Source organism: Elgaria multicarinata, chromosome 16 (genome assembly GCF_023053635.1).
Source record: "Elgaria multicarinata webbii isolate HBS135686 ecotype San Diego chromosome 16, rElgMul1.1.pri, whole genome shotgun sequence".
Taxonomy (NCBI): domain Eukaryota; kingdom Metazoa; phylum Chordata; class Lepidosauria; order Squamata; family Anguidae; genus Elgaria; species Elgaria multicarinata.
Window position 1 is genome coordinate 11,825,702 of NC_086186.1, and position 62,267 is coordinate 11,887,968.

Here is a 62,267-nt window from a genome sequence, read left to right on the forward strand (position 1 = left end):
TGAGCCCCTCCAATGACAGGTTGTGATGGATCAGTCCAGGTTGCAGATTTGGAGGATGATTAAAGGGATGGGCAGACGGTAGATAGGAATCCACTGGTAGAACTCTGGGTGATTTGCAGTCAATCAGCAAGGGTTTCTTTCTGACTCCCAATTTTTTAACAAAGGCAACAATAAAATGAGTTTTTCCTCCTAAATTCAGCTGCTTGATGAAGAAAACGTTGGGGTAATCAGAAGTGGAATTTTTGCAAGCTCAGTTCAACACTGGAACTGAAAACAGAACATGCTCAGAGGTACCTTAATCTTTAATTTGACATGTGTCTTTTGCACCCAGTGCTGTTTGGTAGATCTTGCAGTTCCATCAGCCCACCCTGTGTTATTATATTTTACCACCAGAAGGTGGAGCCATTAGGATTTTCTGCCTTAGCGGTAACATCTCTTCTCTTGTGCCATCTTTCTACTGCCAAGTTTATGTACAGTACAGTCAAATAAAAACTTTGACCTTGATTTTCCATGTTATCTGTAAAAGCTATCACTGTGATTTGTATATTTAATGCATCTTGATAACACTGAACTTTAAATAGCCGTGTGTGTGTGTTACTTTCTTCAATGATATGCTCATTCCAAAATTGGTCAGTTTGGTTTTTCTTATCTTTCTTCTTATAAAGACTATATTCTCCAGGTTCTCTGGGCAGAAGTTGCACACAGTAAGAAAAAGAAAAAGTCGCCCAAATACTAGGGCTGCCAACTTTACAAGACATTTCTGTAGCTAGATTTTCAACAACAGGTTGATTTGTAGACATTAGTAGGTAGTGAAGTTTACCTTCACTATTGAAAGTTTCACCTGATTTCTGCAAATTATGCTGCTGTTAAAGAGCGATGTGTAACCTGCAGTCGGGGCAAAAACTTCACCCAACACCATGCTCCTGATCTGACTCAGGGAAGAGAGGTGGGATATTTCTACCAACTATTTGTTTTTCAAAAAATCAACCATACAAGGGCAAACTACATAACAAACTAGTGTTTTCTCATGTCCCGGGATTTCCTTAAAAACAGCTGGTGGAATCGATGCCTCATCCCAGATGTGAAGACCCTGATATGGGCTTCACTTCTGAGTTTTGTTGTAGCAACATTCTCCTCTACAAGCATCACAGTTCAACTCATGTATTGATGGCCTATTGTTTCAAGTAGCCAGCTGACATACCGGCCTGCAAACTGCTTAATATTAGAAGCTGGAGTGCTGATTTATAAATCATTCATAGGAAAACTTGGGCTAAAGAGGTATTGGAGAAGGCTCAGAGATCAGTAGTGGGGCATATTTTAAGAAACAGCCTGAAAAAGAACCTTGCCTGATACCTTGGAAAGTTGGTATCAAAGTAGATACCAGGTATGCTTTAGGGTGGATTCCTGCATTGAGCATGGGGTTGGACTCAATGGCCTTATAGTCCCTTTTCGAACTCTACTATTCTATGATTCTACTTGTTTCTGAACTAGAAGGACCAGTTAGTCTGACTCACTATAAGGTAAGTTCATATGACCATATCATTGCTCACCCTCATCCTAGAAAGAAACCCGTTAGTGTGGACATAGCCTGAGTTTTTATATTCATAATGCCTTTAAACATTTGGAGAGCACTTTCCTTCCTCAAGAGGCCTGGGGTTCAGGCTTCTGTGGGAGATGAAATGTCCTCCTGTCAGAAATGAAGCATTAGAAGCAGAAATAGGAGAATGGAGTGTGCATGGCCAGACTCTTCAGTAACAAAATGTACCTTTTTGTATCAGGGTGGGAAGCATCGCTGCTGAACAGGTAATCAGCAACATCCTTGTCTGTGATTACTCCTCCTTCAGCAACTGCAGAAATGGAATTTGCATAAATGAATACCTTTCATTAAAATGTTGTGCAGTTAAAATGTCATGTTCACATAAAGCACCTTCTAGATTGGGGGCAAAAAACTTATGCCAGAAGTATGTTAGTGTTTAAGGTGCCACAAAACAGGAAATGACCAATGTTAATAATATGATTGTCACTTCCTGCATTTAATTTCCTTTGGAACTCTTTATGATTCTTCACCCCCACTTCGCCACCACATCTACTGTATATAAAACTTGAAACCGTCCATAATACTCCATGCATCTGATGAAGCGGGCTATAGTCCACGAAAGCCTATGCCTGAATAAATTTGTTAGTCTTTAAGGAATCACAAGACATTTTGTTGCTTTTGCTGCAATAGACTAATATGGCTCCTGTCTAGAAAAGCTGGTAATTATTTATAATGACAAGCGGTGCCCTATGAGTAGTGTATCACTGGGGCCATAGCTAGACCTAAGGTTTATCCCTGGATCGTCCAGGGGTCAAACCTGTTCATCTAGGTGACACACAGGGGATCCAGTGCTCAGGCAGGGGCGAACCCTAGATGATCCCAGGATAAACCTTAGGTCTAGCTGTGGCCTGGGTCAAAGCTTCAGAAGCTCCATCCCTTAAATGGAGCTGCATTCCGTTTCCTTGTCTCTAACTGGCATGACATTGTGACATATTTCGCCTCTAACCCTGTCTGCTTTGCAAGAAGCCAATGAAGTCTTGAGGCTGGCATGATGGCCCTTCGGATTCATGATGGCTACATCAAACTTCTAGGCTCAGACAGTATGCCATGAGAGAGCTATCACCTTCATGCCTGGCTTGTGAGCTTCCCAGAGGTTAGCTTTTGTGGGAAGTAGGACTTTGGACTACATGTCTCTTTGGTTAAATCTAGCAGGGCTCTTCTTTTGGTTTTAATGCATGCCACAGAAGTGCCTGTCCATGCACTTTGAGAATGATATGGGCATCAAATAGCTGTCTGGTAAGCCCTGGCATCTATATCCAGCAGAGGTGTAGTAGGAAATTTTGAAATGCAGCTGTTTGTCATGACAGTGCCCATAGCCACACCCCGAAGGTGAGTCCAAAAAGGTAGTATGCATTTGCGTGTGTTTTGCTGTTTTTAATGTTTTTGTTTCTTATTTTAAGGTTTGGTTATTTAAAATTGCTGTAGGGGTTTAAAGAAATAAGGTGGTGTATAAATGATTGTAGTTGCTTGGATAATCCATTCCCCTCCCCCCACAGCTACTGTGAGGATTATAGCTAAATTCAAAGGAATGGCAATTATATTTTTGTCCCTGTTAATCAAAACATCCCAGAACTTCAACCCTCTGTAAAATTCAACCCTGCAAGCCATGACTCCAATACACCACTGATATCCAGCTCCAACACATGTGACATGAGGATAAATGCCTTCCAGGAAGGAAGGAACCTTCCAGAACATTTTTCTAGGGATGTGCTCCGCTTCTAATCGGACCGGAGAAGCAGGAGCGGAGCGGGGGGCTTCACCTGCCCTTAAGGCGGAGGCGAAGAGGATCGAGGTGAAGGCAGATCCTTCGCCTCGATCCGGAGCTCCGCCGGAAAGGTAAGTGGGGTTTACCAGGCCCTGCCGCTGTCGCTGTCGCCCATGCAGCGACGGCGGCAGGGCCCGGTAACCCCCCTCCCCGCCCTCCTCTCCCTTACCTGCCTCCGTCCGCGGTCCGTTGGCATCTTCAATTGAGCCCGCGATTCCACCAGGAAGCCTGGGCCGCTTTGAAGATGGCGACGGACCACGGACGGAGGCAGGTAAGGTCCCCCTCTCCCTTGGTCCTTTACCGGGCTCTGCTGCTGGGACTGTCTTGAGTCTCGGCATGCGTATGTATCCCTGGACAAGCTTTCATGGTGGCGAGTTTGAGATTTTTAACGTGCAAATTGACGGAGCTATGGAAAGGGGTGTGAATGGGGTGCCCGGTTTTCATAAATTCCCCAAAAATCAGGGGATGATGGGACTGCCTTGAGTCTCGGCATGCATATGTATCCCTGGATAAGCTTTCATGGTGGTGAGTTTGAGATTGTTAATGTGCAAATTGACGGAGCTATGGAAAGGGGTGTGAATGGGGTGCCCGATTTTCATAAATTTCCCCAAAATCAGGGGATGATGGGATTGCCTTGAGTCTTGGCGTGCGTGTGTATACCTCCATGAGGTGTCATGGTGCCAAACTTGAGGTTTCTAACTTTAACAGAAAAAAAGTTGTATACTTTTTTAGCTTAATGCAAGCCGGGGGGGGGGGGGAAACGGAGCTCCGATCCGGATTCGGAGCGCCGAGCGGAGCGGAGTGGACATAGCCGGAGCGGGGGCATGGCGGAGCGGCCCGATCCGAAAATCACAGATCTAGAAGTGAAGCGGAGCGGGGGGTCCGTGCACACCCCTACATTTTTCCACCCTGCAAATCACCCTAAAGATGTTTTTTCCCCCAGGGGAGGGGGATGGATAGATAGATAGATAGATAGATAGATAGATAGATAGATAGATAGATAATACATTTAGTTCTGTTGTGGTACACTGGATGCTTCCTGGTTAAGGGCTCCTAGCACTATCAATTAAGGCAGCTATTTCATCTTTTTCTCCTTAACGGATGTTCTGTGGTAAGAAAAAAGACATTAGCAGCGGTGTGAAAACGCAGGAGGGTTATAAGTGGAAGATGAAGATGTCTGGACTCCTCTGTAAAATGGGGTGAATAAAAACCTCATGCAGAAGCAGCCTATTTGTCTCCTCAGAAATTAGAAAGATCACAGCTCCCACTTCCCACCCCTTCTGATGCCAATCTTCTTCCCTCAGTGGAAGCATTGGGTTTGACTTTCACCCTCAGCTTTCTCTCATACTGAGGGATATCTTCTTCTCAGAGTCAGGACTTCCCTCACCCCAAAAGCCGCAAAGCTCTTGACTGACACTTTGAGAAAACCAGGCATGGCAGCCATTGAACATCCTGCTCTGAGGCAAAGTGGGGTCCTTTCAAGCCTCCACTTTCCCGCCTTTTCTTTTGATACAATGAAATTATGACCCACATGGGGAAGGAGGAACATGTCTCCGCCCACTCCCCACATGACACATGTTGTACATGCCAACCGTCACATAAATGCACACATTTTCTACTGCGTGTTGTACATGGACTGAGAAGCCACAGAGAACATCGTGCTTTTCCTCAGACAAGTTTATGCACAGAGGGCTTCATACTGTTACTGCAATACCCACATTCCAGTATTACTTAAAGAATTTAAATCTATAATGTGTTCATTATGAACACATCTATAATGTGTGCATTCCAATTTGAGGGGGTCATGGGCAAAATGCCCTTTGATGCATCCCCTCCTCCATTGGTGGGCCCTGCTGTGACAAGCAGCAGTACCAGTCTGAGCTGTACCAGGCAGCCGGTTCTGCCATTTTAGTTTTCCATAATACCCCACATCAACATTATGTAAGGGTAGGGTTGCCATATTCTGAATCTACAAAACCAGGACAATTTTTTTTTTGGGGGGGGGGGTGGCTAGGATTTAAAAAAACAAAACCTGAGCAATATGTAAAGGTCTAGGGGAAGAAAGAAAGCTATCTAAGCTTCAGTTATCTAACACTCCAATCCTATGTGTGTCTATTCAGAAACAAATCCTATTAAGTTAAATAGGGCTTATTCCCAGGTAAGTATGCATAGGATTGCAGCCTAAAATACTTAAGCACCTGCAAATAAATAATAGGCAAAGAACAGTTTAAACAAACAAACAGAAAAAATGACACTAAATTATATTTCTCCACTAGTTCTCAAAATCTAGAGGAGACTTCGATATGGAGACAAGGGGCTCATCTACACCAAACAGGATATTCCACTATGAAAGTGGTATGAAAGTGGTATATAAAAGGTGGGAGCCATACTACTGCTTTATAGCAGTATTGAAGTGCACTGACAACTGTTGAGGCCCATGACACGTCTACACCAAGCAGGATATAACACTATGAAAGTGGTATATGGTATGTGTCAATGGGCCCCAACAGTTGTCAGTGCATTTCAATACCACTATAAAGCAGTAGTGTGGCTCCTGACTTATATATAACGCTTTCATACTGGAATATCCTGCTTGGTGTAGAAGAGCCCTTACACTCCATTGAGCAAGCTCAAGGCACCATTTTGGAGGTTGGAATTTCTCCAGCCGGCTGGAACAGAAATCCGGGATTCTTGACTGACTGGTTGGGACATTTTGGAAATGCTTGGAAACCGTGACATTCCCGGTTTTCCGGGATGTATGGCAACCCTGGCCGGATCTACACTACTGCTTTAAAGCGCTTTATAACAGTTATAATGTGCTTTAAAGCAATAGTGTAGATCCGGCCCCTATGTAGGGGCATTGTGGGAAATTAAAATGGTAACTAAGTCCAGACAGATGGTGCTGCTTGTTGCTCCTGACCAGGAAAAAACAGGATTAAAAGAAAGCCTGAGACATGAGTCAGCAATGGACTCTGCTGGGGCCCTAGCAACTGTCAATAAAAGCAAAAGCCTGTTTGAAAGCAGTTTACAGCACGTGGTAATGGTGAAATTAGGGGCTTTCTTTACAGTAATATAGATCCATCACAATGAATATTTATTGAGTGTGAAACTAGGTCAGAGAAGAATACTCTACAGACATAAACATTTGCCCTTCATAAAGACTTGTTTTTGACTTCAAGAGTCCACCACACTTTGTGAAATTGAGATGAGTGGTCTTTTATTGGATTTAATGAAATAAATACAAAAGGGTGCACTAAAACAGCTTTGTTAGGGAATGAATTATTTGCCCAAAAGAAAGTTATTGCGTTCCAAAGTCCAATACTCTCAGAACTCCTCCGTTTTCTCACTTTTGCTTCTATTCTGAATCAGCTAACCTTATTCAACTTTGGAGCTGCATCCCGCCATTTCTAATCTTAATATTTTCTAATAAATATATAAGTAGACAATTGCACACAGGCTCTAAACTCGCTTTGCAAAGTGAATGTGAAACCATTTAAATGTGTTTAACATTTGCTGTTGTGAAATAATGGACTTTAGTTTATATAGATTCGACACAAATGAACAGTTCTCCCCTCCTCTTTTGACCTTGCAATTAGGAGACATCAGTGTAAGGATCCCAAAGGCCTAGATTATGATGCCACTTAAGGTGCCGAGAAGGGATCCGCCCACCTTTTCAGACATGACAGAACTGTATAACCACTTATGCAGCTATGCCACAGGAAGTGCAATGGTAGCTACCAGTGCCGGATCTCCAATGACTGCTCCTGCACCAGTAACAGGGCTGGAATTAGGTCCCAAGAGAAGTCCAAAGATACCAGCTTGTACCCTTGAATTGGTAATGAGATTTTAGCACCAGATCCTATACATTAGCTGTATATAGTAGGTCAGAGGTTCGGGCTTTACATATGGACCTCTTCCTCACTGTGCATCTACATACTATAGGCAAGAATTTTCAGGGGAGCACTGTTTTCTCCAGAGTCATTCAAACATGGACAAAAGTATGGGTAAAGTTTCTCTGTGAACGTTTCTGTGAAAGTGTAGATGTGAGACATGATGCTAGCGTCATAAAAGGACACCTGGCCACCTTCATAATCCAAATACACCCCAATTCTACTGGGCGTTTGAGCAATGTTTAGGCATTTTGCATGGACATCTACAGCCTTTAACTCATTCTTATTCCTTAGCTTTATAAGCCAATGTCCTTCTTTGGGTGACAGTGGGTAGTTCCCTTTACGGTTAATGCTCTCTCTCACTATTCCCAAGGTCCATTTGGTCTTCTTCTGCGCGTCCACTTCCCAGTAGTGCTTTCCAGAGGTGAACCCTATGGATCCCAGGACAGAAACACTGCAGTCAAATCTCTCTGGAGTATCTGGCAGCATCTGCTTTTTGTCATTATGCTTTACGCAAGTCATCCCATCAGAGAGAATCAAGTTCGGATGTGCTGTTTTGGGGTCCAGGGTGAAAAAGGAAATGTCTGGGGAATAAAGAAGAACATACTTATTGTAGCGCAGGAGGCATTTAAAGGCAATTGAACACTCAGTAAACTGTAAAGGGTCTACTGTAATAATATGGTACAGAATGAAATTAATCTATGATATCTTTTTATTGGACGAACTATGATCCCTGGGCACGGTCTGAAGGCAAATAAATCATCAACCCTGCTGAAGTTAAACTGATCTGGGTGTGCTAAATGCTTCCCTAGATGGGAAGCCACCTAGAACTCTATGTATCTGCCTTAAGTTCTACAGTGGAAGAAAGATGGGATATAAATATAATAAAAAAGAATAAACCAAACTTGTTTTGGTCTACAGTTAGCCATGAAAACTCACTTTCCCTTTACCAACAAAAAGGCAATGCGACAAAAGATGTCACCATTCTAACTGCATCAGCCTTCTCTTGGAAGCAATATTGCAATCAGTTATAATTTGCTGTAGCAAATTAATGAATCTAGTAAGTTGCCTCCTAAGTCTGTTTCCCTAATGACAATTTCTGAGAGACTCCTTCCATTTCCAAATCTAATGCTTAGCAATGTTTTAATTATTTGCATTGCCACCTAAAATTATTCATTGCCAGTTTGCTATCCTCGATTTACATGCCTACTGGTTTCCTTCAATTAACAATCTACTCCCCGAAACCCCACCCCAACATGTGAACAAAACTTTCTGGTCCGATAACTGCAGAGAGAAGCATTGTCATGTTTCCTCTGAAACTTTTTTTTACTAGAGGCAAAATGGGTGATGGAAGGGTGGGAGTGGGGATTTTAGTTTCTTTTTATGAATGAAGCAGAAGAAAACTTTGGCCTTAGCTAGACCTAAGGATTATCCCAGGCAAATGGAGGGGTCATCCCTGCCTGCTCCTGGGATCCCCTGTGTGTCATTTGGGTGCACAGGGATGATCCCAGGACAATCGCAGGATATAGGCCTGGGGCCAATCTACACCAAGCAGAATATAACACTTTTAAAATGTTATGAAAACGGTATATGTAATGTGTCCTGGGCCTGAACAGTTGTCGTAACCATTATAAACCACTATAAGCAGTAGTGTAGATCCTGCCCTGGTCTAGCCATGGCCTGTGTCAGACTTGGTTATAACCAGTCTGTGCCTTTAAACAACTTTAGTTTAATTTAAAGATGGTTAATCATGTCATCTCTATGTGGGGTTATTCAAAACTGCAGCTAGTGCAGGTTACTGAATTGGGTGCCTTACCATGCATATATTAAGACTGTGCTAAAGCATTTACACACTGGCTGCCAGTCTGCTGCTGAGCTAGGTTTAAGGTGTTGGAATTAGCAAACAAAGCCCTATGAAACTCAGGAACAGGTTATCTCAGGAATGCCTCCTTATACCAGGTTTCCAGGTATTACAATCTTCAGGGGAGGCCCTGTTGTCGTCCATGCTGCCGTTTACAGATTTCTGTTTGGCAGTGACAAGACTTCTTTGTGGTGGCACCCCCCCTGTGAAATGATCTCCCCTCTGAGGTCTGTTGGACCTCAACGCTGGCACGTTTTAGGCATTTACTGAAATGGTTTCTGTTTACTTTGGCTTTCCACCAGCCGTGAACTGTCTTTGAAACAACTTCATGATACTATTGTTTGCTTGTTTTTAATTTTTTTGTAAATTGCTTTAGGATTTGCTCAGATGAGAAGCAGTATAGAAACACTGCTAACAACAACAACCAGAATTAGACATAGCTTCACCTGGGCTGAGGATGGATTTCATTTCCTTCCATACTGCGTAATGCATGGGCCCCTTGTAATCCCCTGTGCTCAGCGCTCCGGTCACGAGTTCGCCCAATGATGAATTTCCAGTTTTCTTCTCCATCCTGCACAAGCCATTCCCAATAGTAGAAAGTAATGATGGTGCCAGGGGAAAAAATAGTTCTAGAAATAACTTACAGTAGTTCAAATACGCTACCTGGTTAACATTTAGGAGCAAGGAGCACATGCTGTCACTTATATATGCATTGTTCATATGCTGTTAGCAAACTAAGGGCCTTGCTAGACCTACCTGAAAATCCAGGCGTGTGGAGGGGCCAGCCTGCGCTACAAGTAGCGCGGGCTATCACTCCTATCCACATGTCAGACGCGACAGGCTTACAGGAAAGCCCCGTCACGTCCGCCATTTTGTTTTAGACTTAAAGGGCTGGGTGCACAGGAGTGCACTACCGGGAACGGTAAGTTTAAAAAAAAAGGGGGGTTCACCGTTCCCCCCTGCCCCCAATTTCCCAACCCTGGCCACGATCCCCCCCGCGATCACCGCTTCCCCCCTGCAATCCCCGCTTTCCCCCCCCCCGCGATCCCTGCTTCCCCCCAACCACGATCTCCCCACCCACCAATCTCTCCCCCTGCCCCGATGGGCCCAGCGCTCCTGTGGAGCGCTGTGCTCCGTCCGCCACTTTTCCCAGCTACTTGCGAGTAATTGCGGTAGCCGGGAAAAGCAGCGGACTGGTCTACACGCCCGTGGTCTTGGACTCAGCCCGAGACCGCGGGAAATACCGGGCCACAAGCGGTGCCGGTTATCCCGGGCCAAGGGAGGGTGTGTCATCTGGATACACAGGGTCAGGCCCGGGGCTTGCACTGGGCTAACCTGTCGTCTAGCAAGGCCCTAAGGCTAGATCTACACTACTGCTTTATAGCGGTATTAAAGTGCACTGATAACTGTTGGGGCACAATCCACATTCCACATACCCCCTTCATAGCGTTATATCCTGCTTTTTTATTCCACATTTGTAATGATTTGACACAATGTGCAAACCTGGCCTAACTTTTCCTTTCTTTAGGAGTTGATTTTTTATTTTTATTTTTTTAAGAAGGGTATTATAGGAAAATATTATTCTAAAGTAGCCTAATTGAATGTTCAAAACATAAAGGAACAATATTGATCAGTTTGTTATGAATAATTTCCCCCAAACTTGTCTTCCCACATTCAAGAAAGGATCACACAGATCATTTAAAAAAAAAACAACCAGAAGTTTCACACGAAAAAGTTCTGTTGCTGACTGAGCCATTACCAGAGCTGGTTCCCAAATTTGTTTGGGGCAGTTCCTGATTTGGATGTCATGGGAGGAGATGGGAACAATCCGAGTTGGTTCATTCCTGTAATGCTAAACTATGGTTTAGTACAGGGGTTGGGAATCTCTTTCAACTTGAGGTCTGATTCCAGTTTTTGAGAAACTCTTGTGGAGGGGGGGGCACATTCCAGAGGCTGAAGGCAAAGGGGGTACAGCTGATGGCAAAAGGAACGAGGCAACTTCACGCTCTTACTGCCAGAAGAGTAATGCCTCTCCTGATGCCTTAGGAGAGGCATTTCAGCCTTTTCAAATAGGATGACCCGATGAAAAGGAGGACAGGGCTCCTGTATCTTTAACAGTTGTATCGAAAAGGGAATTTCTGCAGGTGTCATTTGTATATATGGAGAACCTGGTGAAATTCCCTCTTCATCACACCAGTTAAAGCTGCAGGTGTCCTGCCCTCTTTTAAATCTGGTCACTCTAGTATAACTCCTGAAGCTTTAACTGTTGTGATGAAGAGGGAATTTCCCCAGGTTCCCCATATATACAAATGACACCTGCAGAAATTCCCTTTTCTGTGCAACTGTTAAAGATACAGGAGCCTGTCCTCCTTTTCATAGGGTCACCCTATTTTCGAATGGAAGTAAAATACCACAAAAGCCAGGGAAATTACCAAACAATTGGTGGTAGAAAGGGTGGGTCCAGGGAAAGTAAGGATGTCCATTTGTGAAACACTGAAAGGCCAGATTGGAACCCGAGGAGGTTCCCCACACATGGTTCTGTTACTAACTTGAGCCCTTACCAGAGCTGGTTCCCAGGTGGTTTAGGGTTACATCTGAACAAGGCCCTGGTTCAGAGACCACCTTAGTTACATAGGGCTTACAATCAGTAGTCCTATACAGGTCTGCCCATGGGAGGCCCCAAGAACCAAAATAGCAAGAATATGTGGACTAGCTTCACTCCCTAGATACCAACGTATATGAAGGCCACCACCACATGTTTGACAATGGGGCAGAGGGAAAGGAAGGAAATTGAAGTTATTCCTCCAATCCTGCTGAATTATTATTATTATTATTATTATTATTATTATTATTATTATTATATTCATTTCTTACCCACCTCACCTCTCCCTCTGGATTGAGGCAGGGAACAACATTAAATACAATATAATACATAAAACTGGTTCAAAGAGCATATAAAACCAATACAATATTAAAAATATTTTGCCTCATGCAGCAAAATATCTTGGGCCAGCCCTGCCTGCAGGCAGAAACTATCTCCTGTCACTCTGTGGGCCTTGTTTGGCTGAGAAGAAGCATAAAAGCAAGCTGTGAAGCCTCCCGGATAGCAGAAGCCAGAGTGGGGTCCCCTTCTGCTTTCCAGTCCTAGGGCCTATTTGATCGCTTGTGTCCTGACTGATTAAAGTAGGCCTGCTGTAACCATTTGAGAATACCTCTTTAGACACTCATACTTACCGTTCCATGAAAGCTTTGATTTCCTGTCAGAGAAGAGAAAGAAGAGAAATCTAGTCACTGTCTTTCTTTAGGACTCATTTGCAGCATATGTGTAACCACCAAAGAGTGGTTGATGAGGATGGAAAACTCTGCACTCCTTTTCCTCCTGCAAATTTAGAGCTTCTTTCTATACCCCAAGAGCATTTTTCAGTGCCTCCATCAGAACATCAATCATGTCCAGATCTGACGTAATAAACTCATCCTGAGCTGATTTTTTATTATTATTATTTATTGCATTTATATCCCACCTTTTTTCCTCCAAGGAACCCAAGGCAGCATACATAATCCTCTTTCTCCCCATTTTATCCTTACAACAACAACAACCCTGTGAGGTAGGTTGGGTTGAGAGCCTGTGACTGGCCCAAAGTCACCCAGTGAACTTCCATGGTCAAGTGGGGACTAGAGCCCAGATCTCCCGACTCCCTGTCCGACATTCTAACCATTGCACCACACTGGCTTTCGTTGTTGCGTCATGATTATCTGCCTGGGATCTTTTCTACCTGGAATCCCAATTGTTGATTAACTCCTTCCTTATTCCTCTGGGGTGTTTCCTGATATCAAGGCTGCTTCCAAATGGAGGGCTCTTAATGCTACTAGTTAGAAAGCCTTGTGCACCAATTCCATCTTTTTTCTCCCTTAACAAATTCTCTGCTGAAAGCATCCCAAGTATATGGATGTTCGGTTCCAAGGCCAACCATGGCCTAGGATCAACCTTCCAACAATGGCCTAAACAACGTTGTACTGTTAAGTCTGGAACCCTTACTTTCAGGAAGACAGCAGAATTCTGCTGATACAGCCGTGACTGAATGCAGGCCAAGGTATCCTTAGCGCTCTGGGTTTGGTCTTGGAGTTTGTTTAGATTTGCCTCCATGTCTTGGAGAATGATTTCACCCTCTTCCTTTAACTGGTTGATAAATACTTTCTCCTTGCCATGAAGGAACTGGTGCAATTTTAGGAATTCCAAGGAGATATGGTACTGAAGTTGCAATTTGTTCTCCTAAAATAAAAACAACTATTAGACAAAGCAAAGAGGACTCTAGTAACTGAGAGTAGCTTTATTTTATGCTTTATAAGTGTCGATCTATTACTCGCCTTTTAATAATGATAAGGTAGCAACTTTTGCTTGGGGGAAAATAACGTTGTTATAGACTTTCTTTCTCCTTTTAACATTGGGCACAATAAAGAGAAAAGTCAGTGTAAGGTTGCACCTAGGCAAGTTTACTTTCTATTACCTGCCCTGACCCCACAAAACCTGAGATATTCTTCCAAACTTTTGTGCAGACTATTGGTGGATTTGCATAAGCTGCACAGGATCTGCACTACTGCTTTAAAACAGTTTATAACGTGTATTGACAATGGTTGGGGTCCATGACACACTGTGAGCATCATTAGACGGGTGGATTTTCACATTTTCCTACCGTTGCTATGGCCTCCTGTTGCTGTCCCACAATAGTGACGGCTACGGCTGTGCTCTGCTCCTTTTCGGTTCCCCGAATCCAGAGCGGAGTGACCCGATCCGCCAAAGGCGGATCCAAATCGGGTCAGGGGAGCTGCAGATTGAGGTGAAGCGGTTCGCATCGATTCGGAGCTCTGGACGCAGGTAAGTGGGTGGGGGAGGGGGGCTTACCGGACTCCGCCACAGCAGCCGCATTCCGTGCGGCAACAGCAGCAGAGCCAGGTAAGGGGGCAGGAGGGAGGAGGGCTTACCTGTGTCCGTTGCGGTCCGGCGACAGCTTCAACTGAGGCCTGGGCCTCAGTTGAAGCTGGCGCGCTGGACACAGGTGAGTGGGGTGGGGCTTACCTGGCGCTGGCGCCGCAGTCCGTGTGGCAACGGCAGAAGAACCAGGTAAGGGGGCAGGAGGGAGGGAGCTTATTCGGCCCCCATTTTGTCCCCCCTTCCCCACTTACCTGCCTCCTCTGTCCACTGCGGAGGCAAGTAAGGGGGGAAGGGGGGGCAAAATCGCAATCCAGCCCTCTGGATCTCGCTCCGCTGAGTGGAGCGAAGGAGGGTCGGATCGACCCGAAGCAGTTCGGGCCCGATCAGAAAGTTCCAGATCGGGCCACAAAGCGGTTCAGGGGGTCCGTGCACAACCCTAGTGACAGCCACTTTACACAGGGAGAGAAAGATGACCACATGGCCCATTGAGGGTCAGTTTATATCAAGCAGCTTTTCCTGCACACAGCAAGAAATGGCAGCACATTCCATTTTTTAAAAAGAAGTATTAAAGGGGGTCTATTTTGCAACAGAAAATGAGCGGAAGGAGCAGGAGGCTTGTAGGACACGTGAAGTGCGCAGTAGTGAGTGTGTGCAATAAAACACTCATCTGGTGATGCTCTCCATATACAGTTTTCAAACCATTTTCAACGTGTTGTATCCTGCTTGGAGTAGATCTGGCCATATGGTATGTTTGAACTGGGTAGCACAAGGACTCCGAAAATACAATAAGTGTGTCCTTGATTGCATTGATTTCAATGCAAATTTGGTTCCGCAACTTTCTTTGGGTTATTGCACTTAACACGTTCTTTTGCTCAGAGTGAAAATGTGTAAGCCCATGTCTTTCCCAAGAATACAACAGAAGGATATTCAAGTAGGGATCTGCTGCAGAATTAATGCTACCCACTTTATGATTAGCAATCTTCTCTTCCTGGGCATTCTTCAACACTTCTAGCTTCACCAAGGTGGACCTGAGCTGAATTCTCAACATGAGCAGCTTTTCCTGTGGGAACAGTGTCACAAAGGTTACCCTCCTCCAAGTAGTTCAGTATCTAGGAAAAGTGGATGATTAGCCATATAAAAGAGTTGTGTGAAACATTTCAGTGGGACACTGCATTCTATACTTTTCACTGGTACTAGCACATGCATAAACACAGAGATACACTATAAGCCAGCTCACTGGGAGTGATAGGAGTTGTAGTCCAACATATTTGGACAGAACCAGGTTTGGGGAAGTCTGCTCTAAGCATATTCTTATAAGCACTGGGATATGTCCATAATTTGAATTGATGGTATAGATCAGGGGTAGGCAAACCTTTTAGTCCATGGACACATTTGGCAATTCAAGAACATGTTATGGACATAATCACAAAATTACTGCCACAGGAGGTGTAGCTAGTCATAAATGACAAGTAACCTGCCCAAAAGGATCAGTGCAAGACAGAGGTGGGGTCTGAGCCTTAACACACTAAGTAACTGCTCTGAACCCACAGTTTTCAGCACCAACATAAACTTATTTCACAGCAATCTCAGCAGTCAGTAAGAAAATACTTTTTTTGTTTGTTTGTTAGAAACAAATTTTCTACATATGGAATTTATTATGCGCTTATTATTCCTTACTCTTAGTTGTTTACAGGATCACAATGTTGTGATCCTCCAGTTCACTTCTGTTTTATCAGAGCACATTCCCACTTTTGTTTTGTTTTTAGAACAGGGCAAATGCTGTATTATTTCTCAAAACGCTGTTCGTACTTGTGTATTTGTGCTATTCTGCGATTTGCACAACTCCACCTAGAGTTAATGGAGCAGAAAAGCAGGAAAGGAAAACTCTTTGTGTAGAGCTCTGATTTTAATTCTGCCACCAAACCAAAAGTAGATAAGTGATTAATCATGGATTAAATGACCCACAGTTAACCTAAGAACTGCTTGTTGGTTAATTGAAATTATTTCATCCATGATTATCTCATAGTATCCATGTCCACACATGATGAAATAACCTCTGACTGGGCCAATTGGAGGTTGCATATCAAAATGGTGGCAGCATGCACCATGTCAAATTGTGGGTTAATTAGCCCACAATTTTCCAGTGTCAATCGAATGCGGCCAATCTATCTTTTGACCATTAAACCATGATCCATATGTAAGTCCCATGGATTTTATATCGAGGTAATAGGCAGGTACTTTAAGGGCAGCATCTAATGGTAGTCCTACCTAAACTAGGCCTATTCACTTCAATGGATCTTTCTGCGTAGGGATACCATTAGATACTGCCCTAACTGTCCCCCTTTGAAATAAACAGATTTTTAAAAAGTCTTTGTATGACTGGATGATCATTGGACCATTCCCTTCATGTTGATCTGGCACTGGTACAGCAGTTACCGTGTAAATCTGAACAGCATCGGGGATGAGAAGAAACTGGGAACATTGGTCTTTGGGTATCTGAGCTTCCCGACAGGTGAAGCAGGCTAGTTTTTCTTGTGGCTTCCAGTAAAGGGTCAATGGCTCGCTGTGCTCAATGCACCTCTGTTGCTGACACCCCACGTGAAATGTCTTAATCTTATCCGCCATTTTCTCCAATACCGAGTTTGCTATGTACTTTCGGTCCGGAACATTTGCATGGCATTCTGGGCAGAATACGCCCTTTTTTGCCCATGTTGCCTCTAGACAATGTCTGCAGAAGTTATGGCCACAGGGCAAAATAACTGGCTCCCTAAACAACTCCAGACACAGAAAGCAAGATAGATCCTTGGTGAAATCATCTGCGTGCAGCTCCCATGAAGTGTCAGATGAGCTGGCAATGACCGGACTGGCTGTTCTTTCATTGATAGTTGAAATTGAAGAACTGGAAGGGTTTTTGCTGGTGGAAGTGGACATGATCCTAGAAAGAAAAGCATTTGTCAAGATCGGACCATCCTGTCAAGATCGGACCATCCTGTCAGAGGAAAAAGCAGTGGAATGAGAATATCAATTTTTCTTACTTTTATAACTATTATTATTTCTTAGATTTCTTAGATGCCTTACTCAAAAAAGACTCAAGGTGACTTACAACTAAATAAAAGTATACAAAATTTAAAGCCACAAAGGAAACAATTATCCACTAAAATATCACCATCCAATAAAACAACTTAAACCATCAGGAACAATTCAACAAATGCATGAAAGATTCTATCATATGTCATGCAACGCCTAGAGACAGAGGCTCTGAAAAGGTAGCAGCAATGCTGGTGACAGGCAGGCCTTGCTGGGTAGAGCATTACACAATTGGAGGGGCCACCATCAAAAAGGCCCTCTCCCTTGCTGTTGTCCTCCAAACCTCCCTCAAAGGAGACACTTGGAGGAGAGCCTCAGATGTTGATCTTAAGGTTATAACTTTCAAGCATAATAAAAGTTGGGCAGTAAGAAGGTCTTAAACGTCCATTATTTTCCATGCAAGCATCCTATGCTACACAGACTCCACCAAAGCACTTAAATTCCTGATCCTGGGAGAGAGAACCAGCAAAGGGAAATGAATACTGGATCACTCCTGCGATATATTATTTCAACATCCATCCTTGGAAGTTTTGGGATTGGACAGCCCTGGACTCACTGTGATTAGAAGCTAGAGATGCCAGTCACAAAACTACACCCCCTGCTCTCTTTCACCCACCCAGTTGTTTTTCCTTATATGGAGAGTTTGGGGACAAATGTATGAACTTTCGGAGACACACACCATCTGTGCCTCTCTGTCCCTCCAAATCCAAATTGCTAACGAATCTTTAATATTCAGTCTGTATCAGCTCCATTTCTATTCCGACATCTCCTGAACCTAATCCAGTTTGGGATTTGGCCTATTGCAAAGCATATCCCAAAGCTACCCTTATTTTCTCTCAAACTGAAGTGAGTGTCTCTGCTAAGAGGGTGTTTGCCCTCTGCCATTTTTATAAAAAAATCAATTAAAAAAATGCCATTCCAATTAATCAGGGTCACCTTTTTAGACAATCAGAATGTTTTAATTAATTAATCTAACCAACTAACTGGCTATGGACACAATCCTACGCATGTTTAGGCACAAAAACATCCTACAACTCTCAGCATGCCTTAGCCAGCCATACTGGCTGGGGGATCCTGGTGTTGTAGTATTTTTTTCCTGTCTAAACATGCATAGGATTGTGCCCTAAAGTGTCAATAGACCCAACTAGAACACACTTTATTAGGACAACTACACATTTGTGCCTTTGCTACTGTTTTGGGCTGCTGGGTATTGTCACCCTAGACAGGGCCGGTGCTACCATAGAGGCCACTCAGGCGGGCACCTAGAGCGCCAAGGTAAGGGGGGCGCCGAACACCGCACCTGGAAGCCACTCTCCCACAGCAGCTCTGAGAGGGTGGCTTCCAGACGCGCTGTTCCGAAGCCACCCGCCCGCCCGTCCCAGCGTCCTGGCTTTGCTTTGGCTGGGCACCCACCCAGCCAAAGTGAAGCCACACCCACTCAGCCAAAGTGAAGCCACCCCCACCCCCACCCCACCGTCCTGGCTTCTCTTCGGGTAGGCTCACCTGCCTAGGGTGCAAAATAGTCTGGCACCGGCCCTGACCCTAGATAGTACTGCTTATTTTAAGCGTTATGCTGACACTGTGCGAGGTGCTGAGCTGACCATGGAAGTGGTATAGCCCTTTCCCACGGGGTTTACAATCTACATTAGACAGACATGACATAAATGGCCATTAGTCATTCCATGCTGCTGCGGATGGAGAAATTAGGTGCAATCCTATGCACGTTTAGTCAGAAAAAGAACCTCCTAAAACTCCCAGCATCGCCCAGACAACCATGCTAGGTGGGCATGCTGGTAGTTGAAGCAAGTTTTTTTCTGTCTAAATATACACATAGCATTGCACCCTTAGCCTATCTCATCTGCACCAACCTTATACCTTTTCCCATCAATACTACCTTTCTGATCTAGAGCTCATTTTTTAAAACGACGCACAGGTTTAGAGACTGAAGGCAGGAAAATAGCACTTCATCTGAAAATAATGGACTCTTTGATGTTGCTTCGTGGTGAGGCTGACTTCCCTGTTTCCTGCTGCCATCCTTCCCCAAACGTCCCGTTTTATCATTTTCCTGTGCCATTTCTTTCTGACTTACCTGTTTTCCTGAATAATGTTTTTCAAGTGAGACTCTGGGCCTCTGCCACTGAACCTCATTAACCAGCTTTAGGATCCTGACTGATAACTGCCACACCAACTGTTTTCCTCTTCTAGAAGATTCCGCTTGGATTCCTGTGAAAAGATTTGCTCTTGGACCCCACCAATGAATATGATGCACACCTGGGAAACGACCCAGGCCTTCAAAAACATCAGAATAGTGTTTTAGGAGACCCTCCATCTTGGTTGGAGAATACGTGCACACGTCTGATCAAGTCAAGGGCTACACAGGCTGACCGACCCAGAAGTGGTGGATCTCCAGTTTCTGTGACATAGAAGGTTAGATTTCGATTCTTAAGACCATTTTTGCAAGGAGCTACAATGGTACCTCTTGGTTTGACCTTTGCTCCACCAAAGGCAATTAGTGTCACATTTGTCATTGCTGTATGCACTTTATCCTGCAAGCACTCTGCAATGTCTTTTGGAATTGTGTTAGCATCAGATCCAGAATCTAACTTGAAAACAACTGGAAGTCCTGCCACAACTACTGTGCTGTACCAGGCTTCTGGGCTTCCCATGAGCCTAGCTTGATGGCATGTAGTCATTACTCCCATGAATAAGGCATTTACATCTTTGGTGAGACTGGAAGGCTCAGATTGTGTCCTACACATTTTAGCAAAGTGATTCCTTCCTGCACACCTATTGCAGGTCTCTCCATAAGCTGGACACTGCCTGGGCCTGTGAACATAACCGCATCTACTGCAGGAATTCCCCCTTGCCGCTGTAGGTTTAACTGTTGCAAAGGTCTGCCTTGGGGCTTTTTTTACTTTCTTGATAGCTTATGGTCCTTCCGCTTTTATGTTGGATGGCTAAAATGTTTGTTTCTGAGGTCATTGCTGTTGCCTGAGCCCTGATAAGAGTCTTTGCTCTACAGATGGTAATAGCTTGCTCTAGAGCAGTGGTTCCCAAAGTGGGCGGTATTGCCCCCTTGGGGGCGGTGGGATTGCATAGGAGGCGTTAAGAGGCAAAGGGACGGCAGGGGGGCGCTGTCAGGGGGCGCTAACAGGCAAAGGGGCGGCAGGGGGGCGCTCAAGGTGGTCTCTCCAGAAGGGCCTAAAACCCAGGGACCAAGCAGGAAAGAGCGGCAAATTCAGCTGCTCTCCCCACACTGCTCCTCCTCAGGAAGGACTTTCCCTCGCCAGAAATAGGATTTCCTTCTTCAGTGGAACACACTTACTTAGGAGTAAGCACCATTTTGTTATAGGAAAGGATAATGTATTTTAATTAAAATTTTAAAATAATTATCTGCCACCTGGTACAGAATTTTCCTATGGAAAATCTGGCTGGAACTGAAGTAGAGGGGCACTAATTTTACTGTACTAATTGTCTTTAAATATGGTTAAATATCCCACAGTTACTATTCTATTCTATTTCTACAATTTATTTTCTCCTGTCTTTTCTTCACCCTCTATTGGTTTTCAGGCTGAATCCTATGCACATTTACCTCAGAGTAAGTTCTATTAATCTCAGTGGGGCTTACTTCTGAGTAGACATAATTAGGATTGTGTTACAGCTCTGTTTTTATGGTGACACAAGATACACAGGGCTTTGCTAGACCTACCAGGTGTTCCGTCGTTGAGGAGCGGTGAAAGCGGATTTTCCCATTCAGCCGTGACGCCTCATGCTCCACACCTGCCTTCGATTTGTGGTGGAAGTTTGCGCCGGTTGTGCTGCTGCTGCTGCGAGCACGGTTGCGCAGCCACACCGGCCTGATTGCCGCGGCTTTTTTTTTCGCTCGCTGCACGGTTTGCGCACGTCCGAAAGACCGCAAACTTGCGCAGCCGTCAGCGATGCCGCCGCCGCCCCTGGCGGCGGCAGCGGCGGCGGCAGCGGCAGTGGCAGTGCCAGCTGAAGTGCTGCTGGTGCTGTTGAGGGTCAACATTGATGCGCTCACTTCCTGATGGGGGTCGTGGCGGGTGTCATATGACCCGAGGTCAATCGTCTGCATGGGCACTCTGTGCCTACATCTCCCATCATGCCTCTGAGGTGTCAGCAGCGATGACCGCCTCTGTGCCCTGTGCCCCATCCCAAGGAGCCAACCCACATCTGGCCGTAGCCATGGCAGCAGCCCACAAACAGCTCTGCCCTCTGCCAGCCTGGTACCCACACTAACAGGCAGCGTACAGCACCACCATTATGCGGCCACGGTAGCTGCCCACCGCAAGGAGTCACCAGCCACTTTTCCGGTCCTCCGGTCCTGCGCAAACTGTCACTGGGGGAGTAAAAAAAAAAAAGCCGCTCCGCCGCGCTGCCCCAGCTGGCGGACTGCGCGCAAATGGCGGACGCGGCTTGACCGAAGCCGCTGACCACTCCCCCTTAGCATGCCTTTTCCTGCCCAGTGCGGACCGCAGTGACCTCACATCCTCCCACACGTACTCCGAATTACTGCGGGACGGCAGGAAAAGGCGCACTACAACTCACTTTTTTAAAGTCGGGAGAAAGAGGCTTCACCGCAGGATAACGGCGGATCCTCGTGAACGTCATCTGGAAGCCTGGACGTGACTGCGGAAGGTAACGCGCGCTAGAGCCTCGTCTAGTAACGCCCACACATACCATGTTTACCAAAAGAACGCTTGAAAAAAGGGGGTTGGACACCCTGAAATAAGCAAGGGCAGATAGGAATGGTTTCAGCAAGCATTCTGGAAAAAGGTGCTGCTGAATCTTCCTTAGCCAGGAAGGACCTGGGGAATTGCAATTCTCTCTCCCTCCCCCTTTTCTTTTCTCTCCCAATCCTGTTGTAGTCCAGATATTTTGGGGGGTGGGAGCACACACAGAGACACACAGCATCTCTCTCTCTCTCTCTCCAACCCCCCTCGCTCCAACCCCCCTCCCCCCAAGCCTCACAATAGCTGCCGGGCTGATTATGACAGGAGAGCAGCAGCTCAGAGGGCAGATGGCCCCAATCTGCAACTCCTGACAGGGGAAGGGAGCCTGGTGATACCTTGCAGCAGCACAAGCAGTCCTGCTCCCCACCCAACCTGCCGGCTGACTGCTGTTCTTGGCAGCTGTCTGCCACCCGCCGTCCTCCACATGCTCCTTCCTCTCCGCCACATGGCTGCCTGCCGGGGCAGCTTGTAAGAGGGAGCAGCTCTGGCTGAGCGAGCGAGCAGGAGGTGGTGGCTCCAGCAGGACAGAAGCCCTGGGCCCTCCTAGGCAGAAGAGTGGGCAGAGCAGCTGAATTCGCCGCTGTTTCCTGCTCTGCTGCCTCCTGTGGGCGCTTCCCCCACCCCCTACTTCTGGTGGGGCCGCTGTGGGCTTGAGATAGGAGGAGAGAGCGGCTGTGTGAGTGACAAAGTCCTTCCTGAGCAGGAGCGGTGTGGGGAGAGCAGCTGAATTTGCCGCTGTTTCCTGCTCGGTCCCTGGGTTTTAGGACCTTCTGGAGAGACCAACTCGAGCACCCTCCTGCCGCCCCTTTGCCTGTTAGCGCCCACTGCCAGCACCCCCCTGACGTCCCTTTGCCTCTTAACACCCCCCTATGCAATCCCACCGCCCCCAAGGGGGCAATACCGCCCACTTTGGGAACCACTGGGTTATATGCATTTGTGGAGGATAGATCTAGCAGTGCTCATCCATGATGATAGTACTCAGGTGTCATGTCTAGCCCTGCTCCCCCTGGGTTGGAAGAAGATGTTTCAGGTGATCAATCAGAATCAGACTCTGAAGTAGAGGAGTCGGCACCAGAAACAGGCCAGCCTGTACCAGTGGGGGAGAAAGCTCTCACGGGCTCTTCACCTGCTGGGAGTGAACCCTTTCCAGAGCTTATCTCCTCAAGGGCAAACAATACACAGTCAGTGGGAAGCCAATATTCTTCCAAGGGGGAGAGCACGGAGAGGTTAGCCGATCCTAGAGTACGCCACAGACTAAAACGGGCAGGGCTAAAGGAAGGTGAAAGAAAGTCAGCCCGGCTGGCATCCCGTCGGAAGCTGCAGCACAACTAGCCTCTCTTGAGTTAAGGTGTCTTGGGAAAGGGCTTTCCATTCTTTTTGAAAGGACGGTTGTCTCGCTTAGTTTGCATAGTTTTGCCCAGGGGAAAGTTCCTAGAGATTAGACTCTCTTCATATGGGAAGAGATGTTTATTGCTTAAATAAAGCTTTGTCGATTACTTAGCAGGCCTCATTATTGTCTCCCAAGAAGGCAGGAGGTTTTGAGAAACACGACATCAAGAGAGTTATGTGTAATTGTGGTGGTTGAACCTGAATGGAGATAAAATAAACTTACAAGAAAAATGATTAGGAGCATGGGATGCCTGCCGTATGAAGCAGCACAAAAACATTTTAAAGTTCAGGGTAAAAAAAAAGTCCTAAATAGGGAACAATGGAAGGGTCATAGCCTACATGCTTTGTCATGGATAAGGACTCAGGTTAAATTTTCAGTTAAAAGATTTTGTGTAGCAGGGTTGAAGAAGAACTGCGGTCAGAGCAAACAAGACTGAACTAGACTTGATATCTGACAACATTCAGTCATATAAGGTAGTTTACCCTATAGTGAATCTGGCACACAACTGGGTTAAAAGGAAAAGATCCATCTGTGGATGGAGGTAGAAATGGCCCATCTTGTAAGTGAGTTAAAGAGAGGACTGGACTAAATCAGATGTTCAGCAGCTTTGGGAATATATCTTACTGTTTCTAGTGTTCTCAAACTGGAGAAGGTTGGGAATAGAAGGTTAGGATTTATTACCATATTTCTTCGATTGTAAGACGCACACTAATTTCAGTACCACCAACAGAAAAACTTTGATTCTAAGAATAATAATCACACTCGTGATTCTAAGACGCACACCATTTTTAGAGATGGGGAAAAAGTGTATCTTAGAATCAAAGAAATACGGTATATTAATTGTACTGTAAGCTGCTGCCCTGAAAGGTGATCTAGAAATATTTTTTTAAAATAACAAATAACAGAATTCTGTATTAATACCTGCTTTTGTTAACACCTTAGAAGCATCTGGCTATTGTTTGAGACAGGTTACAGGTAAAAGCACCTTTGTTCCTTTGAGCAGAACTGTTCCTATATTGTAAAATTTGTCTGGTGGATAGACACTAGGTCATATCTTATTTTTATCACAAAGACTTGCTAATAAAGGTTCAGGAACGTATTGCTGAGGAGGGGACATGCAACGATGAGTAGAGAAGCACATGTTTTGAGTGTGGGAATACATTCTGCTTCCAACATAAGTAGAAGTTAATGCAGTCTGAGTAATTTGAATCAAATTGTGTGTACTGCCATACAGCATAAATGGATTTTCTTTCATACATGGGTAGAACTAGGGAATATCATAATATAGAAGCAGGCAGACTTGCTTTTGCAGCAAGGAAACAAAACAATGAATTCTTCCTAAGTTCATAGTAATAGATAATTCAGTGTTATCACAGCTCTAGCAAGTGAAAATACTTGTGATTTCTGATCTCATTTTTTGTTCCTATGCATGAACTCATGTGAAGTAAGCTTCAGAATGTCAGTGAGGTCTGATACCTATAGTATGTTCAAATTATATCAACAAACTCTCATGTTTGTTTGACCAATGTGTATATTGGTTTTGGAGTGCAAGTTCTATTAGTCACTCAAGAGCTAACAGTATCTCAGTCTGTTCAGCAAATCTTATAAATCAATTTTCACCTTTTCGTTTTATGTCTCCCTCAGAGCAAGTGCATGGTAACAAGTAGATTTTAATTCTTAAATGCTAGGCAACAGTGGTGCAGAGAACTCTGTATGGGGCTGCAGACATGTAAAGGTACATGGATATAAAGTATTTTTTAGATTTGTAGAGAATACATGTAAGTATCTCACTGACTCCAGAGCTGGTGGTAGTGGGTCATATATTTTGAATCTGTGGTGCTTCCAAGAATCAGAGGGTTTGATTTGCTTATACAAACCCTGACCCAAAACAACAGGTAGCTCTGTAATCCTATAGCCATTTACCTGGGAGTAAGCTTCTTTGAACATTGTGTTCACACACATATTCACAGGTAGAATGCCAATATGCCTCTGTTACCAGTTGTTGGGGAACTTGAGCAGAATGGTGCTATGGTACTCATGTACTTCTTACTGGCAATTGGTTGGCCACTGTGTGAACAGAATGCTGGACTAGAATAGACCAGTGTTCTTCACTGCAAGGGCTGAGGCCAATGAAAGATAATCACCTCAAGTGCTGCCTGTCCTGTCCTGTAGCTGCTCCAGCTTTCTCTGGGAGACGCATGAGGTAAAGTGCTAGGCAATTTACAAAGCTTTATTGCAAGCAATAAACACTTCTGTAACACAAACTAGGCACTTTCTATGAAACTCCCCCTTAGGCAAAAACTATGCAAACTAAGTAAGACGATTGTCCGTTCAAAGAAAAGGCTTTTCAAATGTTCATAACTTCAAGGTGGTTGATGCGTGGACAATTTCTCATGCAGTCTGTCCTACTGTCTCTTTGCTGCTAACCTCGCTGGACGTTTTAGTTTCCGGCGATTCTTAGCATCCAGTAAGGTTTCTGAATGCTCACCCCAGAAGTTGACTCCCTGTCCCCTGAAAGCATAGAATTTGGCGTTGAAGACCAGCTGGAGCCTCTCCCGTGTGAACCTCTTCCCCCACTGGCTCTAACTGCCTGGTGTCTGGCTCGGTGCCTTCTTGTCTGAATCTGTTTCTGATTGATTACCTGCCTCACCTTCTCCCAATACAGGAGCAGTAGGGCTATACATGACACTGCCCTCCACTTATTATTTATTCATTATATTTATATCCTGCTTTTCTTCCTTCTTACATAACCCAAAATGATGTACATAATCCTCCTCCTCACAACAACAACGCTGTGAGGTAGGTTGGGCTGAGAGTCTGCGACTGGCCCATAGTCACCCGGTGAGCTTCCATGGCCGAGTGGGGACTAGAACCCGGATCTCCTGACTCCCAGCCCAACAGTCTAGCCACTACACCACTAGGGGAAGAGTTCTATAATTTTGGTGTCACCAAAGACAAGACCCTTTTCTTCAGGAGCTACCTACCAAACCTCACAGGTGGGGGTTCAACAAGAAGGGCCTTAGAACATTGGTGGAGATAGGGTCGTGTGGGAAAACCCGTGTTGCTCAGGGGTGGGGTGATTTCAAACTTGCCCCCTTTCTGTCAGTCACTCTCTACTGTTGTTTTTTCAGTAGCTGGTAATACCAATAAATAAATAAATGTACAGGCCTGCATTTGAGCAAACCTAATCTTTAAACTGCCAGCTTCTAACTTTACCAAAGCATTAATTGACATGTTTTAGGACAGCTTTCCTCAACATGCTGCCCTGCAGATTTTGTGGACTTCCAACTCCCATCAACCCCAGGCATCACGGCCAATGATCTGGAATTCTGGGAGTTGTAGTCCAAAAAATCTGTAGGGCACCAGGTTGGGGAAGTGAGGTTTTGATCAATGGATTAAAAACCTTTCGATCATCTAAAAAGATGCTGCAATTAACTAGACAATGCCCTTTTTTAATATCTATATCTATCTATCTATCTATCTATAGATAGATAGATATGTATAAAAACTGCAGATAGCAGGCGCCAGCATAGGAACGGCATTTCCCCTTCTGTGTGAGGAAACGCCCTGTCTAATATGGCCCCTGCTACAACGTACTTGTCTCTATATGTTGTGTTCTTACGCAGTTTTGTGCAGATTTAAACCAATTTATTGATTTAGAATTCAGTCTACTTAACTTAATAAAATTTCTTAGGTGTACTTCTATTTACTTGGTAAACATTTCTTTACCACGCAATTTAAAGTCTTGTAATGGAGGGAGGGTGGGTTATGTTTTAAGGACTTTATCTGAAGAGCTGTAAAGAGGCGTTGCATTCTAATTCCTGGCAACTTCAGGGAATTTTAGATCTTCTGAGTTTTTAAGTCTGCGGATGATCATCTATAATGGCCATGCTGTGTTTCAACACTACTGAATTAGCATAGGGATCTGGATGTAGATGTTGGAGATCTGTGTTTATATCTCACCTTTGCCATGACCTAATTGTGTGTTCTTGGGTAAACAGATACCTGATAGCCTTCCTTCGCCTTTTGTAAAATGGGGATAATGGTGACCTACCTCACTGGGCTGTTGTGAGGGCAAATAGAATAAAGGCAGTAAAGTACTCAGTAATTAAAATGCTACATAAATTATGATGTTTGCAACTGAATCTAGAATGTAGCTTCTTAATATTGTGTAAAAAATGTAATTCAGCCAGAAAAAAATGTAGCTCTGGTGATGTAATGGCAGCGTTAGACAGCAATTTGTGGGTTAATTTACAAGCAACTTCTGATTTCCAGAAAACCCCTAAAAATGCTGCGTCAGACTGCGATGTCTGAACTGTGATGTCTGAACCTGATTGTTTGTGGGTTGCTGTTTTTACCCCAGCTTGGTAAGAATCATCAGAATTAAGCCTGCTGTTAACTAGACTCAGATTTCATGGAATAATCAATATTAGGGAGGCAGCAATGATCCATTTTTAAAATTTGTGCCAGAATTGCAAAATTCTGTAACTCGAGAATGGGGAATTCTGTATTCAAAATTATATTCAAACATTTGTAATACCGGAAGCATCTTTGTTTCTTTTATAGGCAAAAATCTTGACACAAATGAAAGCGTAGCAATCAAACTGGTGAGTAGGCCTTCAGTTTTAAAACATCTTTGAAATTCTGAATGTTAGACAAAATAGGACTTTGTCTCTGTTCTAGACTGTATTATCCTGGACATCCATGCAAAGTGTACTTACCAAATCCTGGCAGAATGTGGTCCTGCTATAAACCTATTAATGATATGCTTCCATAAAGACAATTTTGGAAAGCTGTCTTGATATTAACATGCCAAAAGATTTAGGGTGTAATCCTTCACGTGTTTAGACAGAAAGAAGTCATAACAACTCCCAGCCAGCCATTTTTCTGCGTAAACATGCATAGGTTTTTTGCCCCTAATGCTGTTTTGGTGAATGACCGCTATTTCCTCTAACTTACCAAATATCATATATTAAGTCAGACTTACGTCCCAGGTTAAGTTATTTGATCAGATGTTTAATATTAATTACACATTCATATCTGACAATATGACAGGGTAGCTGGGATGTTTACTTTCAGTCTTTTAACTCTGCAACGGATGTCCTCTTATGAACCGAGGCCTGATCATTTTACTTTGGAGAGAGAGGGCCAGGGATTTGGTAGCATATTTTCATATATAATTAAGCTTATTGCTGGTACTAAGCTGTTGTTAAAAGTTTGAAAAATGCAGAGTCTGCCATGAAGCTCAGTTTAATTTGATTGTTTCTTCATTCTCTTTTTTTATAGGAGCCATTAAAATCCCGTGCCCCACAGCTGCATTTAGAGTATAGGTTTTATAAACACATTGGCTGTACAGGTAAGTAATGTCTCTCCTAGGAATGAGAATAGATTGTGGTAATAAAGCAACGTATTAGAGCTTGTAGTTGACACAAGCATATATTTGAAAGCTCATCAGTAGCATTCCTAGCTCTTTTGATTCCAGCCATAAAGTGTAATGATGAGCTGTTAATTCTGTTAGGTTTTGGACTACAAGTATTGGCCAGAATTGCTGTATTAGTCTTTATTTTCTTAACTCACAATTCTAAGGTCATCCTCTATCCAATAAAGAAACAAACCACACATGAAATGCAAGGGTTACCAGTGGTGATATCATGGGGAGAAAGATTAGTCACTAAAATGGTTCTCAAACCTATCTACCAATTTGACTGGCTCTTGGAAATTTCCATATAACGATAGTGACGGTACTGCAGTCCTTATGATGGATTAATTTTTCTCCTTTGGTATACTTTCAGTTGAAGGCTTCCCCCAAGTGTATTGCTATGGGCCATGCGGAAAGTATAATGCCATGGTACTTGAACTCCTTGGTCCAAGTTTGGAGGACTTGTTTGACCTCTGTGATAGAACATTCACTCTGAAGACTGTCTTGATGATAGCAATCCAGCTGGTGAGTAAAGGAAGGGTTTCATCTTGTTTGATTTATCTTCACAATTTCCAAAAATGCATGTGCTTTTTGATTTGTTTACACACCCACCCACCCACCACCCACACACATGCACACTCTGTGTTCCATTATCAAATAGTTTAAAAGTACAAAGTTTTAAAACATTATTGCAACTGGCATATTGGCTCAGTTCAGACAACACGTTTCTCACCGGTGGTTTTAGAACTCCACCGTTGAGAAATGCGTTGTCTGGTGGGAAAACTCCACCCCACCCCATGGCGGAGGTTTCCATGCTGTGCAGAGGAGAGTTTCTGCACAACTGTTGTGTTGCATGTTGTGTGGCAGGCTCCATGGAGTTTTCCATTGAGTTGACTTTTTCCACTGGCTACAGATTTCCCTGGCAAGAGCGGCGAAAGGAGAGAGTGCCATCTTTCCATCCCCGCCATTTACGAAATAATCTTCCGGTGGGTCACCTTTTCCGCTTCAAACGTATTTCAACGGATTACTCAAATTTCAATGATCAAAAACTAGCATTTCGTCAATCACTACTAGATAGGGGATACCCCCATAGGGTGATTAATGAGGCTGAACGACGCGTGAACTCCATTTCTAGGAACTCTCTACTGACCAGATCTTCACGTCCAACTACTGACCGTCTCTCATGTGCTTTTGAGTACTCACCATCGGCACATGTTATTACAAGAATTATTAGACGTCATTGGCATATTATCAACCATCTTCCAGGATGTGCGGCACCACCAAGAATTGGCTGGAAAAGGACTAAGAATCTTAAAGATTATCTAATACGTTCAGATATAGATCCACCAAAGAACCCCACACATAGCATAAAAGGACATTACAAGTGTGGGGGTTGTTCAGTATGCGACTTGGCATTACAAATCAAGAAATTTCAACACCCTACAGATAATCGCACCTTTGATTTAAAATATTTCTCTAACTGCTACGGAGAAGGTGGTCTATATCATTATCTGCCCTTGTCGTTTAATTTACGTGGGTAAAACCATGAGGAGTGTACGGGCACGAATTATTGAACATCGTTCAAGACTTAGAAATGGGACAACGGAGGCACCAGTAGTTCAACATTTTATTGAGCACCATCATCATTATAACAATTTCCAGTTTTTTGTTATTGACAGAATCTTTCCCCTTCAGTACAATTATCGTGATTTGAACAAGGAACTTCTGCAAAGGGAAGCTGAATGGATACATCGCCTTAATTGCATTCAACCTCGCGGACTTAATGCTACTTTAAAGCTCACAGCTTTCCTCCCTGAGGATGATTTATTAGCCAATTAAATCACTTGAACTATACTATAAGATCTGGGCGCGTTTTTGAAAACCCTCTAAAGGACTGAGCGTTACTGTCGGCTTAAGGAAACAGAAATGATATGGTGGTAAGCTTGGGTAGTTTTTACAGCATGGCTGTGCATCATTTACTGAGATTGTGAATGGTTTATAATGATACATTTTCATTATTTTTTCTTTAGATAAACCCTGGTGGGTTTCTTTTCTATTGTAGCCGTGGCTCCTTCTGTAAACTGAGTGGGTGAGGCCAATAGTTCCTGTTTTGTTTTGCTTGCTTTCCATAATAATGTGCTATTGCTTATAAATGCTGAGTAAGGTTTTTTGAATTACTTTTCAGCGTTATACTGAAGAAGAACCCTCGAAACAGTATAGTAACCGGACTTCTGTTTATATAAAAAAGACGCTTCATATGAATAATTCACTTATGTAGATTGTATGTGGATATTACAGGCTTTGTGAAATATTGTTGTTGTGCCTGTATTTTGTATATTTGTAATGTCAAGCCAGAAAACTTCCTTATTGGCCAGCAAGGAAATAAGAAAGAACACGTCATTCACATAATAGACTTTGGATTGGCCAAGGAGTACATCGATCCTGAAACGCAAAAGCATATACCTTACAGGGAACACAAAAGTCTAACTGGAACAGCAAGATACATGTCCATCAACACACATCTTGGCAAAGGTTTGCTCAGTTTAATTTGATGTCACTCGGCAGAGCATTGGTTCTTTTCTGCACTATTTATACTATTTAAAGAATTTTCAGATGTTGTAAAAAATGAGGCGGTTGAATGACTGGAATTGCAAGTCCACGTCGCAATTAATTTTAGAGCTAGATGGTAACAGACAGAGCAATAGATTCACAGCAGCTTTAATGAGCCTGGAAGTAAATGTTGGGACATGGTGGGGGCGCTATGCTGTAGCGGTTACTGCTGCGTAGTCTTGCACACCTGCTAACCTGTCAGTAGCTTTTAATTTGGTCCAGTAATGGCTGTTATTTATTTTATTTATTTATTTATTTATTACATTTTTATACCGCCCAATAGCCGAAGCTCTCTGGGCGGTTCACAAAAATTAAAACCACAATAAAACACCCAACAGGTTAAAACACAATTACGAAATACAGTATAAAAAGCGCAACCAGGATAAAACCACACAGCAAAGTTGATATAAGATTAAAATACAGAGTTAAAACAGTAAAATTTAAATTTAAGTTAAAATTAAGTGTTAAAATACTGAGTGAATAAAAAGGTCTTCAGCTGGCGACGAAAGCAGTACAGTGTAGGCGCCAGGCGGACCTCTCTGGGGAGCTTGTTCCACAACCGGGGTGCCACAGCGGAGAAAGCCCTCCTCCTAGTAGCCACCTGCCTCACTTCCTTTGGCAGGGGCTCACGGAGAAGGGCCCCTGTAGATGATCTTAAGGTCCGGGTAGGTACATATGGGAGGAGGCGTTCCTTCAGATAACCTGGCCCCAAACCGTTTAGGGCTTTAAATGTCAATACCAGCACTTTGAATTGGGCCCGGACCTGGACTGGCAGCCAATGAAGCTGGAAAAGGAATGGCATAATGTGATCTCGCCGGCCAGTCCCTGTTAATAACCTTGCTGCCCTATTTTGTACCAGCTGAAGCTTCCGGACCGTTTTCAAAGGCAGCCCCACGTATAACGCATTGCAGTAATCCAAGCGAGAGGTTATCAGAGCATGGATAACTGTAGCTAGGCTATCTCTGTCCAGATAAGGGCGTAGTTGGTATATCAACCTAAGCTGATAAAAGGTGCTCTTTGCCACTGAGTTCACCTGTGCCTCAAGTGACAGTTCTGGATCCAAGAGCACCCCCAAACTACAGACCCGATCCTTTAGGGAGAGTGCAACCCCGTCCAAAACAGGGCAAACATCACCTCGCCGGACAGATGAACCACCCGCTAACAGTACCTCCGTCTTGCCTGGATTGAGTCTCAGTTTGTTAGCCCTCATCCAGTCCATTACCGTGCCCAGGCACTGGTTCAGAACAGCCACTGCCTCACCTGGGTTTGATGAAAAGGAAAGGTAGAGCTGGGTATCATCCGCATATTGATGACACCTCAGTCCACATCTCCGAATAACCGCCCCCAGCGGCTTCATGTATATGTTAAACAGCATAGGGGATAAGATAGAGCCCTGCGGAACCCCATGGCTTAGGAGCCATGGCACAGAGCAATAATCCCCCAGCACCACCTTCTGGAATCGGCCATCCAAGTAGGAGCGGAACCACTGCAACGCAGTACCTCCAACTCCCAGCTCAGACAATCTATCCAGAAGGATACCATGGTCGATGGTATCGAAGGCCGCTGAGAGGTCCAGGAGAACCAACAGGGTCGCACTCCCCCTGTCTCTCTCCCGACAGAGGTCATCCCACAGGGCGACCAAGGCAGTTTCCGTTCCAAAACCAGGCCTGAAACCCGATTGAAATGGATCTAGATAATCCGTTTCATTCAAGAGTGCCTGGAGTTGTCCTGCAACCACCCACTCAAGCACCTTGCCCAGGAAAGGGATATTAGCCACCGGCCTGTAGTTGTTAACATCTTCCGGGTCCAGATTAGGCTTCTTCAGGAGTGGTCTAATTGCCGCCTCTTTTAAAGAGGCCGGCACCACTCCCTCTCTCAAGGAGGCATTTACAACCTCCTGGACCCAGCCGGCGATCCCCTCCTTATTTGATGTAATGAGCCACGAGGGGCAAGGGGCAAGCACACAGGTGATCGACCGGACTTGGCCAAGCACCTTGTCCACATCCTCGGGCCTCAATAACTGAAACTCATCCAATAAAACTGAACCGGACGGCGCTCTGAACGCCTCTACTAGTGGAGCTGCATTAAGTGGGTGTCCAATTCATGACGAATCTGAGCAACTTTATCTTCAAAGTGCCGTGCAAACTCGTCACAGCATGCTACCGAGGGTTCCACCATCTCTCGCCCTGGCCCAGAGTGTAACAGGCCGCGAACCACCCGGAAAAGCTCCACCGGACGACACTGAGAAGACGCAATGCTGGTGGAAAAGAACTGCTTCTTTGCCACCCTCACCGCCACAGAGTAGGCTCGATAGTGAGCTCTAACCCGTGTTCGATCAGACCCAGCACGAGTCTTCCTCCACGTGCGTTCTAGCCGTCTCCCCTCTTGCTTCATTGCCCTCAGCTCAGGTGTATACCAAGGAGCTGACCGGGCTCTGCTCAGAGGGAGAGGACGCTTGGGCGCGATCGTGTCAACCGCCCGAGTCATCTCTGTATTCCACAGAGTGACCTGGGCTTCGACAGGAGCACCGGCCATATCAGCAGGAAAATCCCCCAGAGCCCTCTGGAATCCATCGGAGTCCATTAGCCTCCGGGGGCGGACCATTTTAATAGGCCCCCCACCCTTGCAGAGGGGAAAGGCCGCCGAGAGTTTAAACCTCAATAGGAAGTGATCTGACCATGACAAGGGAGTAGATGTTAGTTCCCCCACTTCCAGATCGCCATCCTCCTGTCCAGTCGAGAAAACCAGATCAAGCGTGTGCCCCTTTGCATGTGTTGGGCCGATGACATGTTGAGACAGCCCCATGGTTGTCATGGCAGCCATGAAGTCCTGAGCCGCTCCAGATACAGCAGCCTCGGCATGGAAGTTGAGATCCCCCAGAACCACCATCCTGGGGGTTCTCAACACCAGGTCCGAGACAACTTCCGTCAGCTCAGGCAGGGAGACTGTGGGGCAGCGGGGTGGACGGTACACCAGCAGAATCCCTAATCTGTCTCGAGTACCCAACACACAGTACAGACACTCAAGATCAGCACTCGACTGAACAGGAAGCCTAGAGAGGGAGATTGTATTCCTATAGACCACGGCAACCCCCCCTCCCCGGCCCTCGAGTCTGTGCTGGTGCTGCACCGAGTACCCAGGAGGGCAGAGCTGGGTGAGAGCAACCCCTCCCAGTTCCCCCACCCAGGTCTCAGTGATGCATACCAGGTCAGCCCCCTCATCCACAATCAGATCATGGATGAGAGAGATTTTGTTTTGGACTGACCTGGCATTCAGCAGCAGCAGCACCAGACCCGAGAGCAAGCTGATAAGGCCGCCAGGAACCATCTGGTTGGGGGAAGGACTAGAAGAGGGGATAGCTGTAAGGAATCTGTCCCCTCTTCTCCTCATCTGGCCTGTTCCTCCCCCAGCACCATACCTCCCCCTACCCGTGACCACAGTTATGCAGGCACCCCCATACTCCCCAGAGCTCCCCAGGCACATATTAAAAATTATTTAAAAATTGATTAAAAGTTTTTTGAGAAATTGCTGTTGGTTGCTGGTTGGCTGGTGTTCTCCACAACAGGGTGGCTCCTCTGTGCGACTCTGCGCGTCGCCGAGGCGCTGCCTCTGGCCGGCTGGAGCTTTACCTGTAAGCAAGGCGGGGCACTAGTCAGCAGATGTTCAGCAGCTGGGGGAAAGAGACTGCAGAGCCCAGGCTCCTGCAGCCCCAAGGTCTTCTCTCCCCACTGCAAGCTCACCCCCACCTTCCCCTGGCCGGCTAGAGCTTTACCTGTGAGAAATTCTTTGAGAATTTCTCCTTCCCCTGGAGAAATTCAGTGAAATTAAACCCCCAATTTCTCTGCCAACAAATAAGAGTGGAGAATTTTGAGAAGCCACTTGTGCATAGCTCTCCAATCAGCAGCTGAGCTTTTCTCTGCTGAGCACTTGGTTACTTCTGAGATTTGACCTGCTTACTTTTTACTTATGAGATGGACAAGGAGTGGATCAAGTCTGTCATTGCACAATCATCTCTTCTGCAGCCAGGATCCTCCACAGCTTCCTGCATTTCAATTAAAGTCCAGGAAAAGACATCATGGGATAGCTCCCCCATAGCGTTCTTCTGAAATCAGGAAGGACAGGCAGCCTGGGAAGCTGTAAGAAATTGTTGGGGAATTTTTCGGTCAACAAATACGGGGTGTGTGTGGATTCTGAGAGGCCATTTGTGCACAGCTACAGTGCAGAAGCAGAGTCGACAAGGAGTCCAAAGGTCAGTAACACAGAGCGTCAATCACAGGTCCACGAACCAAGATACACAGCATGGAACACAGTATCCAACAGTATCCAAGTTATTCGACCAATTCTTTGGATTGTTCAGTTTCCCTAACTTCTTTCAGTTCTATTTGCATTTTTCTGTAGTCCAAACGCAAGATATTGTCCTTTACTGTAGAACAGCTGCTTTGATAGCGGTGAAATTTGGTGAAAGTGGATTCTAGAGGTCCGCCTTTGGGCTGTTAAATCATCCCTTAATCCCTCTGCCCTCACACTAGAAGAGTCTTCAGAGAACATCCTTGAAGCTTTACAACACAAGTTATGTTGCACTTGAAAGATTCTTTTGTCCACCTTGGAGAACTTGGCTAAGTTTCCAAATCCTGTCGTTACTACAGTGCTGTGTATTTTATTCCTGACTCATGATGAAGTCCTCATATCCTAGATTTGAAATCCTTTCATACTTTATGTCCTGGAGATATTTGCTGTGCATACTGACCTTTGGAGTGGCAAGCATCATAAAGTATATGAAGAATAGGCAATGGTAGCTACCAGTGCCGGATCTCCAATGACTGCTCCTGCACCAGTAACAGGGCTGGAATTAGGTCCCAAGAGAAGTCCAAAGATACCAGCTTGTACCCTTGAATTGGTAATGAGATTTTAGCACCAGATCCTATACATTAGCTGTATATAGTAGGTCAGAGGTTCGGGCTTTACATATGGACCTCTTCCTCACTGTGCATCTACATACTATAGGCAAGAATTTTCAGGGGAGCACTGTTTTCTCCAGAGTCATTCAAACATGGACAAAAGTATGGGTAAAGCTTCTCTGTGAACGTTTCTGTGAAAGTGTAGATGTGAGACATGATGCTAGCGTCATAAAAGGACACCTGGCCACCTTCATAATCCAAATACACCCCAATTCTACTGGGCGTTTGAGCAATGTTTAGGCATTTTGCATGGACATCTACAGCCTTTAACTCATTCTTATTCCTTAGCTTTATAAGCCAATGTCCTTCTTTGGGTGACAGTGGGTAGTTCCCTTTACGGTTAATGCTCTCTCTCACTATTCCCAAGGTCCATTTGGTCTTCTTCTGCGCGTCCACTTCCCAGTAGTGCTTTCCAGAGGTGAACCCTATGGATCCCAGGACAGAAACACTGCAGTCAAATCTCTCTGGAGTATCTGGCAGCATCTGCTTTTTGTCATTATGCTTTACGCAAGTCATCCCATCAGAGAGAATCAAGTTCGGATGTGCTGTTTTGGGGTCCAGGGTAAAAAAGGAAATGTCTGGGGAATAAAGAAGAACATACTTATTGTAGCGCAGGAGGCATTTAAAGGCAATTGAACACTCAGTAAACTGTAAAGGGTCTACTGTAATAATATGGTACAGAATGAAATTAATCTATGATATCTTTTTATTGGACGAACTATGATCCCTGGGCATGGTCTGAAGGCAAATAAATCATCAACCCTGCTGAAGTTAAACTGATCTGGGTGTGCTAAATGCTTCCCTAGATGGGAAGCCACCTAGAACTCTATGTATCTGCCTTAAGTTCTACAGTGGAAGAAAGATGGGATATAAATATAATAAAAAAGAATAAACCAAACTTGTTTTGGTCTACAGTTAGCCATGAAAACTCACTTTCCCTTTACCAACAAAAAGGCAATGCGACAAAAGATGTCACCATTCTAACTGCATCAGCCTTCTCTTGGAAGCAATATTGCAATCAGTTATAATTTGCTGTAGCAAATTAATGAATCTAGTAAGTTGCCTCCTAAGTCTGTTTCCCTAATGACAATTTCTGAGAGACTCCTTCCATTTCCAAATCTAATGCTTAGCAATGTTTTAATTATTTGCATTGCCACCTAAAATTATTCATTGCCAGTTTGCTATCCTCGATTTACATGCCTACTGGTTTCCTTCAATTAACAGTCTACTCCCCGAAACCCCACCCCAACATGTGAACAAAACTTTCTGGTCCGATAACTGCAGAGAGAAGCATTGTCATGTTTCCTCTGAAACTTTTTTTTACTAGAGGCAAAATGGGTGATGGAAGGGTGGGAGTGGGGATTTTAGTTTCTTTTTATGAATGAAGCAGAAGAAAACTTTGGCCTTAGCTAGACCTAAGGATTATCCCAGGCAAATGGAGGGGTCATCCCTGCCTGCTCCTGGGATCCCCTGTGTGTCATTTGGGTGCACAGGGATGATCCCGGGACAATCGCAGGATATAGGCCTGGGGCCAATCTACACCAAGCAGAATATAACACTTTTAAAACGTTATGAAAACGGTATATGTAATGTGTCCTGGGCCTGAACAGTTGTCATAACCATTATAAACCATTATAAGCAGTAGTGTAGATCCTGCCCTGGTCTAGCCATGGCCTGTGTCAGACTTGGTTATAACCAGTCTGTGCCTTTAAACAACTTTAGTTTAATTTAAAGATGGTTAATCATGTCATCTCTATGTGGGGTTATTCAAAACTGCAGCTAGTGCAGGTTACTGAATTGGGTGCCTTACCATGCATATATTAAGACTGTGCTAAAGCATTTACACACTGGCTGCCAGTCTGCTGCTGAGCTAGGTTTAAGGTGTTGGAATTAGCAAACAAAGCCCTATGAAACTCAGGAACAGGTTATCTCAGGAATGCCTCCTTATACCAGGTTTCCAGGTATTACAATCTTCAGGGGAGGCCCTGTTGTTGTCCATGCTGCCGTTTACAGATTTCTGTTTGGCAGTGACAAGACTTCTTTGTGGTGGCACCCCCCCTGTGAAATGATCTCCCCTCTGAGGTCTGTTGGACCTCAACGCTGGCACGTTTTAGGCATTTACTGAAATGGTTTCTGTTTACTTTGGCTTTCCACCAGCCGTGAACTGTCTTTGAAACAACTTCATGATACTATTGTTTGCTTGTTTTTAATTTTTTTGTAAATTGCTTTAGGATTTGCTCAGATGAGAAGCAGTATAGAAACACTGCTAACAACAACAACCAGAATTAGACATAGCTTCACCTGGGCTGAGGATGGATTTCATTTCCTTCCATACTGCGTAATGCATGGGCCCCTTGTAATCCCCTGTGCTCAGCGCTCCGGTCACGAGTTCGCCCAATGATGAATTTCCAGTTTTCTTCTCCATCCTGCACAAGCCATTCCCAATAGTAGAAAGTAATGATGGTGCCAGGGGAAAAAATAGTTCTAGAAATAACTGTTACAGTAGTTCAAATACGCTACCTGGTTAACATTTAGGAGCAAGGAGCACATGCTGTCACTTATATATTATTATTATTATTTATTTATATAGCACCATCAATGTACATGGTGCTGTACAGCGTAAAACAGTAAATAGCAAGACCCTGCCGCATAGGCTTACATTCTAATAAAATCATAGTAAAGCAATAAGGAGGGGAAGAGAATGCATACAGGCGCTGGGTAGGGTAAACAGGCACAGGGTAGGGTAAAACTAACAGTAGAAAGTCCAAACAACATCAGGTTTTAAAAGCTTTAGGAAAAAGAAAAGTTTTTAGCTGAGCTTTAAAAGCTGCGATTGAGCTTGTAGATCTCAGATGTTCTGGAAGAGCGTTCCAGGCGTAAGGGGCAGCAGAAGAAAATGGACGAAGCCGAGCAAGGGAAGTAGAGACCCTTGGGCAGGCGAGAAACATGGCATCAGAGGAGCGAAGAGCACGAGCGGGGCAATAGTGTGAGATGAGAGAGGAGAAATAGGAAGGAGCTAGACCGTGAAATTGTAAGCCTATGCGGCAGGGTCTTGCTATTTACTGTTTTACTCTGTACAGCACCATGTACATTGATGGTGCTATATAAATAAATAAATAAATAAATAAATAAATAAATAAATAAATAATAATAATAATAATGAAGGTCAACAGGAGAAGTTTATATTGGATTCTGAAGTGAATTGGAAGCCAATGAAGAGATTTCAGAAGCGGAGTAACATGGTCAGAGCGGCGAGCCAAGAAGATGATCTTAGTGGCAGAGTGGTAGACAGAAACCAACGGACTGATGTGAGAAGAAGGAAGGCCAGAGAGGAGAAGGTTGCAGTAGTCCAACCGAGAAATAACCAGTGCATGAACAAGCGTCAAACTAAGGGCCTTGCTAGACCTACCTGAAAATCCAGGTGTGTGGAGGGGCCAGCCTGCACTACAAGTAGTGCGGGCTATCACTCCTATCCACATGTCAGACGCGACGGGCTTACAGGAAAGCCCCATCACGTCCGCCATTTTGTTTTAGACTTAAAGGGCTGGGTGCACAGGAGTGCACTACCGGGAACGGTAAGTTTTTTTTAAAAAAGGGGTTCACCGTTCCCCCCTGCCCCCAATTTCCCAACCCTGGCCACGATCGCCCCCGCGATCACCACTTCCCCCCCTGCAATCCCCGCTTCCCCCCCCCGCGATCCCTGCTTCCCTCCACCACGATCTCCCCACCCACCAATCTTTCCCCCTGCCCCGATGGGCCCAGCGCTCCTGTGGAGCGCTGCGCTCCGTCCGCAACTTTTCCCAGCTACTTGCGAGTAATTGCGGTAGCCGGGAAAAGCAGCGGACTGGTCTACACGCCCGTGGTCTTGGACTCAGCCCGAGACCGCGAGAAATACCGGGCCACAAGCGGTGCCGGTTATCCCGGGCCAAGGGAGGGTGTGTCATCTGGACACACAGGGTCAGGCCCGGGGCTTGCACTGGGCTAACCCGTCGTCTAGCAAGGCCCTAAGGCTAGATCTACACTACTGCTTTATAGCGGTATTAAAGTGCACTGATAACTGTTGGGGCACAATCCACATTCCACATACCCCCTTCATAGCGTTATATCCTGCTTTTTTATTCCACATTTGTAATGATTTGACATAATGTGCAAACCTGGCCTAACTTTTCCTTTCTTTAGGAGTTGATTTTTTATTTTTATTTTTTTAAGAAGGGTATTATAGGAAAATATTATTCTAAAGTAGCCTAATTGAATGTTCAAAACATAAAGGAACAATATTGATCAGTTTGTTATGAATAATTTCCCCCAAACTTGTCTTCCCACATTCAAGAAAGGATCACACAGATCATTTAAAAAAAAAAACCAACCAGAAGTTTCACACGAAAAAGTTCTGCTGCTGACTGAGCCATTACCAGAGCTGGTTCCCAAATTTGTTTGGGGCAGTTCCTGATTTGGATGTCATGGGAGGAGATGGGAACAATCCGAGTTGGTTCATTCCTGTAAAAGCAAGCTGTGAAGCCTCCCAGATAGCAGAAGCCAGAGTGGGGTCCCCTTCTGCTTTCCAGTCCTAGGGCCTATTTGATCGCTTGTGTCCTGACTGATTAAAGTAGGCCTGCTGTAACCATTTGAGAATACCTCTTTAGACACTCATACTTACCGTTCCATGAAAGCTTTGATTGCCTGTCAGAGAAGAGAAAGAAGAGAAATCTAGTCACTGTCTTTCTTTAGGACTCATTTGCAGCATATGTGTAACCACCAAAGAGTGGTTGATGAGGATGGAAAACTCTGCACTCCTTTTCCTCCTGCAAATTTAGAGCTTCTTTCTATACCCCAACAGCATTTTTCAGTGCCTCCATCAGGACATCAATCATGTCCAGATCTGACGTAATAAACTCATCCTGAGCTGATTTTTTTTATTATTATTTATTGCATTTATATCCCAACTTTTTTCCTCCAAGGAACCCAAGGCAGCATACATAATCCTCTTTCTCCCCATTTTATCCTTACAACAACAACAACCCTGTGAGGTAGGTTGGGTTGAGAGCCTGTGACTGGCCCAAAGTCACCCAGTGAACTTCCATGGCCAAGTGGGGACTAGAGCCCAGATCTCCCGACTCCCTGTCCGACATTCTACAGTTGGACTCACTGTGATAAGAAGCTAGAGATGCCAGTCACAAAACTACACCCCCTGCTCTCTTTCACCCACCCAGTTGTTTTTCCTTATATGGAGAGTTTGGGGACAAATGTATGAACTTTCGGAGACACACACCATCTGTGCCTCTCTGTCCCTCCAAATCCAAATTGCTAACGAATCTTTAAAATTCAGTCTGTATCAGCCCCACTTCTATTCCGACATCTCCTGAACCTAATCCAGTTTGGGATTTGGCCTATTGCAAAGCATATCCCAAAGCCATCCTTATTTTCTCTCAAACTGAAGTGAGTGTCTCTGCTTGTCGTATACCTCAGGCATAGGGACCATACGGGTGAGCTTACCTGCTCAGCCTGCCACTTGCCCCTAGACTACCCGGCAATAACTTCAGAGTCTCTTCCTTGCTGGATTCCTTTATTACTAAAACCTCCTAGAACAGTGACACTCCAAAACCCTGTAGCAAGGCCCACACCACCAAGTGGCTGAAACAGAGGCCCAGGCCTTCGATGAGGAACTGGAGACTAGCAGCTACAGGCCTCTTAAAGGTATATACATCCACATATCACACTGCTAAGAGGGTGTTTGCCCTCTGCCATTTTTATAAAAAAAATCAATTAAAAAAATGCCATTCCAATTAATCAGGATCACTTTTTTAGACAATCAGAATGTTTTAATTAATTAATCTAACCAACTAACTGGCTATGGACACAATCCTACGCATGTTTAGGCACAAAAACATCCTACAACTCTCAGCATGCCTTAGCCAGCCATACTGGCTGGGGGATCCTGGTGTTGTAGTATTTTTTTCCTGTCGAAACATGCATAGGATTGTGCCCTAAAGTGTCAATAGCCCCAACTAGTACATACTTTATTAGGACAACTACACATTTGTGCCTTTGCTACTGTTTTGGGCTGCTGGGTATTGTCACCCTAGACAGGGCCGGTGCTACCATAGAGGCCACTCAGGCGGCCGCCTAGAGCGCCAAGGTAAGGGGGGGCGCCGAACACCGCACCTGGAAGCCGCTCTCCCACAGCAGCTCTGAGAGGGTGGCTTCCAGACGCGCTGTTCCGAAGCCACCTGCCCGCCCGCCCCAGCGTCTTGGCTTTGCTTCGGCTGGGCACCCACCCAGCCAAAATGAAGCCTCACCTGCCCGCCCTCAACATCCTGGCTTTGCTTCAGCTGGGCGCCCACTCAGCCAAAGTGAAGCCACGCCCGGCCCCACCCCACCATCCTGGCTTCGCTTTGGCTGGGTGGGCACCCAACCGAAGCAAAGCCAGGACGCTGGGGTGGGCGGCTTCGGAACGGCGCGCCCAGAAGTCACTCTCCCAGAGCGCCTTCCGGCCAGGCGCCATTCTGAAGCCGCCTCACTCCCCACCCCAGCATCCTGACTTCACTTCGGCTGGGCAGGCACGATGGCGCCCAGGTACGCTGGGGGTGGGTGGGTGAAAGCAGCTCACCTGCCTAGGGTGCAAAATAGTCTGGCACCGGCCCTGACCCTAGATAGTACTGCTTATTTTAACCGTTATGCTGACACTGTGCGAGGTGCTGAGCTGACCATGGAAGTGGTATAGCCCTTTCCCACGGGGTTTACAATCTACATTAGACAGACTTGACATAAATGGCCATTAGTCATTCCATGCTGCTGCGGATGGAGAAATTAGGTGCAATCCTATGCACGTTTAGTCAGAAAAAGAACCTCCTAAAACTCCCAGCATCCCCCAGACAGCCATGCTAGGTGAGCATGCTGGTAGTTGAAGCAAGTTTTTTTCTGTCTAAATATACACATAGCATTGCACCCTTAGCCTATCTCATCTGCACCAACCTTATACCTTTTCCCATCAATACTACCCTTCTGATCTAGAGCTCGTTTTTTAAAATGACACACAGGTTTAGAGACTGAAGGCAGGAAAATAGCACTTCATCTGAAAATAATGGACTCTGATGTTGCTTCGTGGTGAGGCTGACTTCCCTGTTTCCTGTTGCCATCCTTCCCCAAACGTCCCGTTTTATCATTTTCCTGTGCCATTTCTTTCCGACTTACCTGTTTTCCTGAATAATGTTTTTCAAGTGAGACTCTGGGCCTCTGCCACTGAACCTCATTAACCAGCTTTAGGATCCTGACTGATAACTGCCACACCAACTGTTTTCCTCTTCTAGAAGATTCCGCCTGGATTCCTGTGAAAAGATTTGCTCTCTGACCCCACCATGAACCTCTCAAAGTGAAATCAAAATTAACTTTCATCAAACCAGCCTCATTTTATTCGTCTTTTTCAGCATTTTCTTCCTTGTGGCTCCTTTACATACACAGAAATCTCTATCTCATGAGATCCCAGAGCTGACACACAGCTAAAGAAGTTTGATTCTAATTTTAATCCAGAAAAAAAAAAACTTACAAACCTCGGATATCGTAAATTTGGAAATACTGATTTATAATCCTGGTCATTTTGGAATTGTTTACCACCAGGAAGATTCGCACCTATATTTGGGTCAGTGGGATATTGCCCCAGGAGCTGTCTATATGCGCTCAAAGGCTGAAAAATTGCATTGCGTCAGTTATCCCACCATTTCCTCACAAAACCACAGCCACATCTCAAATGCCCCTCCCAGCATTTGGTGGTATGCAGGGTGTTATTTCCTCTTTCAAAGCTTCCACTTTCTCGAATCAGCTGCTGCAGCATCCCCCAGCACTGTTCTTCAAGCAGCAGTATTCATAGAATCATAGAATAGCAGAGTTGGTAGGGGCCTACAAGGCCATCGAGTCCAACCCCCTGCTCAATGCAGGAATCCACCCTAAAGCATCCCTGACAGATGGTTGTCCAGCTGCCTCTTGAATGCCTCTAGTAGCTGCCTCTTGAATGCCTCTAGAATTCTGCAAGCCCTGTTCTTGCCCGACTGCTAAGATCATCATTAAAGACTTCTGAGTGCTACCAACCACAGTGGTGCAATGGGTGGATAACAAGCCTCCTCTGTAGTGGCCCCTTGTCTGTGGAATACCCTTCCCAGGAAGACATACCTGTCTTCACTGTATGTATTTATTTTATTATTGCATTTATATCCCGCCTTTTTTCCTGTAAGGAACCCAAGGCGGCATACATAATAATTCTCCTCTCCACTTTATCCTCACAACAACAACCCTGTGAGGTGGGTTGGGCTGAGAGTCTGTGACTGGCCCAAAGTCACCCAGTGGGTTTCCATGGCCGAGTGAGGACTAGAACCCGGATCTCCCAACTCCCAGTCCAACACGCTAGCCACCACACCACACTGGCTCTCACCTTTTCTCTGCCAGCAGGCCTTTAATTTCTAAACTGTATTAACTGTACTATACTTTTACTATTTTCACTGTTGGATTTATTGCTCTGGTTGTTTCATTTTTTTTATGACTGTAAACACCCCAAGGGCATCCGCTAGTAAGGCAGCATATACATTTAATAAATAAATATGTAAAATTCTTGCCTGGTTTCTTGTTAATGGGGGGAAATTAGTGGAGGGGAGGCATTGGAAGGGTGTCCCATTGAAGAATGGAGTTGGACAGCTGCTAGACCTGAAAAAGTAGGTGCTTAACATCTATATGCCATAGGAAGACTGACTCCTGCTAGTCTAAGGATGCTTCCAGGTGAGACTTTAATAATAATAATAATAATAATAATAATAATAATAATAATAATAATAATAATAATAATAATTTGTACCTGCCTCTACCTCTGGATCAAGGCAGGGTACAACACTAATAAAAACACCCTAAAATACATACAACTAATTCAAACATTTAAAACCAGTGCATCATTAAAAGCAGCATCTTAAAATTCAACTGGGTAGGCCTGCCAGAAGAGATCAGTCTTTATAGCTTTCTTAAATTCTGGAAGACTGTTAAGTTGACCAATCTCTCCCGGCAAGCCATACCACAAACTGGGAGCAGCAGAAGAGAAGGTCCTCTGGGTAACAGTTGTCAATCTAGTTTTTGCTGACTGAAGTAAATTCATCCCAGAGGACTTAAGTGTGCAGGGCGGATTGTATGGGAGAAGGCGATCCCGCAGGTAGCCTGGACCCAAACCATATAGAGCTTTAAAGGTGATAACCAATACTTTATACTCCACCGGGAAACTAATTGGCAGCCAGTGAAGGGATTTTAAGACTGGTGTAATGTGGTCACCCCTAGGTGTACCGGTGACGAACCTGACTGCCATATTTTGAACTAGTTGAAGTTTCCGGACTAGGCACAAAGGTAGCCCTACGTAGAGCGCATTGCAGAAGTCGAGCCTCGAAGTTACCAGCGCGTGCACGACCGTCTTTATGCAATCTTCCTGCCCTGTTCGCAGAATTTTATGGGGGCTTGGCTGACATAATCTTCCATTTGTAACAATGCCATTTTTTTCTACTTTCCATCTTCTTTCTTAACACAAAAGATCAATTTTGGAGGGAATAGCTCACAATGCCTTTTGATTGCTAGCACTAGGGTCCCCATTCCAGCAGGTTGTCCAGAGGCAGATATAAGGGGGAAAGCCCACTCCCCTCCCTCTGCACGTTCCATCGGCCCTGCTAAAAGACGTACCTTTCCCCCCCACATTGCTCCTCATTCCTTTTTGCTTGTGTGTCGTGACTTTTTAGATCGTTGGCCTGCAGGCAGGGGCTGTCTTGTTTAACTGATTATATATAAGCCATTCTGGTGGCTTTGGGGGCTGATGGATGGGAAGATAAAAAACTGTTGTGCTGCACCGAGCCATTGCTTGCATCTCCTTGCAGAAAAATGCTTATCACACTCTGCCCTCAGCTATATGTTATTTAACCTGCATTTTCTGTGGTTTGCTTCTGCTCAAAGAGCTCTACACTGCAGCAGACCTCCCTCGTCTCAGCCCCTCCACCCACCGCCTCCCCTGCCTGTTCCGAGACATTTTAAGTTACTCTGACATGGAAAGGATTAGATGCGGGCAGGGAGTTGTGTTTACTCGGAAGTAAGTTTCCCCTGCGCACGGAGGGTACATCTCCACTCCCTCCCACCCCCACTTCTCCAAGGCAGACACTTTTAGTCCCCCAACGATACATTACCATGATGCGATTTAAAAGTCACCCAAATCACAAAAGTCGAGGCAAATCGGCACCTACGATTATGCCCATCTTAGGGCATTTAAACCAGTGGAGCAGCAAATCCACGGCTGCGTCATGTAGCTCCTGGAAGGAATCTTTAGGTCCAGAAAGAACACTCCGCTCCATCCATCGGCCAAAGGAACAAGTTCCATTCGTTGCTATTCAAGCAAGAACACCAACAAGAGAAGATCAGCCTGGACCAAAGTGGATTTAAATGTCCATTTATAGATCACCACCTTGTTCCAGCCTTGAAGAAAATCTCCCTCCTCTTGCGTCTTGTGATTTTAGTTTGTAAGCCTTGATGTGAGCCACTTTGGGTGGAAGAAGTGGAGGATGAGAAGGATTCTCAAATGTGGGAAGTTTACAAATGTAGTGCTTAATTAACTCTCCCCATATAAAACCTCCTAGCCATTAAGATCCACACTGTGGCCCTTTATAAGTTCCTTTACTTGGTAAGCATGTACCAAGTGAGCTCCTGCCAAAGGAAGTGAGGCAGGTGGCTACTAGGAGGAGGGCTTTCTCCGCTGTGGCACCCCGGTTGTGGAATGAACTCCCCAGAGAGGTCCGCCTGGTGCCTACACTGTACTCTTTTCGTCGCCAGCTGAAGACCTTTTTATTCGCTCAGTATTTTAACACTTAATTTTAACTTAAATTTAAATTTTACTGTTTTAACTCTGTATTTTAATTTTATATCAATTTTGCTGCGTGGTTTTTATCCTGGTTGTGCTTTTTATACTGTATTTTGTATTTGTGCTTTTAACCTGTTGGTTGTTCTATGATGGTTTTAATTTTTGTGAACCGCCCAGAGAGCTTCGGCTATTGGGCAGTATAAAAATGTAATAAATAAACAAATAAATAAGCAAAACTGGCAAAGATCTGGAACAGGGTTTGCTTCCTTGGATGTGGTTCCAGGATTTGGGAGCTCATTGCATTGAGAGACTTCCTCCAGTCTTTCACTGCACAACTTTCGAAGATGCAAAACTTTTATGTTTACCTAGGTTTTTAATTTACCTAACCCCATGTTAATACTATAATTGCCTGTGCCTTACTGTGACTGAACTTGTTATATAAATGTCTTTGTAACGTTTCATGTGTAATCATTCTCCTAATGTGATGCTTTCTATGTATGGTGACTAAGTACACCCACAAGCAGCTGGTTGGACACTGTGTGAAGAGAATGCCGGAGCTTTGGTCTGATGTAGCATGTATGGTGCTTAAATTCTTACTGAATCCATCTATCAAAGACTGCCTACAGCAACCTACCGCCCTGCAGTTATTTTGGTTTACAACTCCCATCAGCACCAGGAACATGGCCAATCATTAAGGATGATGGATGTTGTAGTCCAACATATGTGGAAGGCACTGGGCTAGAGAAGGCTGTACTATGCAATCCTATGTACACTTACTTGGGATTAAATCCCATTGACTATAGTACAGTGGTTCTCAACTTTTTGCTCCATTCCCCCCTTTCACCATTGTTCAGAATATAATTCCCCCCTTCCCAAGATAGTCTAACTCAAAAGGTGCATTCCAAATAATATGCATATAATATTGAAAATCTTTTATTTTTTTCTATACTAGTCCCATTTAAAGGGGCCACGCAAAGCATGGCCCCTTTTACATTCTCAGCTCCCATGCTTTGCATTGCCCCTTTAAATGGGAAGCTTGAAACTTCTAGGATTGCGAGAGAGGGAGAGAAGAGAGCAAAGGCCTGGCTTTTGCAGACAACATGACACTTTTCTGGGACGTTTTTAATAACATGTGTAGGAAGACATAAACTTCTTGTTGTTTTTATACTGTTGTTTTTATGTTTCTGATGGTTTTTAAATTTTGTATACTTTTTAATGTTTACTGTTTTAATTTTTGTGAACCGCCCAGAGAGCTTCAGCTGTGGGGCGGTATATAAATGTAATAAATAAATAAATAAATAAATAAATAAATAGAATAAATCAATACAGGACATCATACTTTGCTGAATAGTAGTCCCAATTCCCCCCCCCCCCCCGAACCCTAAAATTCCCCCCTTGTTGAGAACCCATGCTATAGTAGGACTTACTTTGGGGTAAACATGCTTTACCTAATGCACACTTTCCAGGGAGTAAGCCCTAATGAACTTAATGGGACTTACATGTACAGGATTGTACAGTGCATAGGACTGTGTAGTGAATTGATGAATCAGTCATAGCCACTAAGGAAATAAGTAGTGGAACTTTATTAGAGATTGAAAAACTTTGCAGAGTTACATGTCAAATGATAAAGTGATTTGTAGCCAACTTATAAACGAAGGTAAGCAATCTTTCAAATTTTATATTTATCTTTCTAATGAAGATCCCAGCCAACTCCCAGAAGATAAAATAAAAGTATTGTAGGCAAAAGCAACAGAAGGTTATGTCATTTTTAAGAATTCAAAATGGAAAATATCTGCAAGTTAGAATACATGTTTGACAGCTCAAATTTCCAGTGCAATCGTCAATCTTTGGCCTACAGTGGACAAAACTTAAAATTCCAAACACAGCAAAATGTGCATGATGCATTAGCAAGGGCAGGTACTAGAAAACTGTCCACTTAATTCCACAATCGGTTGTAGGAAGGAATGCTATACAAAGGATGCTTAGAGATCACATGAGTTGAAGTTAGCTTTGAAGGCAAGGTTCTTCAGACCTGGAGAAAGGAAAAACATACGCTGAGCTTTATAGACACTTCTTTTGAAAAAGGAGAAGCAGTGCAGAGCAATAAATCAAGTGCTAGCTGTGAAGCCCCTGCCTCATGTTAACCATTCGCTAGTCTTGAGCATCACTATTTGACCCTAACCTGACAAGGTTCCGATGAGGATAAATGAGATACACAATTTATGTATTTACTTAAAAGATTTTTAACTTGCCTTTCAGGGCACGCTACTCTCTCACAAGGCAACATTACAAAAAACGTGAAGGTACAAACAAATTAGGGTGCAATCCTATCAGAATGCCCATCAGTCTCCACACTCCTCCCACTATGCATTTTTGCTAGACGGGGTTTTTTTTTGCCTGTCTGGCAGGGGCTCTGCCAGAGTTTAAGGAAAGAAGGCTGGGGAGGCCAGAGGATTCTTCATAAACCAGACTCCAATGTCCCTTCCCACACAACGGCCCCCTTTCTCTCCTTTCTGAGGTTGTTTTTGCAGCCTCGGAGAGGCAGCTGGCCTGGTTCTGGTTGCGAGGGGGAAGGGGAGGAACTTGGACTTCTAGGTCCAAGGTTGGACCACTGTTTCCATCCTCCGAGCTATCCTATGGTTCTCCAAGATGCTGTCTAGGGACCGCAGAATTACTCTCTTAGCTCATTTTATATTATGGCTGTCTTCTATAAAGTTGGTCTGACTGATCCATCGGATTTTGTTAACCACCTGGGATCTCTTTCATGAGAGAAAGGGAAGAGTTCCCTCATTTGTTTATTAAAATAAAATTCACGTCAACTACAACTTTCATGAAATATCTGTATCTTACCTTACTCGATGGGGATCATCTGGTTAGTATTCCTGATCTGTTGGCGAAAATAATAACATCAATGTCCGTTAACGTAAGTTTTTCCAACATGTTGCAATAGTCTTACAATTTAGCACCTATGGACAGAGGTGGCTCATTGCTTTGTGCAGGTGGGGCAGGGCCAATCTGGATTGGGGGCCATGTGGTTAAAATAAGAAAAGGCAAGTAAGAGAGAGTGTAACATTCTCTGTGTGTGCACGTAAGAGAGAGATTAGTGCTTTGTACTAATGACCCTGAAGTTACTTCCCCTAGAGCGCAATCCTATGCATGTTTAGACAGAATGTATGTTAGACAGACAGCTAGGGCATGCTGGGAATTTTAGGCCTTTTTTTGTCTAAAAATGCATAGGACTGCATGTTTAGTTTCTCTTCTCTGTGCCATGGGAGATTGTAGCTGGAACAGGGCCCAAAGAAGTGTTTCTGTGCTGATCTCCACCCTCCCCAATCCTCTGCTTTGCAGACAAGATCTTAAAGTCAATTTGCCTAAGTTTCTTTTGTCTGTACAATTGGTAGCTGCTGTGGATAACTGGGACCCTTTGGCTCTGCCTATCATTAGTTGCCCTGCACTCTGCTCCACCAATCTCAACGGCCTGGTTCAGAAAACCTAAGATTTACCTTTCCTCTTAGTTCCTCATGGGTTAAAACAAAAAATCCACCCTTATTAAAATATTACATGATCATTTTTTTTCAGGGAAAGCTCAGCATGGCATGACAAATCCCTCCAATTCTTCCCTTGTAACATTGTTTTGAAAGTAGAATCATATAATATTAGAGTTGGAAGGGGCCTCTAAGGCCATTGAATCCAACCCCCTGCTCAATGCAGAAATCTACCTTAAAGCATCCCTGACAGATGGCTGTCCAGCTGCCTCTTGAAGGCCTCTAGAGTGGGAGAACCCACGACCTCCCTAGGTCATTGGTTCCTTTGCCCTACTGTTCTAACAGTCAGGAAGTTTTTCCTGTTGCCTAGTTGGAATCTGGCTGTAACACAATGATAACAGAAGCAACTGTATGTGCACCTCTCACTGAAAATTAAACAATGCTTGCCCCTCTATCTAGCCACATAGAAGCACATTTACGACAATAAGCCATACAGATTTCATACTTTATGGTCAGATTTGCTATGAAAATGATCATGTAAATTCACAACAACTAGTACCAGTGTATGCATGTGCTTTTTCACCTGTGGATCAATGCCTTTCTCTTGAAGCTGGGATGATGCCTTTTTTCTGTCAGGCCATAGCAGCCAGCATCTCTCACCACTGGCCATATTGGCTGGGGCTGATGTGAGCTGGAGTCTGACCACATCTGGAGGAGCACAGATTCCCCGCCCCTGCTTTCAAGAACAGAAAGTAGGGGCCTTCCTAGACGAGGCCTTAGCGCGCCTTCTGTCCCGGCTTCCCTGCTGTGCGTCCAGATGACGCACAGGGGAATCCGGAGGCAGGCCGCGCTGAGGCCTCCTCCAACGCGCCATAAGCGAATTCGCTTATGGCGCGCCTTTTCCCCAGCTCCGGCCTCAGGCCGGAGCTGGGGAACGTCTAGGGACTTCCGCAGCTTTTCGTGGCTCCTCGCTTACTCGCGAGGAGCCACGAAAAGCCGCGGACCTGGCACAGCGCCTATAGTAGCGCTGTGCCCATCGGCGTGGGGGGGGGCTGAAGGCTGGGAGGGTGGGTGCCAGAGTGGGTGGCACGGGGGGAGGGCGGGTGCGATCGCGCCGCGCGCCGCCCGGGCAATGCCTGGCATGGGGCGGCATTGCAATGCCGCCCCATGCCAGGCATTGCCCGGGCTCGGGCGGCGCGCAGCGCGATCGTACCCACCCTCCCCCCGTGCCACCCACCCTGGCACCCAGCCTTCGCCCCCCCCCCCGGTAAAAAAAAACCCCAAAAAAGCACTTACCTCTCCAGAGTCTTCGGGCCGCACCCGGCCCCTTTAAAATTAAAAAAAAAATGCCGGACGCCGCAGGGACGCGACGTCCCTGCGCATCGTGCGTCTAGTAGCCTGGGGGAGGCGCGCTAACTTCAGTGCGCCTCGGCCCCGCCTCCCTGCCAGCATAAGCCGGCAGGTCTAGCAAGGCCCTAGGTCTCCAGATGTTCTGAACTTCAAGTCCCGGAATTCCTGACCATTGGCTATGCTGGCAGAGGCTTCTAGAAACCAAAATTTATAACATCTGGAGATCTACCTGCTGTTCTAGACTGATGAACAGTAACCAAGATGTGTTGTCCATAGCAGCTAGGGACTTGACAGCATAAGTACTCATGTTCCAAGTCCGGGGAATGGAAAAAGAGAATGACAAGAAGGCAAAGTAACGAAGCACTCACCCCATACGTAGAACTTTGGTTCTTTTAGGGCAACGTGTTCCACCTTACAGGAAAACTTATCTTTTCCATTAGGAACCACATCAGCAAAAGCCAGGAGCTGGAAGGTCCAGTCATTCTTAAAAGAAAGGTCAGACAGTTTCTTTGGGAGCTCCTCATTATTCTTCAACAGAGTGATGTTGATTTTGGGAGGGTGAAAGCCATCCACGTAGCAATTCAAAATGTTTGGCTTGTGGTGCTCCACAGGGTGACGGGAAAACACCTGGACAATAGGCGGTTCTGTAGGAACGAGGAACAGGTAACAGGCAAGGTGTTACTGACACAGGCTGCCCTACGCCGTGCTTTATTAGGTATGCACCAAGGCCCATGTCATACAAACCAAATTTGCTACCCAGATTTTGCTTCCATATAGGAAGCTGCATATATACCGTCACACACAGCAACAAAAGCACATGGTTAATAATTTTGCTAAGGGCATATGATGCAGAAACTTACTCCTAGTTGTGATTGCCCTCATTATGTATGTATGGCTAAATAGGTACGTATTCATGACATATGACTGGTATACTCATCCTGGAAAGCTTAATTTAAGTCAAGATTCAAGAGGGGCCTGTCTAAATGCACTGAAAGTTCTGGGATGGGTGCACGATGGTGTCTCTGAAGAAGCAAGAAAACCTCCCTTTCCTCCATCTGGGCTCTATTCAGCTTAACAAATGGAGCAGAGCTACCCTAGTTACTAGTGTGTTTCCAAGCCCAGTTTAAAGTGCTGTTTTTGACCTTCAAAGCCTTAAGCAGGTTGGGACCAGTTACATAGAGGACTGCCTTCAGCCTTAGCAGGCTGCCCGCACTTTAAAATCAGAAAGAGAGGCTCTTCTCATTTGTGCACCTTTGAGAGTAGTTAGGTGGATGGCCACAGGTAAGAGGGCCTTCTTTGCAGTGGCCCCACAACTCTGGAATAAGTTGTCATTGGGGGTCCTCCGTGCTCCATCATTGCAGGCTTTCAAGGAGGCCTTGAAAATATATTATTTTTAATATTATATCAGTTGTATGTGTTTAATACATGACATATGACTGGTATACTCATCCTGGAAAGCTTAATTTAAGTCAAGATTCACTAGGGGGCTGTCTAAATGCATGGAAAGTTCTGGGATGGGTGCATTGTTGTATGTTGCCATGGGGGCTTCAGCCCTGAAATAAAATAAATAAAAAATTACAAAACAGGGCATTCTTCTCTCTGCTGGCACAGAGCGGTTCTCCCATGCCCCAGTGTACAAGATTCCTCTTTTCCAGGATGATCCAGATGTTGTTTGACTCCAACTTCCATCAGCCCTAACCAGCATGGCCAGTGGTGAAGGATTCTGGGAGTGGTAGTCCAGTAACATCTGGAGGGTCCCAATCCAGCCATTCAACACAAACTCATAGATCCAGACACAAGACAGGGTTGCAAAAGAAGCACTACTTCCATTAATATATGGTTAAAGAAAAATTAAAAAGAGAGAAGTGCATTCCAAAATGCAAGTTTTCGATAAAGGTGGGACCACCAGGGCATGAAAGGTGTTAAGATGACTGCTTACATGCTAGGAGAAAGAGAAAGTGTATGTAAGATTTGATCCATGCCCAAGCAGTGATCAAAACTCCATATTATTCCTTCTCTAGCCGATTGCAACTGTAGTGAAAATAAAACTGAGCAAAGGCCTGGCGAGTTAAAATCCCCTGGAAATAAGCCAGGAAATATACGTCAACATAGTCACAATATGGGGTGGGTGGGGTTCTTTTTTTGTTATTTGATTATTTAATGAAAAGAGACCTTGGCCTTGAAAACTATGATGTCAAAGGGATGAGCAGGGGGGAGTGATTAACCCTTTCCCTGCTGGTCATTTCCCCCATTCAATCCCACCACTCCCCAGCGTTGCTTTTCCCTCCTGCAAAATTCCAAGAAAAAGGTTTACAAGAGTAATTACACATCTGAAACCAAAGGGTTTGGGATGTGTCATTTTGGACAGAAATAAACATCCTTCCTTTGTCTGGGCAAGCTGAAGCAGAATAGGTTCCCTGGTTTTCATTTTTAGACACTGGTCCTACAAATAAAGAGTTCCATGGAGTGGAAAAGTGATGTGAAAGAACAGATGCTTGAACAGGCTCAACCGCACCTCAATTGCCTCTTTTTTACATTATGCAGCTGTGCACAGGGGTATGCGCAGGCCCAGATTTGATCAGCGCAGCAGTGGCACAGGAAGAGAGGCTGTTTTACCTTTCTTTCCACAGTGTTGTTCACACTGGTTTCCTCCCCCCCTCCCGATCTAAACCACCACCCCCAAGAAGCTTTCATTAGCTTCACAGTGGAAAGCACCAGAGCAGGCGTGAGCAACATGGGGCCCTCCTACAACTCCCATCAGTGCTACCCAGAATAGCAAATGGTGAAGTATCAGGGGAGTTGCTGGCCAAAACATCTAGAGGGCCACCTCTGAAATGCTTAATAACTCCCCCTGCCCTTTCCCCCACCCTACGTGTGGTCTGATAAAATTTAGTGCCCTTCTGCCAGTCCAGGTCCGGGCCTGATTCAAAGTGCTGGTATTAACATTTAAAGCCCTAAACAGCTTGGGGCCAGGCTATCTGAAGGAATGCCTCCTTCCATATGTACCTGCCCGGACCCTAAGGTCATCCTCAGGGGTCCTTCTCCGTGAGCCCCTGCCAAAGGAAGTGAGGCAGGTGGCTACCAGGACGAGGGCCTTCTCTGCTGTGGCACCCCGGCTGTGGAAAGAGCTCCCTAAGGAGGTTCGCTTGGCACCTACATTATATTCTTTTAGACGCCAGGTGAAGACCTTTTTATTCTCCCAGTATTTTAACAGTCTATAAATTAATTTTAAATTTGCTGTTTTAAATTTGCATTTTAAATATGTATTTTTGCATCGCTGCTGTTTTTATCTTGGTTGTGCTTTTATATTGTATTTTATATTATGGTTTTATACTGTTGTTTTATACTTTGAATTGTCTTAATTTTGTAAACCGCTCAGAGAGCTTCGGCTATTGGGCGTTATAAGTTTGCAATAAATAAATAAATAATGCAATAAATAAATAAATAAAATTCTGGTTGCTTTTAAGTAAAAATGAAAACACTTGGAAATCTGAGGGTGGATTTGCTATAGCTCACACACAGCTTGGACCTGTGAATCTCCTCCTCCAGTTTTCCACTACTGCCCCTGCAACGTTCCTAGTTTTCACCATGAGTTCTCCCCTCCATATAATTTGAGTGGGCCGCCTACCTGTGCTGCAGATGTGCTGGGCCTACCCTTGCGTCGGGATAGTGAAATGACCCCTACCTCTTCTAAGGCAAGGGTCCAGGCCGGTGCCAGGCTATTTTGCGCCCTAGGCAAGGCAAGCTACTTGTACCCCTACCCCCGCAAAATTGCCAGCTTTGATTCAGTTGTTCAAGAAGAGTTTCTGAATATTTTCCTTTTATTATGTTTTTTCTTATAACAGCTAATTTGTATAAAGCTGTGACCCTTAAAGGTCAGTACTGCGCCCCTCTGAGGTCTGCGCCGGCCCTGGAGAAGGTTAGCATATGCGTGCTTCCCTCCGCAGAATATCACCAGCAGTGGCGAGGATGAGTACATAGGCACTATCCCTGAAGGGAGAGGGGGAATTTCAGGGAATGGGTGAAACTAGGCTAGAGACAGCAGCCTTTTCTGGCCTGCTGAGAGCTCAAATCCCGCCCTGAGACAAAGGAAGGCTGAGAAATTCCCTTGCAAATTTCCCAGAATCCCCACATTTCTTTCCTTCTCGTTTTCATTTCTATTCTAGCCTTCCTGAAAGAGGGCATCGCATTTAGGAAGTGTTCCCCTCTTCAGAATTTTACCGTCCCATCTCAAACAAAAGGCACCATGTGTAGCTCCCTAACTTCCTAGGGAACGGACTTATCTCAAACTCCCCTGTTCTTCCTAAGTCAACAACCTCAAACAACTCCCATCTTGCGTTCCAGGACTGCATGTCTTGAGACTTCCGCCTTTGCAGTTGGTCCGGAAATGTAGACGTTAAATAGAAAGGGAGGAGGGAGAGAGAGAGACAGTGCAGACTTCTACTGTTACTTTCTACTGTTAGTTTTACCCTACCCTGTGCCTGCTTACCCTACCCTGTACCTGTTGGCATTCTCTTCCCCTCCTTATTGTTTTACTATGATTTTATTAGATTGTAAGCCTATGCGGCAGGGTCTTGCTATTTACTGTTTTACTCTGTACAGCACCATGTACATTGATGGTGCTATATAAATAAATAATAATAATAATAATAATAATAATAATAATTCCCGGCTTCTCAAATGCTGTTGGACCATCTTGGGCCTTTGTTGTTCTCTATCTACTCCATCTAGGGCACCTGTGTGACCTACTCTGCCTACAAAAGCCAAACCTCCCCTTCTGCGCCATACTTAATATCTTGAATAATTGTCTTCTTCTATTTCTTCCTACTCAACACCTGTAAAACACAAATTAAAAACCCCACATCACCACCCCAAAAATGCCAAGGAGGCAAAGTCTAATTTTTTTTACCACTGTTTAACTATCTTGATTGGTCAACAAGAGATGACAAACAACATGTCCCTGTGCACGTTTACTCAGAAGTAACTGAGTTCAATGAAGCTCACTCACTAGCATGTCTAGGATTGCAGACAGTAAGGAGTCCTACGGCACCTTAAAAAGAGGGCTGGGCAGAAAATAGATCCAAATATTTTGGACTTAAACTTTCAGAAGCCTCTGCCAGCATGGCCAAGGATCAGGAATGATGAGAGTTTACGTCCAAAGCATCTGGATATCTACTTTCTGCCCACCTTAAAAGACTAAAAGTCCAATCCTATATACGCTCACCTAGAAGTAAATCCCATTAAGACCAAAGAAGCTTACTCCCAGGTAAGCGGTTATAGGACACGCAAACACAATTGGACTTACTACGGAGTAAACACACACAGGATTGTGCTGTGTAGGGTTGCACATCCTATGCACAGTTACTAACAAGGATGTCCCATTGAACTCGATGGGGCTTAGTTCTGAATAAACAAGTTTAGAGGAGTTCTTGAACCGATTTATGGTGGTATAAGCTTTTTTGGTCCGAGCCCACTTTATCTATTTCACAAAAGCTTTTTGCCGCAATCTGTCAAGTTTTTTAACAGCGCAATGTTACCCACGTCCGCTCAGAGGTAAACCCGAACGAGTGCAATGGGGTTTACTCCCGGTTAAGCAGAGAAAATGGGACTGCAGCCTTAGATGACACCAGGCACTTTGCTGCAACAGACTATTACCCCAGTGAAATTGTATTCACATATCAGAAGGGGGGTAGGAAACCCGTGATTAGTGGCTGTGAGAAGGCGCCCCTTCCTTTGGCTCGTTAACCCAGATACCCCTCGCCGGATCCTGGAGAAGAGCCCAAATTTCAGCCTACCCAGTAAAGAGCTAAAGTTAAAGGCAGGAGTTGCAATAAAGTCTTACTTTCAACAGCCTCCAGGACACTGATGCCCACCAGGAATGCCACGCACGTGAACAGAAGTGTTTTAGCCATGTCCGCAGCTCCGAGGACCCCACGCATAAAAGTAATTTTCTTCTCGACCACGACGGTGCGCGTGTACCGTGCGCTCCGACGTCTAGCCGATTCGGTTCTGAACTTCGACGGTAGCTCCACGCCTATAACCCCAGGCTCCCTTGTCCAATCGGAATAATTAAAGGCCCTCGCGTCACTAGTATCCCAGCAGATCTTCATCCGCAAGCGAGCAAAAGTGTAAGCGGGGCTTTCCGACACATGCGCACTCTGCGCCGCGCGAGAATTTTCCTTTCGGTTTCCCTTGCTAGTAAGGCTGGTGGATTCCCAGAAATGGTCACGGGACGAGTGCAGGCGAGGCAGAGCGAATGGGCCATAAAGCAGAAGAGTGCCAGAAGTTTGGAAAAGATTAGGGTTGTGTGCTGTGGAGCCCGGCGTGTGAAGGGCTCCACAGCACACAATATTTTTTTAAAAAAATAGCCTGCAAATGTTGTGATGGATTTAAGACTACCTATGGAGTGGAGTCGATGCAATGTAGCCAGAAAAGTAAATACCACCATTGCAAAAACGGTTGGTCGTCATGTTGGTCAATTATGAAAAAGAAAATCCAAAATAACTGTAGGGTAATACATTTATTAGTGAGCAAGTATTTGAGGTCATCAAACCTTATGAACGATTTGGTTGAACACTGGAAGCTTTTTTTCTTAATTCTAGAAACAATGGAGCTAAATTTTCATAATTCTGAACTATTTGACACATCCATCAACATTATTGATTTCATATATTAATATATGCGAGTTCAATATTCAAATATACAAACTACATACATCAAGAAATAAAACATCTAAAACTAATATTTAAAATATCCAACTAAGTGCGCATAAAACCCATGCACTTACATATACAAATTTCTGAAGATTGTCTCTCAGTGTACATTGTCATGGCTTCCCAGCTCTTACAAACAGACACCAAATCTCACAAAGACCTATACAATATCGCTTCATTTATTGTTACAGAAGTGTGTATTTTTACCACCATGACTGGATACCACAGCAAGCATGACAATGAACTTTAGTTATTGTTTATTGGAGATTCGTCAACTTGACAGTCTTTTAGAATTTAAAAATGCAATAAAGACTGCTCTATTCCAGCAGGCCTATCCAGTGAAATTTTAGAATGTTTTAAGGATGTTTTAATCATGTATGGTATGTTTTTAATCAGTTTTTAATGTGTTTTATATTCATTGTTGTTCCCCCCTATCCAAGCGGAGAGGCGGGTAAGAAATAAATTATTATTATTAATGTGGGGGTTGCACATGAACCAAGCATAACGGCCCTACTGTTAGGCAGAGGTGGGCAGCTGCCTCAGGCAGCAGATGCTTCAGAGGTGGCAGCAAGGTGTTGGATAAGAGAGCCATGTGTCCCCTGTGCTAGCATGCTGCTTTCAGGTACAGCGGAGGACGCTGTTCCTTCGCCAGCACTGAAAAAGGATTCAACTAGCAATCCAGTCAGCTTTTGTCCATGGAATAGGTGGGGGCACCATCTTGTTCTTTGTATCAGGCAGCAAAATGTCTTTGTCCAGCCCTGACCAAGGTAAAAGGTAAAATAAATGCAGTATGTCTGTGTGTCCAAGGCAGTAACGCTGTTATGGTAGGGCTTGAGGCAGAAGTTCAGGGCCTCACTCTGTTGGAGGGCCATGTCGCACTCCAGTTGTTGTTAGACTGCAACTCCCATTACCCCTCACTATTGACTAGAGCTGATGGGAGTTGAAGCAACATCTGGAGAGCCACATGTTCCCCAACCGTGATCTAAAGAGAGTGCCCCCTCAAGACCATTTTAAATCCACAGTCTAAAATTTCCTAACTACACTGCTCCAAGATACACTTTTGGTTCTGAATAGCCACATTTCCAAGGGCTGAGTCCTAGTACTGACAATTTATTTATTTATTTATTTATTACATTTATATACCACCCCACAGCCGAAGTTCTCTGGGCAGTTTACCATTGAATTCTGCTCTCTGACAAACATATCTACCAGTTCTCAAAACAATGGCTACCCGGGTGTAATGAATGTAGTAGGGTTAGTCTAAAGGGCATGGGAGTTTGGTATATTTTGGCTGCCGCATGGAAAAGTTACCCAAGGCTGCAGTCCTGTGCATGCACTTCTAAGGGCTATTTCTCACTGGAGTGTATTTTCTGGGCTATACCACTTCAGAATGTGCTTGGTGGGGGCTCAAATAATGGATGCTCCAGCATACAAATAAATTCCATTCCTCCACTTAGAAAGTTAGCATGTCAGGGGGGGAAGTCTAGACTTGAATCCTCTGTGTCACCTACTTTGTTATTTTATATCAAAGAGAATTGAGTCGTGTAAACCTGTACCGCACCTGCATTGTGTTTACGGGTCACCAAGAGTCTGAACAAACATGATTTAGAATGGACTTTAGCTTCATCTACAAATTTATCAGTGAAGGCAGCTTTCTCCTGGCACAGCAACTAGTGACAGGAAAAACTTCCCCTAGCAAATTTCTGTTTGTCAAGCTGTTGTTTGATGCATGGGAGCATCACATGGGGATGGCTGACATTGACTATTGTAAAATGGGGAGGAAGTATTCCAGTGATGGGTGACACAAAAGAGGTGAAGCCAAAATATTGTAGTTTAAAGCTCTTAGGGTGTTTATAAATCAAACATTATAAATCAATGGGACTTACTCCCAGGTAATTGCCTGCAAGACTGTACCATTAGGCACACTTCATATCCGATAATCTGAAGTGAGCAATGCCCAGGCATAAAGAGAAGGAAAGCACCTGGATTCTAGTCCCCACTCAGCAATGAAGATCACCGAGTGAGGTCTCTCAGCCTAACCCACCTCACAGGGTTGTTGTGAAGATAAAATGGAAAAGAGGACCATGTAGCTGCCTTAGGTTCCTTCTAAGAGAGAAAAAGGGTGGGATATAAATGCAATCTTTAAATTAAAAAAAAACTGCCATGGGACCAGAGAGTAATCTTCAGTCAAAATACATTTTGGAGCCAATATGCAGATTGAGAAACAGGAAGCATAGTTATATTTAAGTAAGCAACCTAGGCTGCTGTCCACTTATTGTTCCCTAAGAAAATCCCCTCTTCTGCAAACATTCTATCAAGATTTCCCCTCAACCCGAAAACCCCGAGCTTTCAGCGTGAAGTTCCATTCTTTTCAATCCGCAAATACAGGGGAGGCATGAAGCAAGCAACACAGAGTGCAAGATTACAATGAATACAATTCAAAACTACCGGAGACTTTATTGGACATTTCTAAGATTTACAAATACAAGTCTTTTGGAGATATTCTGTGCTGTGTGCTCATTTGAATTGGGTAATAGGCTTCAAATTTAAATTACTGCATTAGGCATTGAGCAGTGGTGGTACTCAGTCCAGCTTTGAGCTTGCTAATTTTTTGTGTTCTTTGAGTTGGCTTAATAAAGGCAGCAATATAGATTTGGGGTTTTTTTCCCCCCTTATGGCCAACAGCGCTGCCTTTGTTTTAAACACCTGCGACTCAGGATTTATGCATGGCATGGAAAAAGTGGATAGGGAGGGCAACCAGGATGATCAGGGGTCTGGAAACAAAGCCCTATGAAGAGAGACTAAAAGAACTGGGTATGTTTAGCCTGGAGAAGAGAAGATTGAGGGGAGACATGAGAGCACTCTTCAAATACTTAAAAGGTTGTCACACAGAGGAGGGCCAGGATCTCTTCTCGATCCTCCCAGAGTGCAGGACACGGAATAACAGGCTCAAGTGACAGGAAGCCAGATTCCAGCTGGACATCAGGAAAAACTTCCTGGCTGTTAGAGCAGTACGACAATAGAACCAGTTACCTAGGGAGGTGGTGGGCTCTCCCACACTAGAGGCCTTCAAGAGGCAGCTGGACAAGCATCTGTCAGGGATGCTTTAGGGTGGATTCCTGCATTGAGCAGGGGGTTGGACTCGATGACCTTGTAGGCTCCTTCCAACTCTTGCTATTCTATGATTCTGATTTTCCTCCCTCGCTCATGATAGTAGAACCCAATGGGGTCACCCAATTAAGCTGATTGCAGGGAGATTCCTTCACACAGTGCATAGTTAAATATGGGATTCACTGCCACAAGACGTAGTGATCGTCACCAATTTCAATGGCATTAAAAGGGGGTTAGACAAATTCCTGGAGAAGGCGATCAATGGCTACCAGTCCTGGTAGCTATGTGCTACCTCCAGTATCAGAAGCAGCATGCCTATGAACACCAGTTGCTGGGGAGCATGGGTGGGGGAGTGCTGTTGTGGGTTTCCTGTCGACAGGTGGTTGGTCACCGTGTATACAGAATGCTGGGCTAGATGGACCCTTGGTCTGATCCAGCAGGGCTCTCCTTATGTTCTCATGATATTGCTTCATGTATGAAAGCTTA

At 44.8% G+C, this 62,267-nt stretch overlaps 4 protein-coding genes and 1 long non-coding RNA gene across 5 annotated transcripts in view; 1 reads left to right on the forward strand and 4 right to left on the reverse strand.

Moving 5' to 3' along the window:
- The window catches only part of TERB2 (telomere repeat binding bouquet formation protein 2), a 16,651-nt gene extending 11,838 nt beyond the window's left edge, over window positions 1-4,813 (reverse strand). The window contains exons 1-2 of the mRNA XM_063142598.1: window positions 4,750-4,813; window positions 1,766-1,847 (exon numbers count right to left, since the gene is read on the reverse strand). Of these exons, the coding sequence (XP_062998668.1) occupies window positions 1,766-1,847; window positions 4,750-4,813 (146 nt within the window). The remainder of the gene's footprint in view (window positions 1-1,765; window positions 1,848-4,749) is intronic.
- A 1,801-nt stretch (window positions 4,814-6,614) lies between these two features.
- On the reverse strand, window positions 6,615-48,668 carry LOC134409874 (E3 ubiquitin-protein ligase TRIM69-like). Its single transcript, XM_063142868.1, has 7 exons — window positions 48,622-48,668; window positions 16,480-16,978; window positions 15,008-15,103; window positions 13,150-13,383; window positions 12,348-12,370; window positions 9,560-9,684; window positions 6,615-7,836 (listed from the first exon to the last, which is right to left on the reverse strand). The coding sequence occupies exons 1-7, from the start codon at window positions 48,642-48,644 to the stop codon at window positions 7,292-7,294; spliced, it is 1,545 nt and encodes a 514-aa protein (XP_062998938.1). The 5' UTR covers window positions 48,645-48,668; the 3' UTR covers window positions 6,615-7,291.
- On the forward strand, window positions 27,868-29,199 carry LOC134409868 (uncharacterized). The gene is made up of 3 exons (XR_010026218.1): window positions 27,868-27,881; window positions 28,561-28,630; window positions 29,067-29,199. It is a non-coding gene; the product is annotated as an uncharacterized LOC134409868 (long non-coding RNA).
- On the reverse strand, window positions 36,102-40,933 carry LOC134409587 (E3 ubiquitin-protein ligase TRIM69-like). Its single transcript, XM_063142375.1, has 3 exons — window positions 40,919-40,933; window positions 38,563-38,687; window positions 36,102-36,839 (listed from the first exon to the last, which is right to left on the reverse strand). The coding sequence occupies exons 1-3, from the start codon at window positions 40,924-40,926 to the stop codon at window positions 36,295-36,297; spliced, it is 678 nt and encodes a 225-aa protein (XP_062998445.1). The 5' UTR covers window positions 40,927-40,933; the 3' UTR covers window positions 36,102-36,294.
- Window positions 48,669-48,690: 22 nt separating the features above from the next.
- B2M (beta-2-microglobulin) lies at window positions 48,691-57,978 on the reverse strand. The gene is made up of 4 exons (XM_063142867.1): window positions 57,800-57,978; window positions 52,326-52,601; window positions 49,973-50,009; window positions 48,691-49,154 (listed from the first exon to the last, which is right to left on the reverse strand). Exons 1-3 carry the CDS (start codon window positions 57,894-57,896, stop codon window positions 49,996-49,998), a joined length of 387 nt encoding a protein of 128 aa, XP_062998937.1. The 5' UTR covers window positions 57,897-57,978; the 3' UTR covers window positions 48,691-49,154; window positions 49,973-49,995.
- Between the last annotated feature and the right edge of the window lie 4,289 nt (window positions 57,979-62,267).

Coding starts and splice junctions, on each gene's coding strand:
- LOC134409587 (XM_063142375.1), bottom strand. Junction 36,840..38,562: donor GAAATCCATCCTCAGCCCAG/GTGAAGCTATGT, acceptor TTTATTCCCCAG/ACATTTCCTTTTTTACCCTG.
- LOC134409874 (XM_063142868.1), bottom strand. CDS start 48,644: ATGCACTGTACAATCCTGTACAT. Junction 12,371..13,149: donor ATTCTGCTGTCTTCCTGAAA/GTAAGGGTTCCA, acceptor CTTCTCTGACAG/GAAATCAAAGCTTTCATGGA. Junction 7,837..9,559: donor GAAATCCATCCTCAGCCCAG/GTGAAGCTATGT, acceptor TTTATTCCCCAG/ACATTTCCTTTTTCACCCTG.
- B2M (XM_063142867.1), bottom strand. CDS start 57,896: ATGCGTGGGGTCCTCGGAGCTGCGGACATGGCTAAAACACTTCTGTTC. Junction 52,602..57,799: donor TGTCCTGGAGGCTGTTGAAA/GTAAGACTTTAT, acceptor TCGTTCCTACAG/AACCGCCTATTGTCCAGGTG.